At 36.4% G+C, this 71,493-nt stretch overlaps 8 protein-coding genes and 1 pseudogene across 10 annotated transcripts in view; 6 read left to right on the top strand and 3 right to left on the bottom strand.

The window, feature by feature from the left end:
- The window catches only part of LOC121986497 (putative F-box protein At5g66830), a 1,098-nt gene extending 297 nt beyond the window's left edge, over positions 1–801 (top strand). Inside the window, exon 1 of the mRNA XM_042540464.1 lies at positions 1–801. This exon is cut by the window's left edge and continues 297 nt beyond it. Within this exon, the coding sequence (XP_042396398.1) occupies positions 1–801 (801 nt within the window).
- Positions 802–12,329: 11,528 nt separating this feature from the next.
- Positions 12,330–13,496, top strand: LOC121986496 (F-box protein At2g05970-like). Its single transcript, XM_042540463.1, has one exon. It carries the CDS (start codon positions 12,330–12,332, stop codon positions 13,494–13,496), a length of 1,167 nt encoding a protein of 388 aa, XP_042396397.1.
- A 7,576-nt stretch (positions 13,497–21,072) lies between these two features.
- LOC121986495 (F-box/kelch-repeat protein At1g57790-like) lies at positions 21,073–22,230 on the top strand. The gene has a single exon (XM_042540462.1). The coding sequence runs from the start codon at positions 21,073–21,075 to the stop codon at positions 22,228–22,230; it is 1,158 nt and encodes a 385-aa protein (XP_042396396.1).
- A 2,345-nt stretch (positions 22,231–24,575) lies between these two features.
- LOC121986494 lies at positions 24,576–25,826 on the bottom strand (annotated as a pseudogene).
- A 1,107-nt stretch (positions 25,827–26,933) lies between these two features.
- LOC121986493 (F-box protein At2g05970-like) lies at positions 26,934–28,163 on the top strand. The gene has a single exon (XM_042540461.1). The coding sequence runs from the start codon at positions 26,934–26,936 to the stop codon at positions 28,161–28,163; it is 1,230 nt and encodes a 409-aa protein (XP_042396395.1).
- An 8,457-nt stretch (positions 28,164–36,620) lies between these two features.
- On the bottom strand, positions 36,621–43,596 carry LOC121984118 (isocitrate dehydrogenase [NADP]). Its single transcript, XM_042536911.1, has 15 exons — positions 43,423–43,596; positions 40,927–40,970; positions 40,683–40,792; positions 40,171–40,208; positions 40,008–40,085; positions 39,877–39,930; positions 39,707–39,808; positions 39,533–39,618; positions 39,355–39,458; positions 39,166–39,234; positions 38,971–39,086; positions 38,807–38,841; positions 38,284–38,426; positions 37,011–37,133; positions 36,621–36,929 (listed from the first exon to the last, which is right to left on the bottom strand). The coding sequence occupies exons 1-15, from the start codon at positions 43,469–43,471 to the stop codon at positions 36,848–36,850; spliced, it is 1,233 nt and encodes a 410-aa protein (XP_042392845.1). The 5' UTR covers positions 43,472–43,596; the 3' UTR covers positions 36,621–36,847.
- Positions 43,597–48,785: 5,189 nt separating this feature from the next.
- LOC121984117 (60S ribosomal protein L35a-3-like) lies at positions 48,786–50,515 on the top strand. Its single transcript, XM_042536910.1, has 5 exons — positions 48,786–48,878; positions 48,986–49,021; positions 49,135–49,363; positions 49,499–49,541; positions 50,288–50,515. The coding sequence occupies exons 1-4, from the start codon at positions 48,847–48,849 to the stop codon at positions 49,538–49,540; spliced, it is 339 nt and encodes a 112-aa protein (XP_042392844.1). The 5' UTR covers positions 48,786–48,846; the 3' UTR covers position 49,541; positions 50,288–50,515.
- Positions 50,516–52,568: 2,053 nt separating this feature from the next.
- Positions 52,569–55,286, bottom strand: LOC121986492 (serine/arginine repetitive matrix protein 1-like). Its single transcript, XM_042540459.1, has 4 exons — positions 55,224–55,286; positions 54,496–54,895; positions 53,190–53,839; positions 52,569–52,904 (listed from the first exon to the last, which is right to left on the bottom strand). Exons 1-4 carry the CDS (start codon positions 55,284–55,286, stop codon positions 52,569–52,571), a joined length of 1,449 nt encoding a protein of 482 aa, XP_042396393.1.
- Positions 55,287–58,051: 2,765 nt separating this feature from the next.
- LOC121984116 (vesicle transport v-SNARE 11-like) lies at positions 58,052–71,124 on the top strand. Of its 3 annotated transcripts, none has more exons than XM_042536907.1 (6): positions 58,052–58,209; positions 58,512–58,633; positions 58,727–58,785; positions 58,865–59,053; positions 61,985–62,155; positions 70,732–71,124. In XM_042536907.1, exons 2-6 carry the CDS (start codon positions 58,540–58,542, stop codon positions 70,882–70,884), a joined length of 666 nt encoding a protein of 221 aa, XP_042392841.1. In that variant the 5' UTR covers positions 58,052–58,209; positions 58,512–58,539; the 3' UTR covers positions 70,885–71,124. The 3 variants fall into 3 exon arrangements, with proteins under 3 accessions (XP_042392841.1, XP_042392842.1, XP_042392843.1); XM_042536908.1 differs by having other exon boundaries at positions 58,056–58,209; positions 58,506–58,633; XM_042536909.1 differs by having other exon boundaries at positions 58,072–58,209; positions 58,420–58,633.
- The last annotated feature ends 369 nt before the right edge of the window (positions 71,125–71,493 follow it).

Here is a 71,493-nt window from a genome sequence, read left to right as displayed (position 1 = left end):
ATAAACATCGACAAGATTAATGTTCAGCTCCTAAATCCTATCACCGGCGCGCAGATCGACCTCCCCTCAATCCCCACCATGGACGACCGGAATTTGCATGCCATGAAGGCGGTGCTGTCCTCGGATCCCTCTAGAAGCGGAGATTACATCGTCGTCTTTGTATTCTACAGCTTTTCGATACAGAAAGAGTTCTTGTTCTCCGTTAGCGCAGGAGATGAGGAGTGGAAGATGATCTCCGGAGGTGCGTATTACTATGACGACGTAGCCTTTCACAAGGGCAAACTCTATGCTGTGTCACAAGCTGAAGAAGAAGTTGGCCAAGTGATGGTGGCGGCGTACGATCTCATCGCGCTGGATTCGACTCCGACAGGGACGCCGGTGGTGGCTCTGCCGGACATCGTTTTGGATGCTGATTACGTCGGGCACTCTTTTTGCACGACCGTTAATGATCTACTGATCGTACGGTTCCTAACGAATGAATATAATCAAATTAAAAAATTGGAGGTTTGGAAAGTGGATACGGAGAAAGGCGGCATCATCCCGGTGAATTATTTGGGTAAGTATGCTCTATTTTTGAGCGAAGAATCTTCTCTTTGCCTCGATACTTCTTCCTTGCCGAAGAATCAGAATTTGAAGTCCAACTCCGTTTATATCTCGATGGACTTCTTCGTTAACTTGGTCTACAACATGGAGGACGAAAGCTTCACCTCCTTCAGTTTGCCTCCATTATCATTTCCAGAGATGCAGGAGCCAACGCTACTTTGGTTTACACCCAATCTATTGCATGATGATCCAATGTAAACTTGAAGCTTTTACTTATATATATATATTTTGAGATTATGCTCTTACCACTATCGTCATTGTTGGATTCCAGCACCATTATCTTAAAAAAAAAAAAAAATCCATTACGGTCTCACGGAGGTACGTGTAAGCGCATGGTGGGATAAAAATAAGGGTGTAATCGAGCCGAGCCGAGCTGAACTCTTGGATGTTTGAGTTTGGCTCGTTTATAATCGAGCCGAGCTCGAGCTTTATTTAACGAATATATTCATGGCTCACGAGTTTATTCGAGCTTTTATCGAGCCTAAACGAGCTTAATAAATATAAATTATAAATTTAAATATTCATTAAAAACTAAATTATATATTTTAAAAAATTATAATATTCTTGTTAAAATTTATAATTTAATTCTAATAAATAAATTTAATATATTTGTCTATGTTTTTCATAAGTAGAGTGTAAAATCTATAAATTCAATATCAAAACTATTATTTTTTTAATTTAAAAGTTGATTTATGAGCTTAACGAACATGTTCACGAGCTAACGAGCCGAATATTGTGAAGCTTGAGTTTGGTTTGTTTATCTTAACGAGCCTCATTAAACGAGCTCAAACGAGCTTTTATCGAATCGAGTTTCGAATAGCTCACGAGCGGCTTGGCTCATTTACATCCCTAGATAAAAGTAAAAAATTTAAAATCTCTATACGATATGCCATGTCGTATATACATAAGATGGAGGTAGATTTCATTCTTCTTAGATAAATTCAGTATCCACTAAACTTACCTGAATAACTTGTTCATCCATTCAAAAAAAAAAAATTAGACTAGCAGCCAATCAAATATAATTGAAGTCTCGTAATCTCACATATATAAATGGTAAGTTTTTTATTTTTGAAGTTTTTACAAGCTTAAGTGCATGCCCAGTTGGAGCAAAACTACACCAAATTTTAAGATAAAACATTCTTAATCAACTTAACTTCATATGCCATACAAACTCAAATTGCCCCTCTCGGGGCGTAGTGCGCCATAGTAAACAGAACGATGAGTTTCTCGATTTGATCTATCTGCATATCCCAAATTTACCTAGTGGCCGATAAGAAACATAAAACAAAAAAAATGATTTAAAATCAAATTAACATAAATTTAAAGATTAATTCATTTTATATTCTTTGGAGCTAGCTTATGAAACCATTTTATGCATTTAATATCAAATTTTGATCAAAATTATTATGTAAACTTAAATTACTTAAATATCATAAATAAAATTTCATCTATGACTTAAGATTGATCCAAGAATATCATTCAAATTTTAAAGGATCATAATTTTTTACTCGGGTATTAGAATGAGATGTTGTTTGGTTTGTTGAAGCTTGTTCAAAGACCTAGATTTGTCACTAGGTGAAACCTGTAACCATCAAATTTTGGATCTGAAACAATGTTTAGTATATTTTCATAGGCTCTTAATATCTATTTAACTATATTTAGTTATTTGTTTGTATTTAGGGTATTTTTCATAGTTTTGTCTATTATGACTAAGGGTGCATCTACATAAATATTTGTTTATTTGTTTGAGAGATTATCCTCTGCTATAGAATAAGATTTCATTTTTTAAAAAATCTTAATAACTGTCACGTCCCCTTGACTTCTATCTGTCACGTCTCGTTAACTTCTAACAACCGGGCCCTACCATAATGCACCATATCAACAACGGTGAAGACTTTTAACTCCATGTAAAATTTCATAAATAACTCCGTGTAAGTAAAAGTAAATTTCCTTCTCACTCGTGTAATTTAACTTCAAGAGAAGAAGATGAATTACGGAATGAGCTAATAAATAATAAAAATTATAATTTAGGATTTGAAAAAATATTTTTTTCACTATAAAATTATTCTTAAATTAATTTTAAACAATTATTCAAACATAACGATGAAAGTTTTAATTTAAATGACACAATCGTCAATGAGATATATAGTAAATCATGGCACTATTATGTGCAGCAGGGATCTCTTGGTCCACAAATTACGAATCAGGGGATGGTCCATTGATCTGGACCTTTGATTTGAATGAACCCCATCTTTAAATAAGTGAGGTTTATTCAAATCAAAGGTCCACCAGCAGGGATCTCCTGGTCCGCAAATTGCGGACTAGGGGATGGTCCACTGATCTAGACCTTTGATTTGAATGGACCCCATCTTTAAATAAGTAAAGTTTATTCAAATCAAAGGTCTACATGTAGTGGACCATCCCCTGGTCCGCAATTTACGGACCAGGAGATCTGCTCCCAAGGTCCACATGTAGTGGACCATCCCCTGGTCCATAATTTACAGACCAAGAGATCTGCTCCCCTAATTACGGACCAAGAGATCTGCTCCCCTATTATGTGAGTCCACATACTATCTCAGTTGAATTTTGCAATATGCTCATAAGCCTCTCTATTGGTTGTTTGATAGTGTGCTCTTGATCATAATATCAGAACATTATATTAACAGACGGGACTTTTGGAAAGTGAAAAAAATCAGAATATTATATTAACGTAGTGGAGGTTTTGAAAGTCGATACAGAGGAAGGCGTTATCATCAAAATGAATAATTTGGGGAAGTATACTCTTTTCTTGAGCACAGCTTCTTCTCTTTGCATTGATACTTCTTCGTTGCCGGATTTGAGGTCGAACTACATTTATGTCTCGAATGACTTGTGTGAGATTGGCTACCGTGATAACTTGGTTTACAACATGGAGGATGAAACCTTCACCTCCTTGAGTTTGCCTCCATTATCATCTCCAAGGCGGCGGCGGTCAATATTATCATCTACAAAGTTGCAGCGGCCAGCCCTAGTTTGGTTTGCACCCAGTATTGCATTGCATGCTGATCCAATGTAAACTTAAAGCTTTCGTTTTTTTAGATATATTTTTTCTAATACTTGGAATTGATTTTGAAATTGTGATATTAGATATAAGAAATTATTTGTTCTGTCTTTCCTTGTTTGATTATTTTCATATCATATATCTGTGTCTGAAAGCGGAAAGATAGAAACCTAGGGATGTAGCGGTTTCACAAACTGTAAACCACGCTCCGCTCTGTAAAACAAGTAATGTCAATGCCGAGCTAAGGAAGGGGTCCCTGATGTTGGTCCTCCGATGCTCGAGTCAATCACCGGAATTGTAGAAGAAGTGAAGCAACAGTAGAACTAGTGCAAAATAGTAATAACACGTACTTTCACCAGTGATTGACCCCCCCTTTATATAGAGCCTTGATGGGCGACGTGTACGCTTCTCGAGATTTGAGCGCATTCTCCAATATGTCCTATGAAAGGATCTGTTAGAAAAGTACCACTGACACCATATCTTAACAGGGCATGTATATCCCTGACAACACAGTAAAAGCTTTCATCGTACGATTCGTCTATCGACCATGTCTTGTATCAGCAACACTATCTTCCAAAAGGATGTCGAGAGAAACTACAGTGATCTCTTTGCTTCGCCAAGTGGGAAAGCCACTCGACCGAGTCTCTGCTCCGTCTATGGCTAGGCCCCCTTGTTTGGTCGAGCGGGGTAGCCACTTGATTGAGACTTCTCAGTTCTGTCGGCCTCAATTGCTCTTCCCTGTAGTGATTGTGTAGTAACATACCCCCCCCTTTTAGACAAGCTATCTGGTTTCCTTTAGCGTCCTGTTGCTCTGTACTGAGCGTCGACTATCTTACATGTCTACCATCGTCGAGCCCTGACTGACCTGACCAGCCTTTGTAATTATCTTCCTTTCGGCCTATTGACACCCAGACATTAACCATCTTGACTTTAACCTCCACCTTAGCAGTTGACCCTGTGTCAGGTGAGCCTTCCTCTATCGTCACATCAACAATCAATTGCTGAGGAAACAAACTCTTTTGTGTCATCGTTGGATTCCAACACTATGATCATATGGACCTGTTTCAAGAGCTACTAGCTAGACATTGTTCTTCTCGAGGGCAAAGATGATGGTTAATTTCCATATGATATGTACGATGAACGTAGATTTCATGCCCCCGAAGCTATGGTGCAGCGGCAGGGTATTTAGATTGTCATTTAGCCTGATTAATCATTTTTTTTTAGATGAAGTCAAAAATATATAGATGATATACTATGTCGTATATACAATGAATATAGACTTTACAGTTCTTAGATGAATTAATGTCATATCCTCTAAACTTATGATCTGAATAACTTCATCCATTCAAAAATATTAGACTAGCTAGCAGCCAAACAAATATCATTAAAATCTTGCAATCTCACATAAACAATTAGTCTTTATTTTTAAAGTTTTACAAACTTAAGTGCATGTTAAGTGAAACAAAACTACATCAAATTTAAAATTTAAAGATAATACCCTTCTTTATTTTTGAATTTTTAATCAACTTGAATCCATTTGGCATATAAACTCAAATTGAGACAAATTAAAAGATGAATCAATTTTATATTCTTTGGCGTTTATAAAACCATTTTATGCATTTAATTTCTAATTTTGACAATTTTGATCAAAAGTATTATATAAACTCAAATTACTTAAATTTCATAAATAAAACTCCATGTAACAATTTTAACAAACACTACAACTTTATAAATTAAAACGGCTAAAATTTCACAATATTTCTTGCACCATCTATAGCTTTATTTTATAATTTTGGTCAACTTATGTTTATATAGCAAAACATACATAATTCAATTTCTCTAATAATGAAACACGACAAGATAAAAAATTTTAGAATTTATCTAGACAAATGTTAAGTCAAACTATAGATGAAGCACTGAAGAGTCGTGCTTTAAACAATCAAAACCATCAATAATGAGTTGCAGTACCAAAGCTCACAAACAATCCATAGACTATGAAGAAGCAACGACGAATGGAAAATGTTTCTTCCCAACATAAAATCAATTTTTATTTGACGTAACTAAGACCATCTCCAACCCACAACACCAAATTTGGTGTAATTTTCATATTAAAATGGTACAATTTCAACACTAAACACTATTTCAACTCCAACCCATCAACACCATATCACACCAAAAAGGAATATTCTTTAGAATATTCTATTATTCTTATTAATTTTTTTATATGATAATTATTATATTTAAAATTAATACTTCTTAATATTTGATATCATATAAAATACTTGAATATCACACCAAATGGTGCTCATATATATATAATTTTTATTTTTGAATTTATTATATAACTACTCAAGCATAAATATATTTTAAAAATATTATAAAATCACACACAATTAGGATAAAATATTTTACTATTTTATATTTAAAACAAACAAGGATACTTAATTGAAAATACAATATTACAAGACTTTAACTTTTAGAATTACTATATTGTTCCCATAATAATTTTAATAAATTAAATATTTACAAATATACATAATAAAATTTAAATATGCTATTAAATACACTTAATTTAAATTTATAATAAATAATAACTACATTTAATTATACTATAAATAAAGATAAAGAAAATAATAATTATTAATTAATTACATTTGATTTTATAATAATATAATAAAATTTAAAAAATTCTCTCCGTCAACAAATATGGTGATGTGAATAGTGCAACACCATATTTGGTGTTCCACTATTCACATCACCATATTTGGTGTGGGATTTGGTGTATGGGTTGGAGCAATTTGGTGTTAAATTTATACCAAATTTGGTGTTTTGGTGATGGGTTGGAGATGCCCTAAGTACCTTCCCCAACTCCCAACTTCAGCAACTTGCAAATTCAGCCTCATGGCAGAGTGAATAACTATGTTGTCTGCAAAGGGATTTACGAAGAAAGCCTAGCTCTCAGCTCAGATGCCACCGCATCAATCAACTCTTTAGTGTTCACATACTTTTCTCAAGTGATGCTGAGCAAACAGGCACTTTAATTAGAAAACATGAAAAGAGTTGTTGCTCGAGCAGTTATAGTAGATAGAAGCTAAGAATACCGGGATCCATGAATGAGAAGTGCTAGATCTTTTGTCATCTTCCTAGATTCAACAGTTCCTGTTGGATGTAAACATGTTACAATCTTTGTGATCATTTCAGAAGTTATGTTTCACACTTTTGAGTTTATGCCAGATGCACAGGGTGACTTACCGTTATAGTGGCTTGAGCAGATAATCTCAAGATGTCGGCTATTGCAAGCCGATTTCCTGAGCTCTTTTCAGATGTCGTTGGTGCTTGCATGAACCGAGCAGAGTAACAAGTCGTCAAGTGCTCTGTCGAGAGTCGGCGATGAGCCCCCGTCCGAATGCAAGCAGAGTCGGTGCTTTAACACTTCTGAGATTCGCTGACTGGATGCCTAGAGCTGCTGCACAACACCGAGTGGATGCCAAGTCCTGCAGAATGCAATCTTCTTAAAACAAATTCATCCCCTCTAGCAATGCTCTGAGATTTTTATGGACGTCGATTTTCCAAAATAAAACAGTAAGACCACGAGCTAAATTAAGCACTGGTTGTCGTGGTGATCTAAGCTGATACCTAACAGTTATCACTGTATAGTCGAGCAAAGAAGTACACGATAACAAGAGAAGAAATTTACTGACCAAACAAATGTACGGTAGCAAGAACAAGAGGGAGGGATTGCTTCAGAACATATTGCACTTCTCAATTTTCTTCAATCTCTGCCCCCTGCTTTACTTGCTCCATCTACTCCCCATCTACTCGTATATGGGAGAGTAGCATTGGAGAGCAAGTAAGCTTTCCAAAGCGTTCTTGACGTGCCATGTTCTCTTCAACCAAGCTTTGCTAGATCAACAAGCCACGTTTGGTTTTCTCAACAAGCCACATATGACTTCACACAAGTCATCTACGTGTCAACAAGGCAAGCATTGCTTACTTGTGAAGCAACCCACGTGGTAATGCCACTTGCACTTGAGTTCTCGAAAGAGACAAGTGAGACTTCCTAGCTAATCTATATGGGCATCATGTCTCGACCCGTCCTTTATGAGAAATAGGGTTCACATAAGAACCGTTGGGTTGGTGAAATTTGGTTCCTAGATTCTCACCTCTTTTGCTTCAAATTTCAGCCATAATATCTCTCTTTCGCTGTGAGACTATCAACTCACAAGTCGCATTTCCATGCAAATTTTTTAACAATCCCCCATATGAATAGAAAAACAAGAATTTGTGATAGCCATCGACAATTAAGTCGAGTATAGGATAGATAGATCTTACCTTTTGAACTTTCCCTTGTAACAATCTGCTTGTTCACTGTCTGATCAGTAGACACGATATTTTTTAACTGTTCGGCCGCTGGTGTAAGCATTGTCAGATCTTACCCAGGACTCTTCCTGATATAAATCAGGTCTCATGAGTGTGTTCCTTGGCCATGGACATGCTTAGTTCTGTGAGAAGCGCTAAGAATTATACCTCCATTACTTTTTGAAGTAGTCTCACTTCTTTCTCACATAGGTAATCTCCTAAGAGTAAATGCTCTCCAATGATCATTAAAAGTGCAGCGGCTTATCCTACATCCGGTCACTATTTCCTCAGGTTATCATCCATAGTGATTGCCTAGTTAGTTGCAGTTAGATTATCCCTTTGAAGCTAGTTCATGGGATCTCCAGTCAGCATAAGTTGAGTTTCCTTTGCATTGAACGTTGGCATAAACATGTATCTCAAGTCCATTCCTTTCAAGGAGCTTGCAACTAACTCTCAAGTTAATCCTTTGGTTAATGGCTCCACTAAATTATCCTTTGACCGTATATAGTCAATAGTGATAATCTCGTTGAGAGCAGTTGTCTAATGATATTATATTTATGACATATATGTCTAAACTTACCATTATATAGATGACAATGTGCATGATCAATTACTGATTGATTATCGCAATGTATGCATATTGCTAACACAAGTTTCGATCATCGTGAAACATCTTTTAAGAATTACCGTAATCATTCAACCTCTTCACCACATTTACTAACAGCTATAAAATCATATTCCATCGTGAATCTAATTATTATGATTTGCTTAAATGATTTTCACAAAATGACTGCACCTCCCAAAGTGAAGACATATCCACTAGTAGACTCAGGGTCTTGCATATCAGATATCCAATTTACATCGCTATATCCTTTGAGCATAGTAAGATATCTGATATAGTGCAGTCCATATTCACGATATACTATAAGGACCTTAGTACTTATGTTATTCTTGTCCAATGGTCAATAAAAGGATTACTTGTATATCTACTCAATTTACTAACTACATAGACTAAGTTTGGTAATGTATAACTCATCAAGTACATCAGACTTTCAATCACTCGTAAGTACTCTATCTAAAAGATACTTTCCTTGTGATTTCTTGATAGATGTAGACTCAGATCTATCGACATTTGTGCTAATGGATTATCATCCTTATTGAACCCCTCAAAAATGTTGTCCATATAATGGGATTGACTTAGAACAAGTCCTTATGATGCTCTAAGAATTTTTATTTCCAAAATAACATTAGCTAGGGCCATATCTTTCATGTCAAATCTTAAGTTCAATAGAGCTTTTGTGGATTTGAGTATCTTATCATTACTCACAATGATAAGTATGTTATCTACATAAAGGCACAAGAGGATATAGTCTTGATCTATGCATTCATGAAGACATAGTTATCACACTCATTAATGTAAAATTCACATTTCTTCATAACATTATCAAAATTTTCATGTCACTACTTTGGAGCCTGCTTTAAGCCATATAATGACTTTACTAATATACAAACGTTATTTTTCTGTCCTGCTACAGAAAACCTTTCAAGTTGCTCTATGTAGATTTTCTCTTCTAAATCCCTATTTAGAAAGGTTGTCTTTATATCTATTTGATATATGTCTAGATTCTATATAGCAGTGATAGCTAACAGGATTTTAATGGAAGTTATTCTAGACACCGAAAAATACATATCAAAGTAATCAAGGTCTTCAAGTTATCGGTAACCTTTAATTACCAATTTGGCCTTATACTTGCCAATCGTGCCATATAATCTCATTTTCTTCTTGAAAACCCACTTGGAACCGAGTGATTTACTTCCCGAAGGAAGATGGAATTTGTTGAAAGGATAACCTTGTTATTTTTGCTTCAACACAAGTCTCACACTCGTGTTTCGAGTCAAGGTGGAATGTAAGTATGCTTTGCATGTTAATTAATCTATTCAAGACATTGTAGTTACCAAATACTATTCTATCATGCCATAAAGTGGATGACTCAAGCATATACATAGAAGAACTTTCGACTTTATTTATCTTAGGCTGAATGATCATTACATTGAGCTTAAATAATTCATCATATACATAGCTTCTTCCTACAAACATTCTATTTTTGGATAATACAACTCTGTCCGACTCAGAAGCGATCCAGATACTAGAATCTTTCGAATCTCCGGAATATACAACATATTGTTTAGCGTGAGTTCCTTACCTAAGGTCATCTTCAGCACCACTTTCTCTTAGCCTTTTATATCCGAGGTTGTTGAATTCCCCATAAATAATTTGTTTCCATCTTTAACTTCCTCAAAGTTGTGGAATAGCTCCATATTTTAACTTACTTATTAGGTGGCACCGATATCGATCCACTATTGCCACAGATTGGAACCTATCAGGTTCACTTCAGAGACTATGGTGCAAAGGTCCATATCATGTTCTTCCACTAAGTTGGCCTTAGGTTTTTTCTTCTTTGGTTTTTTACTGTCCAAAGCCTTGTGACCCCCATGATCACAATTGTAGCATTTCCCTAAGAACTTTTTCATAGACTATCCATTGGGTTGTATCTTGGAAGATTTGGGGTTCTTTTATTTCGAGCTTTGACCATATTCGACCACGTTGACTTTTACAATAGCCTGGGAGAATAAGTTTCTCTCCGAATTCTTGTTGTCTTATCTTCAATACGAAGTCTGACGACAAGTTCCTCCAAAGTCATCTCCTTCCGCTTATGCTTCAGGTAATTCTTGAAGTTTTTCCAGTCAGAAGGTAGCTTCTCAATGGTTGATGTCACCTGGAAGGTTTCACTCAATTTCATGCCTTCTGAGTGAATTTCCTTTAAGATCACCTAAAGTGCTTGAACTTGGCTGATAACCGACTTGGAGTCAACCATTTTGTTGTCCAGGAAGCATCCAATAATTAACTTTTTAGCCCCAGCATCCTCCGATTTATATTTTTTGTCTAGGGATTCCCATAGTACTCTTGTCATTTTCTTCTCACAGTACATAATGTATAGCGAGTCGGTAAGACTGTTCAGGATGTAATTTCGACAGAAGAACACAAACTTCTTCCATTTGTCAACTGCCATAATGGTTTTCACATAATTTACACCCTCAACCAACTTCGGCGGTTCCTCAGTCAAAAGACATGTCAGATTCAGCGGAGTCAAGTAGAAGAACATCTGCCAACACTTAAAGTTCAAGCTTCTGAACTTCTCTTGTCTTTCCCCATGAGTGATTAGGATAGACTCAATCAGGGCGGAGGAGGTTGGCACATATTGAACCTATCGCATCTCAACATTTTCTGCCCCATTGCACCACTACGAATCCGTTTTATGTTTTGTTGGATGTACACTCGTTATAATTTTTGTTATCGTCTTAGAAGTTCTATTTCACACTTCTAAGTTTGTGTCAGATAGACAAGGTAACTTATAGTTACAGTCGTTTGAGCAGATGATCTCAAACTATCGATTGTAACGGTGTTAAAATTCTGATTAATTTGATAATATATAAAATTAAGATGACTTGATTTAAATTTTGTCTAAACATCAAAATCCATATGGTGACCATATCGATTGTTTCAATAATAATAACGATGTTAAAATTCTGATTAGTTTGATAATACATGGAATTAAATGTTGGAAATTTCTCCACGTATTTATTGATAAAGAATAGAATATAATTACTTATAAAAGAAACTATAGAATAAAATGGGCAAACATAATGGATAATATCATTATTTACATAACAATTAACATGTTATTTTCATATATCTTTAACGTTCAAACCTATTTTGAAGAGTAAAAAATATCAATAATATAATTGAAATGATTAATTTTTTAAAAAAATCAATAAAAATTTCACCACATTAATTTCGTCCTGATCAAATTATTTGTCTATTCTAAATGTACGTTTTTTTCATAAAAATTTACTAACAAGGTAAAAAAAAAATTAAAATTATAAAATATCTTGCTATATATTTTTCCAACCAAAAAGGAAATAGATTTTACACAACTCAACAAGTATATAATCTTAATTTGCTAAAAAAATTAAACACATGGAATTAGAAGTACAGTCCATATCAAATATAAATTTAAGCAGTAATTTATTTTATGCTATTTTAAAAATAATTTATATAAATAGAATATTTCCTTATTATAAATATTATTCTACTAAAAATTTGTAACGAATTAATAAGATATACGTGGATATTTCCTTATTCGCATGAATATTAATACGTATAAATAGATAGATTGTCCTTTCTGCAAAAAGGTGTCGTAGACAAGGGAAGAGCAAGGGTTTCCATAGCCCGCCACCGCCGCCGTGCGTCACTACCATCATCTAGATGTCTATTTCTTGGTCGGAGATTCCTACGGATCTCTTATACTCAATCCTATCCAAGCTCTCCATCCCCGACCTCTTTCGCAGCGCCGCAGTATGCTCACATTGGTCCGCCGTAGTCGATAAGCTCCGCCACAGCCCCGGTGATCAACGTCCTCAGATACCATGGCTTGTGCCGGAAGAGCAATTCCTTATAGACGGAGATTATAACTATCAAAACAACTACAACTTCTTCAGTTTATCGGAGGGCCGCTTGTATGATATCCCAAGCCCCGCCACTCGCTTCCTCAAGACTGTCGCCGGATCTTCTCATGGCTGGCTCATAACCGTCCGCAAGGTTAGTGTGCAGCTCCTTAACCCTATCACCCAGGTGCACATCAACCTTCCTTCGACTCCCACCGTGGGCGGCCGCAATGTGGAGGCCATCAAGGCGGTGTTGTCCTCAGATCCCTCCGGAGGTGGAGATTACAGCGTCGTCTTTGTATTCTACAGTCGTTCTATGCGGAAAGAGTTTTTGTTCTCTGTTAATGCAGGAGATGAGGAGTGGAAGATGATAAACGGAGGTGATTATCACTATGACGACATAGCCTTTCACAAGGGCAAGCTCTATGCGGTGACACGGTCTGATGAACATGACGAAGTGATGATAGCGGCGTATGATCTAATCACGATGGATTCGACTCCAACATGGACGCCCGTGGTAGCTCTGCCAGACATCATTTGGGTTTTGGACGTCGTCTGGTACTTTCTCTGCACGTCTTCGGATGATCTACTGCTCACACGGATCATGACGAAAATATCAGAACGTTATATTAACAGACATGACAAAGTGGAGGTTTTGAAAGTCGATACAGAGGAAGGCGTTATCATCAAGATGAATAATTTGGGGAAGTATACTCTTTTCTTGAGCGCAACTTCTTCACTTTGCATTGATACTTCTTCATTGCCGGATTTGAGGTCGAACTACATTTATGCCTCGAATGACTTGTGTGAGATTGGCTACCATGATAACTTCGTTTACAACATGGAGGACGAAACCTTCACCTCCTTGAGTTTGCCTCCATTATCATCTCCAAGGCGGCGGCGGTCAATATTATCATCTACAAAGTTGCAACGGCCAGCCCTAGTTTGGTTTGCACCCAGTATTGCATTGCATGCTGATCCAATGTAAACTTAAAGCTTTCGTGTTTTTAGATATATTTTTTCTAATACTTGGAATTGATTTTGAAATTCTGATATTAGATATAAGAAATTATTTGTTCCGTCTTTTCTTGTTTGATTATTTTCATATCATATCTGTGTCCGAAAGCGGAAAGATAGAAACCTAGGGATGAAGTGGTTTCACTGACTGTAAATCATGCTCCGCTCTGCAAAACAAATAATATCAGTGATGAGCTAAGGAAGGGGTCCCTGGCCCTCCGATACTCGAGTCAATCACCGGAATTGTAGAAGAAGTGGAGCAACAGTAGAACTAGTGCAAAACAGTAATAACACGTGCTTTCACCGATAATGGACCCCACTTTATATAGAGCCCTGATGGGCGACGCGTACGTTTCTCGAGATTTGAGTGCATTCTTCAATATGTCCTATGAAAGGATCTGTTAGAAAAGTACCTCTGACACCATATCTTAACAGGGCATACATATCCTTGACAACACAGTAAAAGCTTCCGTAGTACGATTCGTCTATCGACCATGTCTTGTATCAGCGACACTATCTTCCAAAAGGATGTCGAGAGAAACTACAGTGATCTCATTGCTTCGACAAGCGGGAAAGCCGCTCAACCGAGACTCTGCTCTGTCTATGGCTAGGCCCCCTTGTTTAGTCGAGTAGGGTAGCCGCTCGATTGAGACTTCTTAGTTCTGTCGGCCTCAGTTGCTCTTCCCTGTAATGACTGTGTAGTAACATGCCCTCCCCCTTTTAGACAAGCTATCCGATTTCCTTTAGCATCCTGTTGCTCTGTACTGAGCGTCGGCTATCTTACATGTCTACCACCGGTCGAGCCCTGACTTACCCGACCAGCCTTTGCAATTATCTTCCTTTCGGCCCATTGACACCTAGGCGTTAACCACCTTGACTTTAACCTCCACCTTAGCAGTTCACCCTATGCCAGATGAGTCTCCCTTTATCGTCGCATCAACAATCAATTGTTGAGGAAACAAACTCTTTTGTGTCATCGTTGGATTCCAACACTATGATCGTATGAACCTGTTTCAAGAGCTGCTAGCTAGACATTGTTCTTCTTGAGGGCAAAGATGATGGTTAATTTCCATATGATATGTACGATGAACGTAGATTTCATGCCCCCGGAGCTATGGTGCAGCAGCAGAGCATTTAGATTGTCACTCAGCCTGATTAATCATTTTTTTAGATGAAATCAAAAATATATAGATGATATACTATGTCGTATATACAATGAATATAGACTTTACAGTTCTTAGATGAATGTCATATCCTCTAAACTTATGATCTGAATAACTTCATCCATTCAAAAATATTAGACTAGCTAGCAGCCAACCAAATATCATTAAAGTCTTACAATCTCACATAAACAGTTAGTCTTTATTTTTTAAGTTTTACAAACTTAAGTGCATGTTCAAGTGAAACAAAACTACATCAAATTTAAAGATAATACCCTTCTTTATTTTTGAATTTTTAATCAACTTGAATCCATTTGGCATATAAACTCAAATTGAGACAAATTAAAAGATGAATCAATTTTATATTCTTTGGCGTTTATAAAGTCATTTTATGCATTTAATTTCTAACTTTGACAATTTTGATCAAAAGTATTATATAAACTCAAATTACTTAAATTTCATAAATACAACTCCATGTAACAATTTTAACAAACACTACTAATTTATAAATTAAAACGGCTTAAACTTCACAATATTTCTTACACCATCTACAACTTTATTTTATAATTTTGGTCAACTTATGCTTATATAGCAAAACATACATAATTCAATTTCTCTAATAATGAAACACAATAAAATAAAAAATTTAGAATTTATCTAGACAAATGTTAAGTCAAACTATGGATGAAGCACTGGAGAGTCATGCTTTAAACAATCAAAACCATCAATAATAAGTTGCAATACCAAAGCTCACAAACAATCCATAGACTATGAAGAAGCAATGAAGAATGGAAATTGTTTCTTCCCAACATAAAATCAATTTTTATTTGAAGTAACTAAGTACCTTCCCCAACTCCCAACTTCAGCAACTTGCAAATTCAACCTCATGGCAGAGTGAATAACTGTGCTGTCTGCAAAGGGATTTACGAAGAAAGCCTAGCTCTCAGCTCAGATGTCACCGCATCAATCAACTCTTCAGTGTTCACATACTTTTCTCAAGTGATGCTGAGCAAACAAACACTTTAATTAGAAAACATGAAAAGAGTTGTTGCTCGAGCAGTTGTAGTAGATAGAAGCTAAGAATACCAGGATCCATGAATGAGAAGCGCTAGATCTTTTGTCATCTTCCTAGATTCAACAGTTCCTGTTGGATGTAAACATGTTATAATCTTTGTGATCATTTCAAAAGTTATGTTTCACACTTTTGAGTTTGTGCCAGATGCACAGGGTGACTTACTGTTATAGTGACTTGAGCAGATAATCTCAAACTGTCGGTTGTTGCAAGCCGATTTCCTGAGTTCTTTTCAGATGTCGTTGGTGGTTGCATGAACCGAGCAAAGTAATGAGTCGTCAAGTGCTCTGTCGAGAGTCGGCAATGAGCCCCCGTCCGAATGCAAGCAGAGTCGGTGCTTTAACACTTCTGAGAGTCGCCGACTGGATGCCTAGAGCTGCTGCACAACACCGAGTGGATGCCGAGTCCTGTAGTATGCAATCTTCTTAAAACAAATTCATCCCCTCCAACAATGCTCGGAGATTTTTATGGATGTCGATTTTCCAAAATAAAATAGTAAGACCAGGAGCTAAATTAAGCACTGGTTGTCATGGTGATCTGAGTTGATACCTAACAGTTATCACTGTACAATCGAGCAAAGAAGTACACGATAGCAAGAGAAGAAACTTACTGACCAAACAAATGTACGGTAGCAAGAACAAGAGGGAGGGATTGCTTCAAAACATATTGCACTTCTCAATTTTCTTCAATCTTTGTCCCCTGCTTTACTTGCTCCATCTACTCCCCATATACTCGTATACAGGAGAGTAGCATAAAAGAGCAAGTAAGCTTTCCAAAGCTTGCTTGACATGCCATGTTCTCTTCAACCAAGCTTTGCTGGATCAACAAGGCACGTTTGGTTTACTCAACAAGCCACATATGACTTCACACAAGTCATCAACGTGTCAACAAGGCAAGCATTGCTTACTTGTGAAGCAACCCACGTGGTAATGCCACTGGCACTTGAGTTCTCGAAAGAGACAAGTGAGAGTTCCTAGCTAATCTATATGGACACATCATGTCTCTACCCGTCCTTTATGAGCAACAGGGTTCACATAAGAATCGTTGGGTTGGTGCAATTTGGTTCTTGGATTCTCACCTCTTTTGCTCCAAATTTCAGTCATAATATCTCTCTTTTGCTGTGAGACTATCAACTCACAAGTCGCATTTCCATGCAAATTTTCTAACAACCCTCCATATGAATAGAAAAACAAGAATTTGTGATAGCCATCGACAATTAAGTCGAGTATAGGATAGGTATGTCTTACCTTTTGAACCTTCCCTTGTAACAATCTGTTTGTTCACTGTCTGATAAGTAGACGCGATATTTTTTAACTGTTCGGCCGCTGGTGTAAGCATTGTCAGATTTTACCCAGGACTCTTCCTGATATAGCTCAGGTCTCATGAGTGTGTTCCTTGGCCATGGACACGCTTAGTTCTGTGAGAAGCGCTAAGAATTATACCTCCATTACTTTTTGATGTAGCCTCACTTCTTTCTCACATAGGTAATCTCCTAAGAGTAAATGCTCTCCAATGATCATTAAAAGTGCAGCGGCTTATCCTACATCCGGTCACTATTTCCTCAGGTTATCATCCATAGTGATTGCCTAGTTAGTTGCAGTTAGGTTATCCCTTTGAAATTAGTTCATAGGATCTCCAGTCAGCATAAGTTGAGTTTCCTTTGCATTGAACGCTGGCATCAACATGTATCTCAAGTCCATTCCTTTCAAAGAGCTTGCAACTAACTCTCAAGTTAATCCTTTGGTTAGCGGCTCCACTAAATTATCCTTTGATTGTATATAGTCAATAGTGATAATCTCATTGAATGCAGTTGTCTAATGATATTATGTTTATGACGTATATGTCTAAACTTACCATTATATATATGACACAGTGCATGATCAATTACTGATTGATTATCGCAATGTATGCATATTGCTAACACAAGTTTCGATTATCGTAAAATATCTTTTAAGAATTACCGTAATCATTCAACCTCTTCACCACATTTTCTAAGAGCTATAAAATCAAATTCCATCGTGAATCTAGTTATTATGCTTTGCTTAAACGATTTTCACAAAATGACTGCACCTCCCAAAGTGAAGACATATCCACTAGCAGACTCAGGGTATTGCATATCATATATCCAATTTACATCGCTATATCCTTTGAGCATAGTAGGATATCTGATATAGTGCAGACCATATTCACGAGTATACTGTAAGGACCTTAGTACTTATGTTATTCTTGTCCAATGGTCAATAGAAGGATTACTTGTATATCTACTCAATTTACTAACTACATAGACTAAGTTTGGTAATATACAACTCATCAAGTACATCAGATTTTCAATCACTCGTAAGTACTCTATCTAAAAGATACTTTTCTTGTGATTTCTTGATAGATGTAGACTCAGATCTATCGGCATTTGTGCCAATGTATTATCATCCTTATTGAACCCCTCAAGAATCTTGTCCATATATTGGGATTGACTTAGAACAAGTCTTCTGATGCTCTAAGAATTTTTATTTCCAAAATAACATTAGCTTGGGTCATATCTTTCATGTCAAATCTTAAGTTCAATAGAGTTTTTGTGGATTTGAGTATCTTATCATTACTCCCAATGATAAGTATGTTATCTACATAAAGGCACAAGAGGATATAGTCTTGATCTATGTATTCATGAAGACATAGTTATCACACTCATTAATGTAAAATTCACATTTTTTCATAACATTATCAAAATTTTCATGTCACTACTTTGAAGCCTGCTTTAAGCCATATAATGACTTTACTAATCTACAAACCTTATTTTTCTATCCTGCTACAGAAAACCTTTCAAGTTGCTCTATGTAGATTTTCTCTTCTAAATCCCCATTTAGAAAGATTGTCTTTATATCCATTTGATATATGTCTAGATTCTATATAGCAGTGATAGCTAACAGGATTCTAATGGAAGTTATTCTAGACACCGAAAAATACATATCAAAGTAATCAAGGTCTTCAAGTTATCGGTAACCTTTAATTACCAATCTGGCCTTATACATGTCAATCGTGCCATATAATCTCATTTTCTTCTTGAAATCCCACTTGGAACCGAGTGGTTTACTTCCCGAAGGAAGATGGAATATGTTGAAAGGATAACCTTGTTATTTTTGCTTCAACACAAGTCTCACACTCGTGTTTCGAGTCAAGGTAGAATGTAAGTATGCTTTGCATGTTAATTAATCTATGCAAGACATTGTAGTTACCAAATACTATTCTATCATGCCATAAAGTGGAAGACTCAAGCATATACACAGAAGAACTTTCGACTTTATTTATCTTAGGCCGAATGATCATTACATTGAGCTTAAATAATCCATCGTATACATAGCTTCTTCCTACAAACATTCTATTTTTGGACAATATAACTCTGTCCGACTCAGAAGCGATCCAAATACTAGAATCTTTCGAATCTCCGGAATATACAACACATTGTTTAGCGTGAGTTCCTTACCTAAGGTCATCTTTAGCACCACTTTCTCTTGGCCTTTTATATCCGAGGTTGTTGAATTCCCCATAAATAATTTGTTTCCATCTTTAACTTCCTCAAAGTTATGGAATAGCTCCATATTTTAACTTACTTATTAGGTGGCACCGATATTAATCCACCATTGCCACAGATTGGAACCTATCAGGTTCACTTCAGAGACTATGGTGCAAAGGTCCATATCATGTTCTTCCACCAAGTTGGTCTTAGGTTTTTTCTTCTTTGGTTTTTTACTGTCCAAAGCCTTGTGACCCCCATGATCACAATTGTAGCATTTCCCTAAGAATTTTTTCATAGACTATCCATTGGGTTGTATCTTGGAAGATTTGGGATTCTTTTATTTCGAGCTTTGACCGTATTCGACCACGTTGACTTTTACAATAGCCTGGGAGAATAAGTTTCTCTCCGAATTCTTGTTGTCTTATCTTCAATACAAAGTCTGACGACAAGTTCCTCCAAAGTCATCTCCTTCCGCTTATGCTTCAGGTAATTCTTGAAGTTTTTCCAGTCAGAAGGTAGCTTCTTAATGGTTCATGTCACCTGGAAGGTTTCACTCAATGTCATGCCTTCTGAGTGAATTTCCTTTAAGATCACCTAAAGCGCCTGAACTTGGCTGATAACAGACTTGGAGTCAACCATTTTGTAGTCCAGGAAGCAGCTAATAATTAACTTTTTAGCCCCAACATCCTCCGATTTATAATTTTTGTCTAGGGATTCCCACGGTACTCTTGCCATTTTCTTCTCACAGTAGATAATGTATAGCGAGTGGTAAGATTGTTCAAGATGTAATTTCGACAGAGGAACAAAAACTCGTTCCATTTGTCAACTGCCATAATAGTTGTTGTGATCGTTTTAGAAGTTCTATTTCACACTTCTAAGTTTGTGCTAGATGCACAAGGTAACTTATAGTTACAGTCGTCTGAACAGATGATCTCAAGCTGTCGATTGTAACGATGTTAAAATTCTGATTAGTTTGATAATATATAAAATTAAGATGACTTGATTTAAATTTTGTCTAAACATCAAAATCTATATGGTCATATAGATTGTTTCAATAATAATAACGGTGTTAAAATTCTGATTAGTTTGATAATAAATGTTGGAAATTTCTCCACGTATTTATTGATAAAGAATAGAATATAGTTACTTATAAAAGAAACTATAGAATAAAATGGGCAAACATAATGGATAATATCATTATTTACATAACAATTAACATGTTATTTTCATATATCTTTAACGTTCAAACCTATTTTGAAGAGTGAAAAATATCAATAATATAATTGAAATGATTAATTTTTAAAAAAAAACAATAAAAATTTCACCACATTAATTTCGTCCTGATCAAATTATTTGTCTATTCTAAATGTACGCTTTTTTCATAAAAATTTACTAACAAGGTAAAAAGAAAAATTAAAATTATAAAATATCTTGCTATATATTTTTCCAACCAAAAAGGAAATAAATTTTACACAACTCAACAAGTACATAATCTTAATTTTCTAACAAAATTAAACATATGGAATTAGAAGTACAGTCCATATCAAATATAAATTTAAGCAATAATTTATTTTATGCTATTTTAAAAATAATTTATATAAATAGAATATTTCCTTATTATAAATATTATTCTACTAATAATTTGTAACGAATTAATAATATATACGTGGATATTTCCTTATTCGCATGAAAATTAATACGTATAAAAAAAATAATTCAACAAAAGACTAAGCAACACAACGGAAATAGACAAGGGAATTCCGTAGACCGCCGCCGTGCGTCACCGTCATCATCTCTCTTCTAGATGTCTACTTCTTGGTCGGAGATTCCTACGGATCTCTTATACTCACTCCTATCCAAGCTCTCCATCCCCGACCTCTTTCGCAGCGCCGCCGTATGCTCAAATTGGTCCGCCGTAGTCGATAAGCTCCGCCGCAGCCCCGGTGATCAACGTCCTCAGATACCATGGCTTGTGCCGGAAGGGCAATTCCTTATAGACGGAGATTGTAACTCTCAAAACAACTACAACTTCTTCAGCTTATCGGAGGGCCGCGTGTATGATATCCCAAGCCCCGCCACTCGCTTGCTCAAGACTGTCGCCGGATCTTCTCATGGCTGGCTCATAACCGTCCGCAAGGTTAGTGTGCAGCTCCTGAACCCTATCACCCAGGTGCACATCAACCTTCCTTCGACCCCCACCGTGGGCGGCCGGCATTTGGAGGCCGTCAAGGCGGTGCTGTCCTCAGATCCCTCCGGAGGTGGAGATTACAGCGTCGTCTTAGAATTCTACAGCTGTTCTATGCGGAAAAAATTTTTGTTCTTTGTTAATGCAGGAGATGAGAAGTGGACGATGATAACCGGAGGTGGTTATCATGACGACATAGTCTTTCACAAGGGCAAGCTCTATGCGGTGACACGGTGTGAAGAACATGCTAAAGTGATGGTAGCGGCGTATGATCTCATCAAGATGGATTCGACTCCGACTTGGACGCCGGTGGTAGCTCTGTCAGACTTCATTTGGGCTTTTGATGTCGTCTCGTACTTTCTTTGCACGTCTTCCGATGATCTACTGCTCACACGGATCATAATGAATGAACTAGAAAATTATATTAACAAATTGGAGGTTTGGAAGGTGGATACAGAGAAGTGCGTTGTCAACACAATGAACAATTTGGGAGAGTATACTCTATTCTTGAGCGCGGCTTCTTCTCTTTGCATTGATACGTCTTCGTTGCCGGATTTGAAGTCGAACTTCATTTATATCTCTATTGACTTGTATGACATTGGCATTAGTGATAACTTGATTTACAGCATGGAGGACGAAACCTTCACTTCCTTGAGTTTGCCTCCATTATCATCTCCAAGGCGGCTGCGGCGGTCAGCATTATCATCTACAAAGCTGCAGCGGCCAGTCCTAGTTTGGTTTGCACCCAGTATTGGGCTCCATGCTGATCCAATGTAAACTTAAAAGCTTTGATTTTAATTATTGTGAGATTATATAAACTCATATATGAATATTTTGAAATTATGATGTTAGATATAAGAAATTGTTTGTTCTGTCTTTTCTTGTTTTATTTTCATATCAGATACCTCTGTGAGTGTATGACTAACACAATCAATTGTTGAGGAAAGAGACTCTTTTTTGTCTCGAGGGTAAAGATGAAGGTCTCCATGAGGAAGAAATCTAAAATCAATATATGATATCTCATGTCGTATATATGTACGATGAAGGTAGATTTCATGATTCTTAGATGAAATCTAAAATCGATAGATGATACACCATGCAGAGCTATCAAACGGGTCAACCCATGGCGGGGCGGGGCGGCCCGTGGCGAGCGAATCATTTGGCGAGGCGGGGCAGGGCGGGCCGTCAACTTGGCGGTTGGAAAATTTCCAACCCAACCCAATCCAAGGCGGGTCGTGGGTTTGGTGGGCCAACCCGCGGGCCTATCAAATTTTTAAAAAAATTAAAAAAAAATAGTTCATATCTTCAATGTTTTACTTCGAAAATATTTTATCAATCAAATGTATTCATAAACAAGTATTTTAAATATAAATAGACAAAAACAAGTACTTATGTTGGGTCAAAAGTACTATTTTTATTTTAAAATTATAACAACGAAAGATAATAAACTGACATAAAATTGTGCAACGAAGAGGAATAGTAATTAGGACTCCTGGCTGTGCGTCGAGTAGTTTAGATCAGTGGTACCCTGGCTGTGTGTGCGTAAACAAATCAAATAAGAAGGTCATCTACTTTTAAGAAGGTCATCTAGTTTGGGTACACACACCAAACTCTTCATTGTGCATAATGTATGTTTCAGATTTATCCCATAAACGAATCAAATAAGAAGGTCATCTACTTTTAAGATTAGTCGACTTTGTGTGCATATATATTTCTGTAACTTTTGTCTATTACACTCAACTTCACAAGTATGGGTTTTTCCTAATTAGTATTCCTTTCAACGCAGAAGATAATGAAATGCTACAATTTAACCCTTGGTACTCTCGCAGTTACAGCATTGACTACTGAGATAAACTGCTTACATGTGTTTCTCAACCCGCGGGCCAACCCAAGCCCATCGCCAGCCGACCCGCGCGGGTCGCGGGCCTAGGCGGGTCGGCCCGCGGCGGGCTTAGGTTGATAAAATTTCAACCCAACCCGCTTAAATTATTTGGCGGGGCGGGCCAACCCGACGGGCCTAACCCAAATTGACGACTCTAACACCATGTCGTATATACAATGGTGAGGATTCCACCCCAACGATCCTACACGGTCGGTCCCACGACCATCTATGACGAGGTAAATCAGGAAGTTGTAGTTAGCTAGCACAGATGAGGATTTTTTTTCCTTGACTTTGTCGAGATTCGAACTCTGCTCTGCACTAGCCAATTCAACCTTATCCCGGGGGCAATGAATATATTCTTAGATGAATGTCATATCCTCTAAACTTATGATCTGAATAACTTCATCCATTCAAAAATATTGGACGGCAGCCAACCAAATATAATTAAAGTCTTGCAATCTCACATAAACAATTAGTCTTTATTTTTCAAGTTTTACAAACTCAAGTGCATGTTGAAATGAAACAAAACTACATCAAATTTAAAGATAATATCCTTCTTTATTTTTGAATTTTTAATCAACTTGAATCCATTTGGCATATAAATTAAACTCAAATTGAGATAAATTAAAAGATGAATCCATTTTATATTCTTTCGCGCTTATAAAGCCATTTTATGTATTTAATTTTTAATTTTGACAATTTTGATCAAAATTATTATATAAACTCAAATTACTTAAATTTCATAAATAAAACTCCATGTAACAATTTTAACAAACACTACTATTTATAAATTAAAACGTCTTAAATTTCACAATATTTCTGGCACCATCTATAGCTTTATTTTATAATTTTGGTCAACTTATGCTTATATAGCAAAACAAACATAATTTCAATTTCTCTAATAATAAAACACAATCAAATAAAATATTTAGAATTTGTTTAGACAATTCAAGTCGAACTATGGATGAAGCACTAAAGAGTCATACTTTAAACAATCAAAGCCATTGATAAGTTGCAGTACCAAATGTTGACAAACAATCCATAGACGATGAAGAAAAGATGAATGAAAAATGTTTCTTCCCGACATAAAAGTAATTTTTATTTGAAGTAACTAAGTAGTGAACCTTCCCCAACTCCCAGCTTCAGGAACTTGCAAATTCAGCTGGGCAGAGTGACTAACTGTGCGGGCCACAAAGGAATTTATGAAGAAACCCTAGCACTCCGCTTTGATGCCAATGCATCAATGAACTCCTATTTTTTGGAATGCTCCAAATTCCACTTGAGCACCCAAATCTGGATCAATATCAGCAAAAATATCTCTAAACAAGGTTCTAGCACCATGCCTAATGTGTCCGAAAAAAAAGAGCAAAGCAAACGTAGTATGACCAAAAGTGAACCAACCCCTTGGACTGCTACGAAAAATGCCATCAGATTTCAAAGTAGCCCGATCTAATTAAAAAATTTCACCTAATTGGGCACGTCTAGCATATTTTTTAACCGTCACAAGATCACTATAACTGACTCCATTGAGTTTGCCACTATAAAACTCAACAGTTACACCTACTTGTTCGACACTATACTTTGATTTTGCTCTCCTGAAAGGAACATCACCTCTCACAATTCTGCCTCGATCCACCAAAACCACCGGAAATGTTTCAAAAAAAAATAGGCATACGATGTACAAAAAGCTCGCACCCTTCTTTATCTCTAAAGACAAGGTACCCTAATCATCCAGCAGCTATTCCGTCTCCGTTATCCATTGACCCTGCTCTGAATAATCTTGCTTTTGCCGGATTATTACCAATGTAATCATAAAAAAGCTAATTTTTTGGGGAATTTTAGACCAAGCTTCTGATAAATTTAGATTTGCGTCTAGTTTGACACTAACACTTCAGTATATTTCTTGTTAAAAGTATCCTTGATCCCACTGATAATGAGTGGGACTAAATAATTCGATTGGAGTTGTTGTTAAATCATACCATGTACATAGTTCCAGTAACAATGAAAGCTGCAAAAAAAAAATAACAACGATACTACTGGAAAGTACAATTTCAATATTGCTCATACGCAATCCTTTGTATAGACGTTGAGGCAGACAGACACTAAGATGAAATAAACCTATTAATATGCCCAATGTACCCGCTGCAATATGATGAGAAACAATTCCTCCAGGAACAAAAGGGTCAAAGCCTTTCGTGCCCTATGCAGGACTTACAGGTTGTACTTTTCCATTTAGTCCATAAGGATCAGACACCATATTCCAGGACCATACAAACCTGTTACATGAAATGCGCAAAAACCAAAGCAAGCTAATCCTGAGAGAAAAAAAAATGAATTCTAAATATCTTAGGCAAATCCAATGAGGGTTTGCCCGTACATTCATCACAGAATATTTTAAGTCCGAATACACCCAATGCCAGATAGTTGTCAAGAAGCACAAACCAGGTAACACAATATATGCCCCCGCCACACCTTCGTAACTCCATTCCATAAACCAAGAATAAATGTTCCTATGGCATTCATTGTTTATTTCATTCCATAGGAAAAGTTATTCAATTCTGTGAATCAAACACCTCATTAATATTAGAGTTATTCAATTCTCTCATCAAAGTATTTGTTTATTCTAATTATATGTTTTTTTTATAAAATTCAGATTTATAGTTATCTTATTTGCAGTTTCTTTATCAAAAATCATAATAGATATGAATTTATTTTCTCTATAATTATTTTAAAAAGAATAAGAACTTATAGAAAAATCTAATACAATAGTAATTTTCATAAAAATTTACTTACAAGGTAAAAAAATTAAAATTATAAAAGATCAAGCTATATATTTTTTCCAACTAAAAGGGAAATGGATTTTACACAACTAAACAAGTATATAATCTTAATTTTCTAAAAAAAATAAACATGTGGAATTGTTCATATCAAATATAATTTAAACATGAATTTATTTTACGTTATTTTAAAACTAATTTATATAAATAGACTATTTCCTTATTATAAATATTATTGTACTAATAATTTGTAACAAATTAATAATATATATATATATATATATGGTTTTGAATTATTCACATGAATATTAATACGCGTCATGAAAAGTTAATTCAGAGAAAGACTAAGCACCAAAACGGAAATAGTTAAATAGTAAATATCAAAATTGAATTTATTTATTTTGAACTAATTTTGAGCCAAAATTATTTATATTTTTAGCTTTAAATGAAATCCAAATATCACACATATTTTTCAAATTCTACAAATAGTAAATGCATATATATTTTTTCCAACTTAAAAAACTAATCTTACTTTTCTAATTAAAAAAATAATTTATTTTATGCTATTTTAAAAATAATTTATATAAATAGAATATTTCCTTATTTATAAATATTAATAAGATAGATATCGATTTTGACTTATTCATATGAATATTAAAATTGTGAAAAATAATTCAGAAAAATTAAAGACTAGCTAAGCATCGAAACGGAAATAGCCCGCACGACGTCCCTTAAAAAGGGATCCAATTCAATTCGCTTGTTGCCATTTCCGTAGCCCCCCGCCGTCGCCGTCGTGCTTCACCACCACCGTCTCTTCTTAGATGTCTACTTCTTGGTCGGAGATTCCTACAGATCTCTTGTACTTAATCTTATCCAAGCTCCCGATCCACGACCTTTTTCGCTCCGCCGCCGTATGCACACATTGGTCTGCCGTGGTCGATAAGGTCCGCCGCAGCCCCGGCGATCAACGTCCTCAGATCCCATGGCTTGTGCCGGAAGAGCAATTCCTCATAAACGGAAAATCTAACAATCGAAACAACTACAACTTCTTCAGCTTAGCGGAGGGCCGCGTGTATGATATCCCAAGCCCTTCTCGCATCCTCAAGAATGTCGTCGGATCTTCCCATGGTTGGCTCATAACCGTCGGCAAGGCTAGTGTGCAGCTCCTGAACCCTATCACCCGCGTGCATATCAACCTTCCTAAGTTCCCCACCGTGGACGGCCGGAATTTGGAGGCCGTCAAGGCGGTGTTGTCCTCAGATCCCTCCAGCGGTGGAGATTACTTCGTCGCCTTTGTATTCGACTGCCCTTCTACGGAGGAAGACTTTTTGTTCCTTCTTAATGCAGAAGATAAGAAGTGGAAGATGATAACTATAGGTGATTATGATTATGACGATGACTATGACTATGACTATGAATATGACGACATAGCCTTTCACGAGGGCAAGCTCTATGCGGTGTTAGTATCGGTAGAACTTGGCGAAGTGATCGTAGCGGCGTATGATCTCATCATGCCGGATTCGACTCCGACATGGACGCCGGTGGTAGCTCTGCCAGACATTGATGTCACCTTCTACTTTCTTTGCACGTCTTCCGAAGATCTACTGCTCACACGGGCCGTGACGAATGGACCTGTAGAAAATTATATTAACAAATTGGAGGTTTGGAAGGTGGATACAGAGAAGTGCGTTGTCAACACAATGAACAATTTGGGAGAGTATACTCTATTCTTGAGCGCGGCTTCTTCTCTTTGCATTGATACGTCTTCGTTGCCGGATTTGAAGTCGAACTCCATTTATATCTCTATTGACTTGTATGACATTGGCATTAGTGATAACTTGGTTTACAGCATGGAGGACGAAACCTTCACCTCCTTGAGTTTGCCGCCATTATCTTCTCGAAAGCGACGGCGGTTCTGCAAGTATTTGGGCGGGCGGTGGAAAGACATTCCACGTTATTACTTTTTACCACGCACTGAAAAGCGAGTGCGGCCCATCCTACTTTGGTTTACACCCAGTATTGCATTGCATGCTGATCCAATGGAAACTTAAAGGTTTCATTTTATATATATATATATATTTTTTAATTCATCGTTGGATTCCAAAACTAAGATCATGAAGAACAATGCATGATATGTGATAGTCACTATTCTAAATGTTAGTAATCGTCTGTGATTTATCTCCTTCATATTAGTCCTGGGACAGGTTAGCGAGGGCACTGGAGGTAAGTGTATTCGTCTTTTTGCCATCATTAGAACAATGAATGAAGATTATACTATTCTTCTCGAGGAAAAATTACACTGTTCAAATATGAAGGTCTAGATATGATATGTCATGTCGTATATATAATGAATGAAGATTTCAGGGTTCTTAAATGAAATCTTAAATATGTCGAGTCTAATATAAATGAACGTAGATTTTATGGTTGAATGCAATATATGTAGAAATTAATAGATAGAGGAGAGAAATAATATAAGACTTTTTGATGATTTTATTATTAAAATCAATAGACTTATTTATATAAGTTGTTTAAAATAATAATAGAAATATTAAATAAGACATACAATCATAATTATAGAAATATAATAGACCTGAAAATATTATTTTTTCCTATTTGATTCATGTCGTTCTTTATTGTGATACCAAATATAATAAATCTCAATTAATTGAAATCAATTAGAGATTATTTCCATGATTGTCATTACCCCCGATAAACTCAACGGGAGTGCCTGAACATTGAGTTTGAGTGCTGACTTGGTGAAACGTTGTCTAAATAATGGTTTGGTAAATATATCAACAATTTGATCTTCCGTAGAGATGTAAGAAACCAAAAGTAGTCGAGTCGTCACACGCTCGCGAACAAAATGAAAAATAATCTCCACATGCTTGGTACGAGCATGAAAAACAAGATTTGTTGCAAGATAAGTTGCTCCAATATTATCACACCATATTTTAGGCGTAGCAGTTGGGAAAAAGTGTAATTCCGAAATAAGAGATTGTAGCCAAATAATTTCTGATGTTGCGTTAGCGATATCTTTATATTTAGCTTCAGTACTTGAGCGAGAGACTGTAGGTTGCTTCTTTGAAAGCCAGGAAACAAGATTTTTCCCAAGAAATATAGCGTATCCACTAGTAGAACGTCTATCTTCGGGAGATCCAGCCCAATCTGTATCATTGTAGGCAATCAATTCTCGGGAAGACTAACGATATAAAAGAATACCATGTAGAATAGTGCCTTTAAGATATCAAAGAATTCTCTTAACACCTTCCCAATGATGTTCAGTAGGAGCATGCATGAATTGACAGGCACGATTGTAAAATATCATAACCTAATACTAAGGTTCAATGGATGAATAACTTTAACAAAATTTTTAAAAAAATTTAAAAAATTTTTGAGAATTTTTCAGAGACTGTATGGTATAGGTTACAGGGATCAATTATGGAGCCAAGGGAAAACCTATTTAAGCTACCCCATTTAAGTGAGGATAAGTTTGATTTTTCATTTGTTTTTCTTTTCTTTATTTTCTTTTTCCCTTGCGTGCCCTATTTCTCTTTTCTTCCTTCTCCCGTCGCCGAACTCGCCCGATTCTTCTCCTCTCTTCTCTTCTTCACCTCTTCGGCTCCTCCACCCGATAGCGTCGCTGCGACCCTTCTCCTCCTCTTCTTCTTCCCCATCTCCTCTTCCCGTCTTTGCCCTTGCCTCTACCCCGATTTCCCTTTCTCTGCGTCTTCATCGCCACCGACGAGCAGGGAGCAACGCCAAGCGAAGGTTTCCTCCCCTAGCCGATGTCGTCTTTGTGTTGAAGACCAGATTGGTGACGCCGCCGGTCGAGGTAGGGTTGTCGATCTCCTCCCGTGCCCTAGGAATCCCCTTTCTTCGCCCTGATCTGCTTCGACGTCACATCAGCCACAGAATCGATGCCAGCCAATCGTCGGCACCATGTATCCATCAACGACCGAGGCCCCTTCTCCACCAATCGTTGGAGTTCTTCCGGTGGTTGTTCTCGTCCCCGAGTCGCCGCCCTAGTATAAGTGGGTTATCTGCCAAGAGGTGAACCAGAGCCCTCTTCCTGATTCATTGAAGTCGTGCCCTAGCCTTGACCCACCGCCGCCTCTACGAGGGCTATGTCGATCATCGCTGGAGAGGAAGAGTTAGGTAACAGGTTTCCTTACTCTATTATTGTTGATTGGTATTTTCTTATTTGAGGACGCAATTGGTGTGTTTAAGGATGTAAATATTGTGAATTAGGTTATTTGTTTGGAGGGCAATAGCCGCTCTCCCGATCGTGAGTGAACAGGAGAGACCTTGTAATAGGGTAAGTTGTTGAGTATTGGATTTTTATTTTAGCTTAATTTGAATAGATGCTAGTATGGTTGGGGATAGATAATTTTGTGGTTTCGGAATGAGTGAGGTTTGGGTTGATACCCCACATCTGTGATTCTTTTTGGATGATTTGATTAGGGTTTTCCCTAAATAATTTGGGATTGAATCTAGCTAAATAAAATATATATATATTGATTGATGCAGGACTCTGATTCGAGACGGGTGTCTCGACGTCAGATTGGTTCGATTTGATCTACATTTGAGGCGGGTACCCTGACTTATCTCTTTTGATATGTCATTTTGATATGCATAGTAGATTTTAACAAGTAGTAATAATTATGTTTATATCCGCATCGCTATGTCACTATTTGTTTCCTGAGCATGCCTTGTTTGTTACCTACTTGTTTTGCATACATGCTCTATTTATTATTTATGTCATAGAGGTAGTGACATATCATGCCTTATGATATACCGGACTAGTTAGTTACCATATCTGACCCGTGTACCTAGATCTGTTTATTTGATCTATTTATTTTTGGTACATATTTTATGGAGGTAGATATGGTCAAGATTTGCACGCTTAGTGTCATGCACCATCTTGCATGATTGCATGTTGTGCGATTGGTAACCCCATTATTGTTGAGTTCATCGCCAGTTACATGAATCTACACACACAACAACTCATGGGTTAGTGGTATATCAGGCAGGGTGTGTGGTAGTTTGCTCTGTCAGTGTTCCGCTGGTCCACTCATGGGTAGCGTGACGCAACGTGATAACAGGTCAGGGATCCCTCCTCTGGACTGTCTCAGGGAGATGAGAGCATTGCGCTCCCCCACTTATGATTTGAGGTAGAAGGATAGGTGTACTCCGACAGCATCCTGTCTACTCAGTCACTCAGCAGGAGCAGTGATGGCTAAGTGCACGGTTATCATAGCCCTACCCACTCGGTCTCACCATCATGTGTGAGATGACTGATTGGCGTCAGGGGTGACCATGTCATTTGCATCATATGTATTATTGCATTTATTGCTTATGTTTGCTGTATTTATTTGCTGCATATTGGACGGATGCATATGATTACATGCATATAGGGACATGTTATTTTCGGTCTGACGACTTATCCTGATAGGAGGTCCTGGTGAGTACAGCTTTTCCATGTTTCTTTCAGTTTTGCATTGTATATTATCTCAGGAGACTGTACGTATATTTATTACTATTAGTTATCACTTGCTATGCATGTCAACTTGGTATCCGCTGAGGAGTTGACTCACCCCATTGATATTACCATTTCAGGTTGATGTTGTCGGGAGGTTCCAGTCGCTAGTCCCCCATCACTTCGTGTTGCGACGAATTTTGGTTTGCGGACTTGGGTTCCTTATTTGTGTTGATATACTATGTTGATTTATATACTTGTGATGTTGGATTGTACTCGAGGATTTTATCGAGTTTTGATTTACTACTTATGTTTTCCACTACGTTGTTTTCTCTATTGTGTTTTTCTTTTTCCGTTGTGTAGTGGAGTAGGTGGATTTTCAAATATAAATTGCGTGATTGTGTCAGCCAGAGGCTGAAATATATAAACTGCGTGGTTGTTTAGTTGTATTTTATTATTATTGTTCCGGTTATGTTGGCCAAGGTATATGTGGCCCAGAGGGCTTTGTAGTAAAGTTTCAGATTGTCACCCGTACAGGGGAGATGCTACCGAAATTTCTTCTGACAGGGACTACCTGGGGCGTGACAATCTATTTGGTATCAGAGCTAGGTTGGCGTGTTCTGTTTTTCGTGTTCTAAATTTTCGGATTAATCTGATACCAATATTTTTGGTATCAGAGCGGGTCTACGATGTCTGTCTGATGTGTTATGGATTTTTCGAGTTAATCTGATACCAATATTTTTGGTATCAGAGCCCAGTTTTGTGAGTCAATCTGGGTATTTTCGTATTTGTACGGATTTCCGTTATATTCATGTTTCGGAATTCCGTTTCGGATTTGTATGGATTTTCGATGATTTTCTTGTTTCGAAGTTCCGAGGTCATAAATGGGGGCTGGACAGCGACGGAACATCTCCAGATAGAAAATAGGTAAAATGTTAATTTTTATATTTTTGATACTTGTAATATTTGCGTCATAATTTAACAGATATGAGGGGACGTACACGTGTTCCCGTGCCGAGACGTGGTGCAGGACGACCACGCAAGAGGATGTTGGAGTCCCTTGCAGCAGAGTCGCCAGAGACATCTGCTGGGGTCGAGTCTGCCGGTCAAGGACAGACTCCTCATGGTACTGCGGGCACGTCGGGCTCTCAGACTCCGATAGTTTCAGAGGTATCTACCCCGACCGTCCCACTCCTACCGTATTTACGATACCACCAACGGTACCACTGGTATACCTAGTGCCTACTCCGGTCGTGCCCACTGCGTACCCGGCACCCCCCGCCACTAGTGCCTACGGCATACCCGGCACCACCGCTACTAGTGCTTACGGCATACCAAGCACCACCGCCTTCGGTGCCTACTGCTCACCCGGCACCCGCACTAGCAGTAGTAGTTGCTCCACATCCGGTACCACCACCTACCGCACCTCCAGCCGCACCCACTTATGTTGACACTGCAGTGCCACCAGCGGCACCTGCCCCTGTTTATGCAGCAGCACCGGGGATACCTCCACCGGCCTATCCAACGGTACCACTTGTAGTACCAGCTCTAGTGGTTCCGCCAGTTCCCGCAGCCGTCCCTACTCACCTCATTGATATAGTTGCAACACGAGCTCGGATCTCAACTTTGGCAAAGTCGATGAAAAGTCGATTCACACTATTTCGAGGAGAGATCGATCCAAGTGTGGCCCAATCCTGGATATAGACCATGGAGCGGACCTTCTTCTACATGCCTTGCTCCGAGTGGGAGAAAGTAGAGTTGGCTATTTTCAATTTACGGGACGAGACCGATATCTGGTGAGATACGCAGCGCTCCATCCTAGACGAGCATAACATTGCCTGGGCGAGTTTCCTCCTAGGTGCAATTTGACCACTTAATCATGACCATTTTTATCACCTTACTCTGTAGCCTTTAACCATTAGGTTCTTGGACTGCATGTAAGATATCACTCAACATCGAAAACTCCTACCATTACTATACTATCCTCGAAAGTTCTCCCAAACTTACTTAGGAAAGAAAATTCGAAATTTCTAAGACATGTTATGATCAAAAGTTCAGCTACAAACAAAACATTAAGGTCCTAAATTTTTTTTTCAGAATAAAATTATTTCCGATTCAAAAGTTAGAAGTTAACTGCTATACGGTCATTTGAAATTAAGAATAAAAGTCATTTTATATTGGGGGATATTAGATTGAGCATAAAGTTAGTCATAACATTTTGACTCCTAAAGTAATAATTGATTAACTCTAAATAATTTTAATCAATATTCTCCATGCTACGTCAAACCTCAAACTTAACATTTCAATAAATATTTCTTTTTCTCATACATATAAGATATAAAATATTTAAATTTACAGATTTGAGACTTAATTCTGTGAACTTCTCAAAAGTAACATGAAGCAATTATTTTTAGGACGTCATTTGAACATACTTCTACCTTGATAATTTTTTTTCCTGATTCAATTTATAATCTAAATGATTCGGTCAACGCATGTAATGTCATAGATTTGGTAGACACGTGATCTCGTCTTATCCTGATTTTCTTTTTATAAAATGTTAATGTTATTTGGTCATGCATTTATTATTTACTTCTTTGTTTTTGCAAACTATAATGCATTTTGGATCTTTTGTAAGGATTTATTTATTATGCTGGAGAAAATAAAGGTAAAATAAATTAGCCGACTGTCAAAATTAAATCAACCAGATCTAAAATTACAAGAGGATAACGGAAGTCGTAATAATTAATAACTTTGCTTTAACAAATAGATTGACATGTATATTAGTCTCCAGTTTATTAATATTCTCTCCTCACTGCTATGATATCACAGTTGGATATCTAAATTGTCACCTCCACCCAGGGGCATAGCCACTTTCAGGAGAAGGGTGCGACCGTCTCTCTCAAATTTTATTAAAATAATATATATATATATATATATATGCATAGCCACTTTCAGGAGAGGGGTGCGACCGTCTCTCTCAAATTTTATTAAAATAATATATATATATATATATATATGCATAGTCACTTTCAGGAGAGGGGTGCGACCGTCTCTCTCAAATTTTATTAAAATAATATATATATATAATTTTGAAAATCCTTAGCGTCACTTTAAGTAGTTGATTCATCATCATTCAATGTCGAAAATTGAAATTGATCACATATTTGGAAAGTTCATTATCTAAGTTATCCATTGGTACCACTTCTACGAGAAAATATCACAATTTGAAATAAAATATATAATAATAAATGGATAAACTAAATTATAGGACACAAAGTAAGGAAGCTAAATTAAAATTGAATCAAATTTGAACTAAATTCAACGAGTAAATATGGAGATAAAAATTATGTTGGTTCAAATTGAAATTGAAATTGATTTGAAGTTGAGTTAGGACCGAACCAAGTTTAATATTTAACCAAGTTTAATTGATTTGAATTAGGATATTTTTGACGAAACCTTTCATTTTTTTTCTCTCCCTCTTCTCTCTATACATGTTGCATCCCCGCTGTATCATATGCAACCCCTTCACCTATTCCTCTCTTTTATTCTTTTCTTTCTTATTTGTTTCTTCTCTTCTCCAACATTGGTAAACCTACAATATTTTCCTCTCCTCTTCTGAAGCACAAGAACTTTTTTCTTCTCATTTCTCTTCTCCAGCAAGCAAGAAATACAATACCAATTGCTGCCCTCTTCTAGCAACAAGATCAAGTAGCCATCAAACCCCATATCTTCTTCTTCTTTTGGTATCTTTTAGGATTTTATTGGCACAACAAAATAATCATGTTTTGTCTTACCTTGTTTTCTTTGTGTTATTGCTGAGCTCATCGAAACTAGTCAAGATTGCTAACGAAGAAAGTAAAGTTCTCCATTTTTTACTTCTTCCTCTCTATTTTATCTTCTCTATTTTTCTCAAAAGCAATGATCTTCCAAGAATTGTAAGTTATTCCTTTCTCATTTCATAAATTTTTTAAAATTGCCCCTCCTAATCGAAAATCCTGGCTACGCCCCTGCCTCCACCCATGGTTCGATCTATATATTTCTAAAAAAAAATTATCTAAATAAAACGTGTAATTAAAAAATATCATGTCCATCCTGATTTATCCTAGTACTCGATTAAAAAATTCATGGAATTAAATTAATCATCTCAGGACTAGTGAACTAACTAAATTTATTTTTTTTATTAATATCCTTCATTTTTTTATATTCCATTTTTAATTTTTTTTTTAACTAAACATTATAAATTAATTAAAAAATCAGAATCTATAAGTAAAATCTTAAAAAAAATTAATTTGAATATTATAACGGAATTATGAATCCTAAAAATAAAATCTTAAAAAAATATTTTATTTAATTTTTTAATTTAAAAGAAAAAAAAAAACGCAGTGTGGGCGCCTCTCACATGGAAGGCATCTCCGTGCGTGAGGGTTGCCCAGTGTGGGTGGCCAAGATAAAAAAAATAATAAAAAAAAAATGTTCATTAACAATATCCAAAGAATTAAACCCTGTTAATATATATAAGTGTTGTAATACCCATTCATATGTGCTAAACCCTGTTAATATATATGTGTTGTAATACCCACTCATAAGTGCGTGTTCAAGTTGAACAAAACTACATCAAATTTAAAGATAAACCCTTCTTTATTTTTGAATTGTTAATCAAATTAAATCCATTTGCCATATAAACTCAAATTGCCACAAATTAAAAGATGAATCCATTCCATATTCTTTAGAGCTTATAAAGTCATTTTATGCATTTAATTTCTAATTTTGATCAAAATTAATATGTAAACTCGAATTACTTAAATTTCATAAACAAAATTTCACAAATAAAACTCCATGTAACAATTTTAACAAACACTACTACTTTATAAATTAAAACCGGCTTAAATTTCACAATATTTCTTGCACCATCTATAGCTTTATGTTATAATTTTGGTCAACTTATGCTTATATAGCAAAACAAATATAATTTCAATTTCTCTAATAATAAAACACAATAAAATAAAAAATTTAGAATTTATCTAGAGAAATGTTCAAGTCGAACTATGGATGAAGCACCATCAATGATAAGTTGCAGTACCAAATGTTCACAAACAATCCATGGACTATGAAGAAATGATGAATGGAAAATGTTTCTTCCCAACACAAGCAATTTTTATTTGAAGTAACTAAGTAGCGAACCTTCCCCAACCCCAGCTTCAGGAACTTGCAAATTCAGCCTCATGGCCAAGTGAATAACTGTGCTGGCCGCAAAGGGATTTACGAAGAAAGCTTAGCTCTCAGCTCAGATGCCACCGCATCAATGAACTCTTCGGTGTTCAGATACTTTTCTCGAGTGACGCTGAGCAAACAGGCACTTTAATTAGAAAACATGAAAAGAGTTGTTGCTCAAGCAGTTGTAGTAGATAGAAGCTAAGAATACCGGGATCCATGAATGAGAAGCGCTAGATCTTTGGTCATCTTCCCAGATTCAACAGTTCCAACACAAGCAGCTTCCAGCTTTTCGGTGAAATCAAGCAGTCTGGCGTTGTCATCTAACTTTGCCCTAACAAATCAGCACAAGGTATATCAAAGTGACTCAACCATTCCTTCAGGTCGATGTTACAGTCGCACCAAGCAGGGGTTGTGCAAACTGAACAAGCCAGCAAAATATTTCACGTAGGAATATTTTGTCATTATGACGTCTGTTCCTCATTTATACTTTACAACAATTTTAAAAATCAAATATAGAAATTCAAATGAAGCATTGATTCCATTAATCCATTCCATAAACCAAGAATAGATGTTCCTATTGCATTTCTTGTTTATTTCATTCCATAGGAAAAGTTATTCAATCAAACACCTCATTAGAGTACATGTCAGAATCCTCTCTTTCTTCCAACATTTCCATCGTCAAAGTAAACAGAGTTTTAAAAAAAAAAAAAATTAGCACCAGGTATTGAGTTCAGTGTTGTGGAGGCAAAGATGCAAAGCAGAATGCTCCGAAGCTATGGTGCAGTGTAAGCACACCTTGGGGCTCCCCATAAGTAAACAGAATTATTTGATTCCATTTCTTGATGTTTCATCAACTATTTTCTCATACACGAACCCTAACTTTTCTCGCATTTGCAATCAATATTTTCTCTGTCCATTTTTCGCAAATGGAATCCTTAAGGTTACTTCAGTTTGAGGACAAGTAAAATTATATTCCTCCAAAGAGCTCTAGTATTTAACATCACGCCACCAAAGCCACTCAACCATTAGGTCATTGCTACATCTCCAAGAATGAAATGGCACATATGTTATCGAATGGATCTACTGACATTTTTTCTGTTTAAGTGATACTTTTAATTGCGTATAGCAAGCTAGGCACTGATCAATATTCATGTTCCAGCTCAAGAATGAGTGTTATAGTATATAGTTTAGTCCCATATGGAACAATAAGTCATTAGGTATTATATTGATCTAATTACTCATTAGATGATTGGGATAAACACTCATAAACAAGGATTAGCCATAGAATACCTTATGACATAATTAGTCATAGGTATTATTAATGTTCCAATAGCCAATCTTAGATAATTAGTATAAACATACTTTTCTATTGCTGCATTATTATCAGCAAGGATTAAGACACTCTCAAACAAAAGTTCATGCTGGATGATTTCCTTATGACATTAGTAATCAATCATAACGATGAGAAAAGAAATTCACACCTGTGAGCAAGCCCTCTTGACCAGGCAAAGATGGAGGCGATACTGTTTGTACTAGTTTCACCACCCTTCTGATGAACACGGTAATGGCGTGTAACTGTTCCATGTGCAGCTTCAGCTTCGATGGTCTTTCCGTCTGGACACACCTAATATTCATGCCAATTTTTGGATTATTGTTTTTTAGGTCAGCAGGAATACTCCAAACCTCACCATAATGAAAGGCAATAACAGCACTGGTTATTCTTATCAAGGACATTTAAACAACCAAAATACTTGATAATTGAACCTAAAAAAGGTTGGTTTTTCTTATCTAGTTTTCCTAGGGAATTTGGGCCTTGTGCAAAAACAAGTTATCTAGGACAAAGAACAAGCCAAATCATCACACTTACCTCCAGTGCACAGGTCAGATCCAAAATGTTCAATCAAGTAAAATATGATCAAATTTTTGACTAATTTGAAAATGACCAATGATTTTATTTTCCAAATGGAAACACACTTAGATGATATTAGTGATACTTGCACATACCAGCACTGATGTCATCAGACCAAGAGACCCAAAACCTGTACAAGAAGGATTATTATATAGTTAAAAATTTGGCTCAAATAAAGTATTTAATAAAGATGTTAAAGTTTTTAAGGGAAAAAAAAAACAAATGGGTGATGGAAAAGAGTACTCAATATAATTCAAACCTTGAGCTAAGAAATCACTCTGCACATCTCCATCATAGTTTTTGCAAGCCCAAACATAACCACCTTCACTCTTGAGTGCATATGCAACCATGTCATCAATGAGACGGTGTTCATACCTATCAAAAGAAAATGCCATAAGATACTTGAAACAGTGGGAATATGTCAAACATGATTAAGAAATTCAGAAAAGCTAACCAAATCCCTGCAGCCTCAAACTTGGATTTCCATTCAGTTTCATAAACCTCTTGGAATATATCTTTGAACCTATTAGATGAGACATACAACAAAATGTGTAACTAGTCAGATTTATCAAATTGCAGTTTTATCATAAAATCTTTATGATCAAATTGCAAAGCATAATAAATTATAAAACATAATACACACCTTCCATCATATTTCTTCAAAATTGTATTCTTAGTGCTGAGATAAAGTGGCCATTTCTTTTGTAAAGCAGTAGCCATGGAAGCTTCAGCAAATGAGCGAATTGACTATACAAACAAAGATAAAAAATTAGAATTGTTATAGCAAACCCATATCATAAATAGAAAGGTTAGGTTACTACCTCATCAGTATTGTACATCGATAAGGCAACTCCGCCTGCTCCAGTGAAGTTGTACACCTCGAGTTCAACTTCCTCTTCTTTTCCTTCTGAAAGTAAAATGATGATAAAAGTTTATTAGATGATAAAGTAAATCAACAACAGATGTTGGTTATAAACATGAAAAGAAAAGCATACCAAAAATTAATTTGAGCTTGCCAGGTCCTTTAATGACTGTATCAGTCGCCCTGTATTGATCACCAAAAGCATGTCTTCCAATGCATATTGGCTTTGTCCATCCTAATAAAGTGAAATACAAATTGTGATAGCAGATACTGCAGGGAGCATGAAGTGATTTTCTTTAGTACCTGGAACAAGCCGTGGAATATTTTTGCAAATAATTGGCTCTCTAAATACAGTTCCTGCAAAAAACACAAGGTATGAGTCAAACTTACTTCTTATCAGAGCTTAGATACATGAATTACTTGAGCAATCTCACCATTCAAAATATTTCTAATTGTCCCGTTAGGGCTCTTCCACATTGATTTCAGGTTGAACTCCTTAACTCGAGCTTCATCTGTCAATAATAAAAATATTCAAATTTAATGAGTGCAGATTTTATTTTGGTCCACAACGCATAAGATCCATGCAGCTTTCTTTACCCGGAGTAATTGTTGCACATTTGATAGCTACATTGTATCTGCAACCACATCAAAATAGTTTTAACAGGGGTTCAATATACCATACTGTCAATTAATAATCCAAAACACATTGGAGTATTGCTTAACAAGCAATTGACAAATAAGCAACTGGCCAATATCCTAATATCATGTCTACCAAAACTGAGGTTCAAAAAACTGATTTAGCACACTAAGTCTTCCTAAAGTTAATTTCAGATTCTAAGGCATGGTTAAGTACACACTGTCATTTCTAAAAAACTGTCAACTCAATTTATCTGAATCGCTAGGGTTTGCAAGCCTAGTTGGTTTGATTCAGTTTCTACTTTGATCAATCCATGCTTGGCTGTAACAAATGTAGTCTCTCACAATATATACATAATGCCCAAAGAAGAAGGAACAGAAATCCAAATGCTAAAATTTACTAAACCAACTTGACTTATCAGTCAAACGCATAAATTAGTAGAAAGAGTAAAATAAGAGACTTTGAGGCCTACTTAAGGGTGGCTTCTGCGCTCTCTATTGTGACTTTATCATCTGTGGCATCACGGTGAGGTAAGCCCAAATCAAAATACTTGATATCCAAGTCCAAGAATGGAAAAATGAGCTGCAGTATAAAATTCCACATATTGATAGATTAGCAGTTACTTATTTTCTGCATTATGAGCTCTCTTGCAAACTAATAGACAAGGATCTTAAGAAAAAAATTCAACTGATGTTGACAAGAAAATTATCTATCACCTTTTCTTTAATCGAATTCCAAAAGACTCGGGTCATTTCATCCCCTGCCATAGAGTAAGAACTCATCATATTCAGGCATGGATAAAGACCATCATAAATCAATTGCAATGACATTCTTTAGTAGAAATTTGACAAAGCATTTTCCAAGAAAGAAATTTCTAGAGAAATGATTCAAAGTTAATCAATGAAATAACTGCCTTTGTTATGCACAAAAGAACAACAGGAGAGGTTCTAATATCAAGAATTAGAGGAGAATGTAAATACTTAAGAAAGGCAACTCAGTCACTGAACATGTAATTAAGAGAGGAAAGAGATTCAAGTGACAAGTAAGGATTAGCTTGCAGTAACCAATTCCCTAGAGGTTATTCCATGACCTCCAAAAGGATGTGTCATATGCTTGCATGAAACATGGATGGTTTGCTAATTTGGTACATCTAAGACATTGCAGAAGTCCCCAAATGTGTGCCACAACAAGTGACCTGAGTGATTATTTTGTGTTCAGCCCATGAACTGCTCTATGCTAGGCTATGTGACTAGTAAAATTCACACCATTTATCAAACAGTACCAACTTGGCAGTTGAGATAACATTTGGGACATATAGTGTATGTTTAATCAAATGCACTTCATGCACAAAATTTGACACCATCTGGGCATTTAAAGGGGGGAAAAACTAGGTCCTTTAGACTTCTTTTCGTGTGTGTTAAGTAGAATATTCTTTGAAACGTATCAAGCCAACAAAGAGAATCATGAAATTATTAATGTTTTAGTTGTTTCATAAGATATTATGTTTAGTGACCATGAGATTAATGATTTTCATTTCGAGGATGGTAGTTGAATATGCAACACGAGTAAAACAGGAATAAAATTGGAGGATACCATATGATTTATGTATCAAATGAGCAATTATGATGATCTGAACAAAGTATGGCAGACAATTTCAAGGGATGTAAATAACCCTTTACATGATTATCTATGTTATTCTTGACAACTTAGGAAAAGTTATATAGAGAGAGAGATGTAACTTAAGGGGTGAAAAAACATAATTGCCAACTGAAGGAACTACATCTGTGAGGAACTGAAGATAAAGAAGCAAAGGACAGAATGAGGAAAAGCTAAATAAGATTCTGAAATTTAGCAAATCACAGTCACTGATCAGAATGCCAAATTTACATAAATGTTATGTCTGATGTCGGTTCTAACTTTCAATTAAAATGATAAACCATCTAGAGATGTCAGCGAGAGCTACAACTCACTAATGTGAAAGCAAATTTCATTGCAAGAAATGGATGTCCTAAATGAAATGTTTAGTCAGCCACATATTTGAAGCAATTCACATAGTTAGCAAGGGTTCATAGTTAGGAATAAGATAGAAGGTCAAGGTTCAAACTTTATAAGGACGTAGAGTGAGGTTATTATTTAAGTAATAAAAAAACATTTGTTCATATGTATTTGGTAGTGCACCTTATTTTCTCCACTTCTTTATGTAGATTTGGCTACCTCAAAAGATCACTGCTGAGACCATATTTAAAATATGGAACTGGAAACTAGCATGATTCAAATATAGATACAAAAGCAAACATTACTATAATTCTTTTTCTAACAATTTAAGACACGATATCCTATCTCTTGGCAGTCAGCCTGGTTACTGAAGTATTACAGTCAGAAACAGACCCCAAAAAAACAAGAGAAAATATCTGCGCTCCCATTGCAAAATTCAATTCAGAAACCTTTGAGAAGCTGTTCGAAGATTTAACAGTTATATCCCAAGGAATCCATTGGTAATTTAAAAATGATGATCAACGACAAAAGTTATATGGCACAGAGCGGAAATGCCCTAAAATCATTATTGTCCCTGAGGCATTCAGTAATAGGCCAGATATAATTGGGAGCCCTTGTTTTTCTTTTGCAAATTTTCTTTGATTTGACAGAGCAATATAATTTTTATTTTATATCCATCCTCCTGATTCATGAAGACTACAATTTTACAGGACATTATAAATCTTTGGCGTGTTAATTGGACCTGCACGATGATCTCCTAAGCACACAACCGTAAGAAGAACACGAGCACAGTAGAAAGCGTGGGCCAAATGAGGTACCATTCTTTCCTATTGATCCAAGACCTGCACGCTGAATTACTAATCAAACTAACACTTGAAAGTAAATACGAGACCAAGGGAAAAAGTGAATCTTTTTTTTTCCTCTTGATCCAAACGACGGGTTTTATGTTTCTGCTAGTCGACAAAACACCTCGTGAGAAAAATAAAATGAAATTGTGTTAAGCGAAAACTTTAGTAGATCCACACAACCAAAAGGTACAAATTTGGCGTTATCAACCCATGACAGCACAGAACAAACAATAAAAGATCTTGAAAACAAAAAAACCATTCAAAAGAATCAAACGAACAGGGAATAGATCAGATCTGACGGAGATACAAAAACGACACGGAAACAGGTGGTTAGGGAAATGGAGACGTGGAATTCCAAAAAGTACTCACCGTCCATCTCAACGATGGGGTTGGCGACCTTGATCTTCTCGTACGCCATCTCTAGACGCACGGCCAACAGATCGGGCGGAGTTGGACGAGGCAGAGAGAAGAAACGGAGCGGAGTTGGACGAGAGAGAGAGAGAGCAAGGAAAGCAAGCAACCGGAAGGAGCCGCAACCCCTCCGTATCTATATAAGGATTTGACCCAGATCTTCACTTAATTTGCAATCTTAAAACTAAGAGGGGCAAAAGGCAATTAAGCCTTGAAGCAATATCTTGTAATTTACCCTCTTAACATCAATTAATTACATACAGCCAGCCCCGGGATATGGTATTCTTAATTAAAATATATTTAAAGAAATTTTTCTTTAAACACACAATTAAAATAATGAGAAATTTATTTATCATAATTTATATACTTCTATTTTACTGATATTATGTGTTTGGACAATAATAAATGATACGTGATGAATTTGTTTACTCGCGTCTTATTTAAAAAAAAAAATTAAAAAGGAATATTATGAATCTCTTCCTTTTTAAGATATATAATTCTCCTCCAAAAAAATCACCCTAATTTTGTCAATATTTGCAGTATTCCTCCCTTACCTAATCCTATCTTTTTTTGTTGACTAGTTGGCAGTTGTTAATTACAACAGATCACGTGCTCTGCTATTAGTCTTCGAGCCAATCTTTACGTGGAAAAAAACATTAAAAAAAACTCTTTTTATTATAATTGTTACAAAATGTTTTTTTATTTATTATAAAAATATTTTATTCTGTCTTTCTATATTTTGTTTTTATACTAGTTATAGATCATAATTATTATATAATTATAATGATTATGATCTTACCATTATAATAATATAATATTAATTAATATTGATAAAAATAAATTGCTTATGTTGTAGCATTTATAACTATAACTAGTAGTTGTTATAAATGATATTCATGATAAAAAAATTAAACATTTATATTATCAAAGTTATGAATTGCAATTGATGTTTTTTATGATACATTTGATTTAATCTTGATTATATAATTATTTAATAATTATATAAGAATAAAATATAATTTAATATTATTTAGTTCAATATAAAAAATATAATAAAAGTTTATTTATTTAAATTTTTTAATATATAACCTAATTTAATATTTATTATATTACCCTTAATTATAAAATTAAATATTATTATTATTTACTTTATTTTTTTCTCTTTTTAAATCTTAAGATTTTTTTTTTACTTTAAGTTTTTTTCTTTTTGAATATTACATTTTTTTTTCTCTTTTTGAATCTTACGTTTTCTGTTTTTTGTATTTAACTTTACGTTTTTTACTTGACTTTATTTTTTTTCCCCTCCTTTTTTTCTTTACCCATTACGTTTTTTTACTTTCCTTATATATATATATATATATATATATATATTGAATATTTTCAAAAATATAAATTTATTTTTAAAATAAAATACCACGTATTTTTTATTTTATATTTAGTTTTTATAATTAAAAATATAATTTTCATTATACAAATTTTAAAGATATTTTTTCCCAAAGTATAAATATCGGAGGATATTTTTAGTTAAAAAATTTTATTAACTTCGAAATAAAAATAAAAATATTAACTTTTTAAGGTTTTTTTATTCCAAATTATATTTTTTTTATTGAAATGTTACTTGGGAATCATCGATTATCTAAATTAAATAAATTTTTTATTAATAATTTTAAATGAATAATTAAGATTATCAAAAATAACACTTAATCAAACACACCTTAGGATATTGTGTGATGACAAGAGGCTTAATAATTCTTCCAAGACAGGGTTCAATTCCATACAAAACGTATTTGTAATAATTGACTTTCTAGTGGTGCATGGATACCACGTAATGTTTTCTAGATTTATTTGATGCACAAAATATGAGGCCAAATGATACTTTGTACATCTTTATTTGAGAAGTTGTGGGTGACCTGGCATGGCAAAAAATCAACCCTAATGTGCTAGTGTTTGTGATTTAAGAAATCAATCCCAACGTGTTGATGTTTATATATATATATACATGATTTTGTTAAAGTACGGACATGCACATGCGGATTTGTCCGTGACCCACACATGCAATTTGATATTTAATTTATTTTTTATTTTTTTACCATCGTCATTCTCGTTGCTATGTGCCGATTGTGCCAGCACTCCTCGCCTCTGTCCGGCCGGCCACCACCCATCGATCGCCATGCCTCCGGCCTCCCGCCACCCGCCGACCACCCAGCGGCCACCCGCCGACAGCAAGAATCTCGGTCGAAATCCGACCACAATCGCGGTCGCTAGCATGGTGGTCGGATCGCAGCCGGATTTCGGCCGGATTTCCGTTGCAATCCTGCTGCGAACAGGCGAGGTCTGGCAGCGACCGGATTCCGGCTGAGATGGCTCCTGATTCCGGCCGCGACAAGAATAAATGGACCGGATTCATGTTATAGTTTGGACGCGATGGCGCCGGAATCCGGAAGCGATGGCGCCGGAATCCGGTCGCTTTGGCACCGGAATCCGGTCGCTATGGCACCGAAATCCGGTCGCTAAGGTGCCGGAATCCAGTCGCCTGCCCAACACGGCCGCGATAGCGCTGGATCTATGCCGCGATCCCCGACGAGTTCACCCCATGGCCTATAGTGTGGGTGGGTCCAGGCGGCCGGAGGCCGCCGGCGGTGGGCAGATGGCCGGCGGTCGGGCAAGGACGGGTGGGTGGCGATGTGCGGGTGGCCGGCCGCGAGGCGCTGTGACGAGGCGTGGCGAGAACGAAGAAGCAGGAGAGAAACAAAAAAAAGGAAAAGTTGCATTTAAAAAATTAAAATGAAAATGACATGACAAAGTCCGTAGCAATCCGTAGAAAATAGTCCGTAGCATAACAATTCTCTCTCTCTCTCTCTATATATATATAAATTTGATACTTGGCACGACACGTTCGTGGGTAACTCAACTGAGTGCAATTTGATCGCTTAAAAGCCTTTCTGATTGTCTCGATCCTCAAAAGTGAATTAGAGAACTCAAAAGGACTTTCGAATAATTGGATTGTACTTAGTCGTCTATGGGTGTGTGTATATATATCCAATTTATACTTGATTAACTATGGGATAATCGATTCGGTTCTAAAAAAAAAAATTATTGATCATCAAAATAAATCGGGAAATATTTACAACGGATAACCCATCACCTTAGATTTCTTAAGTTAATTATCTATTAAAAAAATTATTCATTAATTCATCAAGTATTAAACTTATGCCGGAAAGTTGGCTAGAGGATATCCGCAAGGGTCAATCATCACACGCTAGAGATTCGGCTCTTCTAGCGTGCATGCTATTATCTTTGTGGGGCCAGACCTTAGGCTCGTTAGCTCCCTCCCTCGAGCACAACTATATGTATAGCTAACAAACTTAAACATGTCAGTTGACGACCTTCAGACTTTATTTTAGTTTCATCAGTCTCATTTTCACTTTCTTTATTATGAGATTCTTCCCCGTTTTCTTTACCACTAACTATCTTATTCACGGCTTTTTTTCTCCATGATTCGAGAGATTGATGGACCATAGAGTACTGGGTCTTCTTTGTTACCCCAAAGGATTGATTCCTTCTAGGCTTGAGCTCTAGGCTAATGAGATGTAACGTTACGCAAGATGTAAACTAGGCCGACCTTAGAGAGAAATGGCCCCGTAGAGTGAATTGAAAGGGAAAGTCCTCATAGTTGGAAAAAAAATAAAGTCCATTGGTGGCTTGGGATAATTTGTTGCTTGATTTGTCATTTTTATCATGACAAATAATTAGATATGCGTTCATATTTCTTCTGGTACAAAACAAACTGTTGATTTTTTTAGGGATATAACTCACATAAAAAATATGATCAAATAGGACTGACAGGGCTAGCTCATAGGCTGATGAGAGCAATCAAAATATTTTCAAATTGCTTGCTGCCACTTTTCACAAAAAATCCTTGCCAAATTTATACAAATAATTATATTCTGATTTATACAAAAAATCCCAACCCAAAGGATGCAATCTCATCCATGGAAGAGCCAAGAGAAGGCACAGTCTGCGCCACAAACTCCTCCTCTACTTCAAGCCTCTCTGCCATGCTCTGTTCTTGACTGTTGTACATTGCATTACATGCCTGCTCCTCTTGCTCCCTTCGCTGCCATAAGTATACTGATCATATTTCTCGTAGGAACTTCTGTTGCTCTCTCTTTAATTTATATCCGTTTCTTACGACATTTCTATTTTCGTTCAAGTCAGCCAACATGATCAAGTCATCCAACATGATCAAATCATATATGATTCTCTGTTCTCTCGATATCTTTTGCCTGCCAATGTACGAGATATCACATAACTCATTGTTTGTTTTCCCTCGACTCGTTTAACATGTTTCAGTTTCAAGATATATTTTCTCTATGGTGGGACTTTTTTTTCTGATTTTTGTGAATCCTCTATGCATCAGCATCCCATGATTATTTAGTTTTGATGACACTTTTCGCCCACCTTAATAGATAAATCAGGATTTTATTGTAAGATTAACAATTAATTCTTTTTATCCTTCATTTACAATTTTAATTAAACGAGTAATTCCTAAATTATAATCCTTCTTCAAAAACAAGTTACTGTGCTTTCTGACGATGTCGCTTAGTTATCTCAGCAGCTTACTCCTGAATTATAATCCTGTATTGAAATACAAGTTACTGTACTTTCTGATGATGTCACTCAATTATCTCAGCAGTTATCCAAAGGGTGGGAAAAGACTTATGCCTAATTAGTCTCACCTTATAAACATTGTTTCCATGCAATTAAAATAAATTTGAGAAGTACCCGTACACAAGGAACGGTCTGGTCTATTATTTGTGTATTCATAAGTGGAATTTAATTTATCGAACTAGAAAATTGAGAAGTTGATCGTAAAAAAAAGAATTAAAAATAAAAAAAAATTGAAAATGAAAGTATATTAAAATGAGATAAGATGTTCTTTGTATAATGATGGAAAAAGAGACGTCCCACTTAAAAACGCTTTTGATTTTTGTCCCCCCTTTTGTCTTTGACTTCTTCCACTTCGAACGAATAGGCCAATTTGGTCAGTTGCGTTGAAGAAATGGCTGCTTAGTAATCATGGCAGTTTTTGTTTTTCTTTTTTAATGCGCTTCTCTTGCCGGTCTAATTCTGCTGTTCTTCGCTTGGACTTGACAGAGTATGTTTCGGCTAAATGGTCCGACCCAGCACAGGCCCAACAAAGACTCCACGTCCAAAGCCCATCGCAGTAACCTGTGCGATTCGGAGATGCCACCACGACCGTCCGATCCACTCATCTCGCCTCCTGCCTCTTCTATTTAAACCTTTCCTCTTCCTTCGCCGATTTAGGGTTTTTTAGTGGTGAGTAGAGGGCTGTTCAGCGGTGTTTCACCGTCGGCGGAAATGGTGAAGGAGCGAAAGCACGATCGCGTTAGGTTCGTCCCAGTCTTCCTATCAAACATTCAATCCGCAGATCTCATAGTTTTTTCGCTTTGTTAATCTCATCGATTGCTTCATTCTTTTTCGTGGTGGTTCTGTCCAGGTTATTCGTACGCGGGAGGGTCCTCGGTTACAAAAGGTTAGTCGGGAGTCTCGTAGGCATCGTTTTAACTATTCGATTTGTAATTGTTTTGACATTTGACTTCTTTTCTTTCATTTTCGAGTTGATACATTGTGTTTTTGATGAACCAGATCGAAGTCGAACCAATATGAGAACACCTCGCTGGTGCAGATCGAGGGGGTGAGCACCAAGGAGGAGGTGGATTGGTACTTGGGGAAGAGGTTGGCTTACATCTACAAGTGTAAGACGAAGAAGAATGACTCGAACGTCCGGTGCATCTGGGGCAAAGTTACGCGCCCCCATGGAAACAGTGGTGTTGTCCGCGCCAAGTTCAAGACCAATCTTCCACCTAAGTCCATGGTGAGGATGCTCGTGAATTGCTCATGTCAATTTTCGACTTCCTAGTTATCCATCCTATCCTAACTATTAGTACTTTTTCTGATTCCTTTTCTCCCTTAATTTATTTGTTAATTTTCCTCGTTTATATGTTTTCAGGGTCAAAAAGTCAGAGTGTTCATGTATCCCAGCAATATCTGAGGTGAGATTCAAATCCTTGTGTTGACAATTTATCTGGGAGATTATATTTGTGACCACGATGCTATTATGTCATAGGTAGTTCTCAATGCTATGACTTTGTGAGTTTTGTTGCTATTATCTCTGATCAAGTGAAATGCTTAGCCTGTTGTCTTGGCCGTAGTAACTGGTCCCTGGTTGAAGCCGCAGAAATTGAATCATCACATGCCATATTAATTGATTAAATGCTCTTATTCGCCTGCTGATTGTTCTTGCCATTTCTTTATGAATAAACGTTAAAGATTTTTAGCCTTGTACCTATATCATAAACCTTGACAATTCAATGTTTAAATATTCTCAAACGTTTTCTAAGGCCAAATTAGGCTAATCATTTAACAAAAACTGCCTAAAGGCTGCAACTTTTCCTTGATACAATGATCGACCGACCATTCTTGGCATGTGGTTTGTGGTCACCTCTTGATATACAGTATGTATAAAGCATAAATTATAGATTAAGATGAATGCAAGAAGAAAATATCTCTGGTGTACAAGGTTAATTTGGAAGCTTTACTTTGCATTAAATGCTAAGGATTTGGATATGTCTTTTTTAATATTTTTTTCTTTTATTTTAAATTTGTTTGATGAGAAATTAGGGAACTGATTAAGGAACCATAATTCTGATGCAACAGTTCACTTCTCTGCTACTTAGCAAGTCAATGTGATATCACGATTATGAACTTAAGTGATCTGCTAAATTTTTTTCTTAATCAGGTGAAATTTGCAATTGGTTGTGATAGCTGAGGTGCAGTTTGTGGTTATATTTGAGACATACGTTGATACTGGAGCTGCAACTCAGTCCTTATTAAAAGTAGCTTCTTGTTGCTAGTTACTCCTTGAATTTGTTGCTGTGCACTTGTTTTTCTTTTTCATTTAAAGTTTTAAAGTTATCTAGCATAACAATATTAATTTGATTGAGCTGATTTTTCAAAAATTCTGTTATTGGTGTCGGAATTCATTTGGTAAGCATCTTAGTCAACTCTGGAATGTCTTAAAATTTCTGTTCTATTGTAATTTTTACATTATACTTCCGCCTAGTTCGATAACTTTAGTGGAGCTTTCCAGCTTGGCAAATTAAAACAAAGGAATCTCAACTAGGTGATATTGTTCCATTTGATAGGGCTTGGAGCTTAGTACGTGCTCTAAATCTACTTTACAATTCTTCCTTTTTTTTGTTGTTTTGCTTAAAATAAGGTTTAATGTATTTATCAAGGGAATTCGGTTTTATATATTTTCGTATAATTTAATGTAATTATAATACAGTATTTGTGGATTCGTTATTTGGTATAAAAAAATTAAAACTTAGCGTATTACTCATTAGCACATACCACTTGTATCTCATTGCTCGTTTTTTGACTTCTAGTCTTTTTACTTTCATGCTGGTAGCACCCTCTTGGCATCCTTCGTATCCTTTGGCCTTAGTGAGCTGCCAATTTGGTCCTGTCTACCCCGTCGCTTGGATGGGTGATCATTCTCTACCCTTTCAAATTGCCTACTTTTTTTTTATTGTCATTTGTCATGTTTCAATGACTTTCAAATATATATATATATATAGAGAGAGAGAGGATATTTTAAGCGTGCAAATTTGTTCGGGGTCCTGATCCTCAACTGAATCAGGGTGTTTGGACTTTGGCTGCAAACGAATTGAGTTGAGTTTTTTTTGAGCCAGTTCGAAAATATTTGATTTGTTTTTCAAAATGTTTGATTTGTATTTGCATTTATGGAATTTGAGTCGAGTTTGAACATGTTTGAATTTTTTTTTCAAATCAAATTCGAGTTTAAATTATATTATTCTAGCTGTTTGTAAGTTTTAATATTTATTAATATAAATTAAATATATATTAAATAAATAAATTTTATGCCTTTTGAATTTATTTTCGAGTAATAATTTGAATATTTCATGAACATGTTTGAATATTTAATATTTCGAGCTGAACTTGAACTTGAATTCTAATTCGAACTGGACTTGAATCAAATATTTTGAATTTTTTGAACTTTGAATCGAACTCGAATCCGAATGTATTTATTTTGAGCTGAATTTGAGTCTTAGATTTTTCTTCGATTTATTTACACCTCTAGTTTAGACTTGTACTTAGTGGTTCATAAGTGTATATGATAAGAATGTATAGGTTAAAAATTCTCTATGTATATAAAGAGAGTTAGTGATGATTGTCTCTGCACTCTTGGTTGGAATGTGCTTATTGTGGATGAGTGAGAGCATGGGGTATTTGGAAGTGATCCAAACGTTTAGAAATGATCCGTCCAAAAGTGTACTCAGTCACTCATTGTGGGTGTGTAAGTTATTACTATATACATATTACATATATTGCGACTCTTACAGATAATCAGTTGTCCCACATATTTAGTTGGGCACGGGAGTATGATAACATATTATTGTGTGTATATATATGTGAGACGTCCATCGGCTATGAAATATACGTATCTTTATATATATGAATGTGACTCATCTTATGCCTTACATTTCGTGTGCAATCAAAAAAATTTTTATACTTAATATTATAATTTAATTTTTAAATTTTAAAGGTCAAATTTTTAATGGAATAACTGCACATTAAAACAAACATATATATATATATATATATTTGTTATGCTACGGATTACTACGAACTTTGTCATGTCATTTTAATTTTAATTTTTTAAATGTAATATTTTCTCTTTCTTAATTATTTTCTTCTTCTTCTCGCTGTAACGAAACACTCACCGCGCCGATTGGACGCGATTGTGCCGGATTTCGGACTGGACGCTCGCGACTGGACGCTGCCGACTGGACGCTGCCGACTGGACGAGATCGCGGTTGGATTCCGGCGCGATCGTGGCCGGATTCCGGACGCGATCGCGACTGGACGTGATCGCGCCAGATTCCGTCCGCGATCGCGCCGTAATCCGGCCGCGATCACGTCCAGTCGCGAGCGTCTAGTACGTCGCGATAGCGGTCGGATTCCGGACGCTATCCCCGACGGGTTCACCTTCTGGTCTATAGTATGGGTGGCTCCAGGCGGCCGGAGGCTGCCAGCGGTGGGCAGATGGCCGGTGGTAGGGCGTGTGGCGGGCGCGCGAGGAGGCGCAGTGAGCACAGTGAGCAGCGAGAACCAATTGTTTCGGTGGGCGGGTGGGCGGCGGTGGGCGATGGGCGGGTGGCCAGCGGCGAGGCTGGCACGATGGCCGCCTGGCATATGGATTGATCGCGGCCGGAATCCGACGTGATCGCGGCTGGAATCCGATCACGGTCAGACCCCGGCCGGCAGTGGGCGGCGGTGGGCGGGTGGCCGGCGGCGAGGCTGGCACGATGGCTACCTGGCACGATGGTCGTCTGGCTTGGCACACAAACGGTGTTCGTGGTTTCGGCAACGAGAGAAAAAAAAGGAAAAGTTGCATTTAAAAAATTAAAATTAAAATGACATGGCAAAGTCCGTAGTAATCCGTAGGATAGATTTGTTATGCTACGGACTTTATCCTACGGATTACTACGGACTTTGCCATGTCATTTTAATTTTAATTTTTTAAATGCAATATTTTCTAATTAAAATTTTTTAAATGCAATATTTTCTCTTTCTTAATTGTTTTCTTCTTCTTCTCGCTGTAACGAAACACTCACCGCGCCGACTGGACGCGATCGTGCCGGATTTCGGACTGGACGCTGCCGACTGGACGCGATCGTGCCGACTGGACGAGATCGCGGTTGGATTCCGGCGAGATCGTGGCCGGATTCCGGACGCGATCGCGACTGGACGTGATCGCGCCAGATTCCGTCCGCGATCACGCCGGAATCTGGCGCGATCACGTCCAGTCGCGAGCGTCTAGTACGTCGCGATAGCGGTCGGATTCCGGACGCTATCCCCGACGGGTTCACCTTCTGGTCTATAGTATGGGTGGCTCCAGGCGGCCGGAGGCCACCGGCGGTGGGCAGATGGCCGGTGGTAGGGCGTGTGGCGGGCGCGCGAGGAGGCGCGGTGAGCACAGTGAGCAGCGAGAACCAATTGTTTCGGTGAGAACCAATTGTTTTGGACGCGACCGCGCCGGAATTCGAACGCGACCGCGCCGGCGGTGGGCGGGTGGGCGGCGGTGGGCGATGGGCGGGTGGCCAGCGGCGAGGCTGGCACGATGGCCGCTTGGCATATGGATTGATCGCGGCCGGAATCCGACGTGATCGTGGCTGGAATCCGATCACGGTCAGACCCCCGTCGGCAGTGGGCGGGTGGGCGGCGGTGGGCGGGTGGCCGGCGGCGAGGCTGGCACGATGGCTGCCTGGAACGATGGTCGTCTGGCTTGGCACACGAACGGTGTTCGTGGTTTCGGCAACGAGAGAAAAAAAAGGAAAAGTTGCATTTAAAAAATTAAAATTAAAATTAAAATGACATGGCAAAGTTTGTAGTAATCCGTAGGATAGATTTGTTATGCTACGGACTTTATCCTACGGATTACTACGGACTTTGCCATGTCATTTTAATTTTTTAAATGCAATATTTTCTCTTTCTTAATTGTTTTCTTCTCCTTCTCGCTGTAACGAAACACTCACCGCGCCGACTAGACGCGATCGTGCCGGATTTCGGACTGGACGCTCGCGACTGGACGCTGCCGACTGGACGCGATCGTGCCGACTAGACGAGATCGCGGTTGGATTCCGGCGCGATCGTGGCCGGATTCCGGACGCGATCGCGACTGGACGTGATCGCGCCAGATTCCGTCCGCGATCACGCCGGAATCTGGCGCGATCACGTCCAGTCGCGAGCGTCTAGTACGTCGCGATAGCAGTCGGATTCCGGACGCGATCGTGACTGGACGTGATCGCGCCAGATTCCGTCCGCGATCACGCCGGAATCTGGCGCGATCACGTCCAGTCGCGAGCGTCTAGTACGTCGCGATAGCGGTCGGATTCCGGACGCTATCCCCGACGGGTTCACCTTCTGGTCTATAGTATGGGTGGCTCCAGGCGGCCGGAGGCCGCCGGCGGTGGGCAGATGGCCGGTGGTAGGGCGTGTGGCGGGCGCGCGAGGAGGCGCGGTGAGCACAGTGAGCAGCGAGAACCAATTGTTTCGGCGAGAACCAATTGTTTTGGACGCGACCGCGCCGGAATTCGAACGCGACCGCGCCGGCGGTGGGCGGGTGGGCGGCGGTGGGCGATGGGCGGGTGGCCAGCGGCGAGGCTGGCACGATGGCCGCCTGGCATATGGATTGATCGCGGCCGGAATCCGACGTGATCGTGGCTGGAATCCGATCACGGTCAGACCCCGGCCGACGGTGGGCGATGGGCGGGTGGCCGGCGGCGAGGCTGGCACGATGGCTGCCTGGCACGATGGTCGTCTGGCTTGGCACACGAACGGTGTTCGTGGTTTCGGCAACGAGAGAAAAAAAAGGAAAAGTTGCATTTAAAAAATTAAAATTAAAATGACATGGCAAAGTCCGTAGCAATCCGTAGGATAGAGTCCGTAGCATAACAAATCTCTCTCTCTATATATATATATTAATAAATATATTTTGAGGTGAGGAAAAATATTGAATTTTTGATATATAAGATCAAAAGAGATGAGAGAGGGGAGGATGAATTTTATGCATAAATTCTATTTTTTTTTTTTTGTAAATTGAATTAAAATTGTAGTGAAATAAAGAAAAAACAAACATATGAATATACCATTCTAGTTTTTAACTTGATTTGTAGTTTATTGACTATTACACAAAAGTCTGTAATCTTCATTGCTTAATCATTAAAGTTTTCTTTTGAAACTTTTTGAAGAAGAATAAAACTTATAAAAGAATGAGGGGATAATTATCATACTATTGTCTCCTTAAATGTAAGGGTAAGTAATAAAATAATACTGACAATGAAAATTAGAAAATTTATCATAGTTGTCGGAAAGTTTCATGATGTTATAAATAATAGAAGTAATAGGAGGACGAGACAATGGATAGAAATTGATTGTGCAACCTTGGACTTGAGGTACCTTTTATAAGATTTTTATTCGATCAACTAAACTTTAGAATCTATCCAGTCATTTGATCAACCAAACTTCATAATCTGTCCAATTTCATGTTCAGGTTCATGATCTATCTAGATCATATTTTTCACGAAATCAACCTCTATCAGTCTATCGACTCTCTGTTCGGTCGACTTAACATTTGAATTTCCATTTACTCCTCGATCTAATCTTAGGATCGGTCGACCGACAATCGAGCTAATATATCTTTCTTCGACTTGATTTAAATCCCATTAGATCTTATCATATTAGATCAATTGATTGAACCATTTGATTTGATCTATTAAACCTTTTGATCATTTTGATTTTTTTCTTCTGTAAAATAAAATTAAAAAATAAAGTTAGTATAATAAGAGTAATAATAAAAGTCTGGTAACACTGAGTTAGAAACAATATAATTATATATGATTGCCTAATATTTGATCATCCTGACCTATTAAGTTTTTCCGATGTCTAATATTTGATCTTTCTAATCCATTAGGACTACACTTAGCTCACATCATAATGACTAACTTTAAACCTCATACATTAAAATATAAGTTCAATTATCCATACTAAGTGTACCAATATATTGTACCAAAATACACTAAATTATCTTGATATTATCGATATATTAAAAATTTTAGTACGATATTATATTATTCTACAATTTTTAATATGATATTAGTATAAGATTCGGTATGACATATATCGTATTAATATTAAAATTTTCATATAAACAATATAAAATTTATACATATCAAATTTTAAATTGGTATATTAAAATTTCAACTCGTTATCTATATAATTTTTTTTATATTGAATTTTTTAGAATGATATACCATTTAAGATTTAGTGTACATTAGTGACGGATCTAAGAATTTAAGCATGGAGGGATGATCATGATCTGAGCTGAGCACAATCAATTTTTACACGGAACAAGAGATGATATCCTCTATCTTCACCAGTGGAATTTCATAATACTACGGGTTGCATCATCAGTAAGAGGAGGCGACCGCCGATGCCTCCCCTCGTGGATCCGCCCCTGAATGCACTGTATCAATTAATCATCACTAGTTGCCACTCAAGCTTGATAAGTCATAAATAGCCAAGTTTATAATGATTTATTTGCACGGCTGCAAGAAGTTAGTTAAGACGTTAATTAACTCAGGTTTATTTGAGCATATCTTCAACATAGCCACTTATACTAATATTTAATGCTCATATGTGATTTAACTTTTTCATATTAATCTAAAAACGGATTGAGCGAAATAACTTTTGCCACGTACTTAGACATTAATTAGTCATATAATATTTTTTATATATATATTTTGTATATCTAGCGATTATATATCTATACTTATATATTTGATATATTGAGGGGTTGAAAGCACACGAGTCGTTGGAAATTTAAATCTGAATGATGTATAGGAGCTACAATTGCAACGTACAACATCAGCTGGGCTCTTGTATCTCGCCTAGGGTGTAAATGATTTAAATCGGCTCGTGAGTTCTTTTGTTTTTTAGATTGAACTTATTGAATTCAAATCGAATTTAAACATATTTAAATTTTATTTTTAATCGAATATGAGTCTAAATTATTTAGTTCGATAATTCATAAATCGTTCATAAATTTTAATATTTTATTAATATAATATAATTATATATTAAATAAATAAATTTTGATCTTTCGAATATTTATTTTTAGCAATAGTTCAAATAGCTCACGAACATGATTAAATTTTTCGAGTCAAACTCGAACCTGAGCTCTGATTCAAGCCGAATCCAAATAAAAATTTTTAAATTTTTCATATTTTGAATCAAACTCGAACTCGAATATAATTAATTCAAGCCAAATTTCAACTTTAAATTTTTCTTCATATTCAGTTAGATCCTTTCTGGATCTACCCCGATTTGGGGAGCTGACACTGGAACACACTTTTTCATATTCTCTAACATTAAGCCACTACATATCTTTGTCCGGAATGGAGCTTGCATTTAATTTTTCTTTACAGTGGAATGAATTAAAAAGGAATGAATCGTATTCAAATATCATATTAATATCGTATTCAAATTTTAAGATAATATAAATTTTATATTGTTTATATTAAATTTTAATATCGATACATTTGCTGTATATCAATATCTCAATTGAAAAATTCAGGATAATATAATCCCGTTATATTTTGATATAATATACTTAATTTTTAATATTTTTACTTACTCCTAAATCTCCTATATATTACTTAAATAGCAAGTAATTTTTCATTTGAAAAATATCGTCGTATTTATATTCAAATAAAATATAATCGAAAAAAAATCATTTTGTTGAATCATTTGCATTTTAACTTAAAAATACTTAAAAGTAATAAAATTAAGATTTTGTCAGCGATAAAGTATTTTACGGGATAAATTGTACGCATTAAATTTCTTAGTGGTGTATTCAAGGATTAAACCCGTTAATTTATTACGAAATGAGATTTTTGGCATATTTTCTAAAGAATAAAAAACTCGATGGGTAAAGTATCGAGGTTCATTCTAGAGATTATACGAGAGCAATCGAAGCCATTCAACCCGCGACTACTTTGCCCCCTTTTGCTGCGGCCTATAGATTTCGTTGTCGGGGTTTGATTCCATCGCGCTCGTCTCGATCTCCTCTCCGATGTAAGTTTCAACGATCCTCTTTCTCTGTCTCGATTCTCGTGAAGGATTGCGGTTTTTTCGCCATGCTTTCGTCTGCGATCCCACCTGTCGACTTTTCGATCGCAATAGTGTCTGTTGCGATAGGCCTTTGTTGTCTTGTTTTGCCAGATTTCATTTGTTTTGTTTATCTTCGTCAATTGGGGTTATTGTGCGAAGATTTACTCTTCCCAGGGTTAGTGGATTCGGGGATCGATTGGTTCTCCAATTGGCAGATCATTTGATACATATGTGCTAATTTGGTTTTCGCTTCTACGAAGTTCCAGATTCTGGGATCTGTAGCTAGCGATCACGATGAGTGAGGTATTCGATGGCTATGAGCGCCAGTACTGTGAGATCTCTGCGGCTCTCTCCCGGAAGTGCACGTCAGCTTTACAACTCGATGGAGGTGCAATTCTTTCTCTCGTCTTTTTATTATATTTTTTGTTGTTGCCTCAACCCCGTGAATAGGTATTTATTAAGTATTCGATCCTATTGGCAGAGATAAAGAAGCAGAAAGCCTCAGAAATCAAATCTGGAATAGATGATGCTGAGAATCTCGTATGCTGTTTGATCATCTCTGCTTAGTTGATTTTCATTGAAATTATGTACTGAAACCTTGATTGTTTGGTCGATTTAGATTCGGAAGATGGATCTTGAAGCTAGGAGCTTGCAGCCAAGCATAAAAGCAGGACTGCTAGCCAAGCTTAGGGAATATAAATCTGACCTTAACAATTTAAAGAGTGAACTTAAAAGAATTACGAATCCTAATCCTAACCAGGCTGCAAGAGAAGAGTTGCTGGAATCAGGGATGGCTGACACATTAGCTGTAAGTAAAATCATTAATTTCTACAATGCTTTTCACATCTTCATAAAACTCAAGATTTATACATCATTGTCCTTGCTTCTTAGTTATATTCAGAACACTAAAATAGAGAAAAAGGGGAAAATAAGTTTCTACTACCTTTTTTTGTTGATCTGCTACTTTTGGAGTTGAAAACAAGGTTCAAATTTGGTCCAATGCATACCAATTTTATACTTGGACTAGTACGTACCGTTTGCTTGACCTTTAACATTTTGTACGCAATGTTTACTCCAATGTCAAATGAGTGATGTTGCATGTTCTCTCTAAATCAGTGAGTTAATTATGTCATACATTGAAGAGTATGAATCGAATAAGACAATAGCCTTTTTTTATTTAGTTTATCGGCTTGCATTGAGTAGATGAGTGCTGGGCTTATTATTCCAATGTGGCAATACAACATACATATTATATATATTTCTATTTCTACTTTAGCATGCTTTGCACTCTCAACTATGCTTCCAGTGCATAATATGATTTTAATTTTCAGTTGCGTCATTGTAAAGCCTCTCATCCCTTTCCAAACTGTTCAGTCAACTCTCCATAATATACCTTTCTCTTGATTTTTGATTATTATATAATGTGAAGCTGTACAAGATAGCATGTGAACAACTGTTGTCAAACTATAAGGAAAACCTGCAAGAAATAACATAACAATTTGATCAAGCACAATTAAATTATATATATATATATATATATATATAGATTGTAACCATGTTTGTTGAATCTTCAGAAAACTATTAACATCAAACTTTGACAATTATTGATCACAATTGCAATGAGATTTAATTACCAGATATTGGAGCCATTTTTCATATATCATATGTATTAGGATCTGATTCCCAATAAATTATACCATACAGAGAAGGGAAAAGATTAGGTCAACTGGTAATAAAAATAAAAAGAGAAGTGAATGAGAAGTGGGTCTTGCTAGGAAAATGAGATCATAGTTTCAAGACCTAGGCAATGAGAAGTAGCTTATGCTTGAAGATTAGAATTTGAAGACCTAATCTCTTTATTTTTACAATTCATGGCCACTTCTTTATTGCTCCTTTTTTTTTCTTCTTCTCCTTCCTTCTCGATCCTTTATTCCTCTCTCCTTCCCTCCTCACCCCCACCCCCTCCTCCTAAAGACTCTTTCTTTCCCTCGAGCAGCACTCACACCCACCAACTGTTATTCTCTTGCCTGCAAAAAGAATGGAACACTGGATCTCAAGTGGTCAACTAGAAAATTGTGCTGAATGGGCTGGCCTTAGCAATACTTGATTCACATGTTTGGCAAATATGGTTTATTCCAAGATGGAATTATCTACGGCCTTGAGATATTTTATGGTTTTTCATGATTATTTCATGTCTTTATGTTCTAAGAATGAGTCCTTTATCTTTACAAGGCTCAATTTTTTTAAAAAACTAATTAACATTTTGACGGTTGGAAATAGGGTTAATGGTGAAATATGTGTGAGCATGCTAGGCAGGGTTGTGATTGTGGGTAATAGTCATTCTAAAAACTTGGGTAGTGGTCGCATTGGATTGGTAGTGTTGGTTGAATCAAAATGTATAAGATTTTTTTTTAAATTGGTAAAAATTTAAAAGTATATGTAAAGTAAATAATGTGTATTAGTTTTATATTTTAATAATTTGAAAGTAATGAGTTTATTATTTTAGTATTAAGTAAGTAAATATGTTAATTAATTTAACAGTTATTTACAATATTCTAATGTTAATATTTGGGATGATACCATTATTTAGAATATAACTGAACATTATTAGTAAGTAATGATATAAGTATTTGTAATTATTAGATATTATATTATTTAATTATTGATTTAGTAATAGCATATGATTCAGCATGTCAAACTTACCTTGTGTAGTATGTTACACTTCATTAGTTTTTAAAATTTTAACTTTATAATATATTACACTTGGAATTTTTACCAGATTACATACTATTATAATATCACTCAATTCATTCCTTACCTTCATGCTTCAAGTTCTTCAAGCATAAACCACGATGGAGAAGTTCTTCAAGCATAAACCACGATGCTTCTCCTTTCATAGATGAACTACATCATAAATCCATGAATTTCCTCTTTCACCCAAATCGAACCATATTGTAGTCGCTGAAAGCTTTGACAATCCACAGATCTTCTCAAGACTAGGTTCTCCTTCAACCCCTACCAATTTTTGAACAACTTCGGTAAATCTCTTTCTGTTCTTACACATTTCTACCGATTTCAATTGATATACCAGTTATTAATGGCTGTTTTTTTCATCACTCTGGCATCTTTCAGACAGATATTTGAGATATTGACCAAAATTGGGCTGACACTTGCCAGTTTTGTTCTAACTCAGCCGATTTGTATCTGGTTCGACATTCTTTTAGGGACAATGGGGCAGGGTAGGGACATTAGGCAAAAGGAGGGGAGAGGTATACAAGATCATATTTTTTGAGCTATTGTGTTGGTTTAGAAACATTGAAATAGAAACAGATTTTTTTTTTTTTTTTGTTAGAAGCACTGAGCTATGGCAGTCAACATACAAGGAAAATGTGAACGTGAAACATAATTTGTTGGAGTGTGTTAAATTGAATTTGACAGCTATGTGCAGGTTTGATATCACAAAATTTAATGACTCTTACATGCATACATGATATATTTATTATTTTTACAAAAAGTTGCACTGATTCTTGGGAATTTTGAAAATGCTTACTATATTTAAATCACTTAAATACATATCAGAGTAGGATTTCTGCATGAAACATAGTTTTATGTCCTAGATTGTAGATTGACAAACATGCGTACTAGTATATTTTTTTCTGGATTGCTATGCTTATGGGTTGTCGGAGTGCAACGATATATGGATGTTTATACCTCTGCCATCTTTTCTGTTACACTACAGGCTTCTGCTGATCAAAGGGGAAGGCTATTGGTGTCAACAGAGAGACTCAATCATTCTACTGATAGAGTAAAGGAGAGTAGAAGGACAATGTTGGAGACAGAAGAGCTTGGTGTTTCAATTCTTCAAGACTTACATCAACAACGACAGTCTCTCTTACATGCACATGGCACGGTATGTTTCTATAATAATTATCTTTCTTTATGTTAACTTTGTTTGTCTTTGTATGTAATAATTAGCCACCAATAGTCAGGCTATTCAACAAATTTAATGCTTATTGCTGCCAACATCGTAAATTCATTCAAAATCAACCATTACTACATCCTTGTATATATATATATTACCTGAAGTTATTCTTGCAAAATTATATTTAATTTTTCAGGTCAAATTCATTGTGCTTCTCAGCTACCATCTCCATTTAAGGATGCTTATTTTTTTTTTTGTAAAAAACAACTATGTCCTATTAGATAATTGCTAAATTAGCTTTTGGCTCGATTTAGAATTCTTCAATGCATGCTGAACTTAATGTTATTCATTCAAAATACAAAGCATTTATTATTGACAAAAATTCTGCTTTTAGAACTTAATGTCACCCTTTCTAAACCCTATCAATTAGTGAAATGAATAAGCATTTGTAGTACTACTAAAGCTTCCAGCATATTGTCTTGCTTTGTACATATTGTTTCAATTATGTTTTATGGCTCTGCATGTGCGTATGCTTTGAAGTTTTCTAATATGCTGTTGCACTACATCCAAAACTGACCCTTATTCAGTGGCTAATATATAGGCTGTATATATAGTAAAGACGAATTAGAATCAAAGTAGAGTCCTATCGTGTTGTGAGCTTGCTATTGATTTTAGAAGAATTCTGTCCCCTATTCACTTGTGTTGTGAGAATAAGTTGATGCAAGGGTAGATAAGTCTTTTTATCTTTTGTTAATAAGTTGATGCTTAGGGTTGTGTGGCTATATAAGCATATGTAATTCTCCTGAAATATGCATGAATAAAAAAACTCTTTATTCCAACATGGTATCAGAGCAAAGTTCCGATCCCTAACCCTAGCCGTCGGCGCATCTTCTTCCTCTTTGCCCTAGCGCCGACCAAGCTTCCTCTTCCTTTCTTCATCGCGATCTCCTGGCGCCGATCAAGCTTTCTTCCCTTCTCTCTGCCACGTGCAGATCTCCTTCCCGAAGGTGCCCACAAGGTTGCCACCGCCCCAACTTCACCGGCAAAGCTGCAGTGATCTGCTGGTCACCGGAGAGCAGCAGCTCCTTCAAATTGCTGTGAATTCCTGCACTTCACCCTTCTCTCGAATTCTTTTTCTTCAGCCCAGTCTACTGCGCCACCGCCCCTTCCAGAAAAATTTTAATGGCGGACAACACTAGCGAAACCTCGGGGATTTCTGCGAACCCTATGTCTTCTTCATGACAGGTACAACCGGTTTTCACAATGGCAGGCACTGGAGGGTCCGGTCTTCAGATAGTATCAGAAAAATTGTCTGAGACAAATTATGCATCTTGGGCAGTTGCTGTTGAACTTTATGTCGAAGGCCATGATAAACTTGATATTCTTCATGGCACTAAAGTGAAACCAGATGAAAAGGATCCTAGCTTTCGCACTTGGCGGCGTGACAATATTCAATTAATGACTTGGATGCTTAACTCTGTTAATTCTGGCATCAAACAAATCATTCTTCATAACAAAACAGCGTACGACATGTGGAAGACACTGGAGCAGATGTATGGACGTCGACATGATATGCTGCGTACTTATCAGATCAGCAGTCAAATTTTCAAACTTGAACAAGGTTCTATGTCAGTCACCAACTATTTTGCTACTCTAAAGGGACTGTGGGATGAGTTTGACTACTACCGGATGGAAAATTGGAGTTCCACTGATGATCATCAGAGATATTTAAAGCTTCTGGAAAAAGACAGAATTATTAAATTTTTAGATGGACTTACTGCAGAGTTTGAGAGTTTAAAAGGGCAAATTCTTGGTCTTGATCCTACTTCTTCTCGAGAACAGGTTTACTACAAAATTCTAAGTGAAGAAGGTAGAAAAAGGACCATGAACAACAAGGGGATTTCCACTGGAGGTCCTCCGATTGAGGAGACCTCTGTCTTTATTGGTTCTGCAAACAAGTTTCGGCCTGGGGGAACTAAAAGACAAGGGGACAGATTTTGTCGGCACTGCAAGAGAACTAATCATGATTCAGATTTCTGTTGGGAAAAATATCCAGAAAAGAAACCTGAAAAATTTAAGCACAATGCTAAGAAGGCTCCTAATAGTAGTAATATTGCTATCCAAAAGTTAGAAAGTGAAGAGACTATTGGTTCCTCTGTGTCCTCTATCACGGGATTGTCTTCTACTGATATTGTTAACCTCCAGCATCTTCTCTCTCGGCTTCAGGCTTCATCTTCGGCCTCTACTCCTGCAGACTCTACTCCATTTCAAGTGCACACAGGTATCCGTGGCCTGAGATTAAGTGTTACTGGTCCCAGTTTTTACAGCCCCTGGGTCATTGATTCAGGAGCTACGGATCACATGACAAATGCTGCTAACTCCTTTATTTCTTATTCTTTATCCTCTGGGCAGGAGAAAGTGATCATTGCAGATGGAACCAAAGCCACTGTTGCTGGCAAAGGTTCCATAAAACTTACAGATCATTTTTTCCTATCCTCTGCACTTCACGTTTCTTCCGTCTCTATTAATTTACTTTCTGTTAGTAGCATTACTAAACAACTACAGTGCTCCGTAACCTTTTTCCCTGATCATTGTGTCTTCCAGGATCTCGAGACCAAGCAGACGATTGGGACTGGCCGTGAAGTAGGGGGTCTTTATTATTATCAGCTTGAAACAACATCTGCTCTGAAATCTGCAGCCAAGTGTTTGGGAACTAAGCATCAAGAAATTCTTTTATGACATTCTCGGTTGGGACATTTGGCTTTTCAGTCTTTGAAAATTTTATTTCCTAGTCTGTTCCTTTCTGTTTCTCTTCAGTCATTCCGAAATCTGTCAGTTATCCAAACATTGTAGAACACATTTTTCTGAGTCTTTAAAGAAGAGTTTGTCTCCATTTGATCTTGTTCATTCGGATGTGTGGGGGCCCTCTCCTGTGACTTCTTTGGATGGTTATCGATATTTTCTTTCTTTTATTGATGTTACTTTCTTTGAGTCTGAGTCTTATTATTCTCCTCAGTCTCATCCTCGTTGGGAGAATATTACCTCTTCCTTTGTGCCTCAAGTGGTCGTTCCTCAAGTTCCTCAAGTGGTTTCTTCTCCTATTCCACTGAATGTCATAGAAAATAGAAAAGATGCCCCATCACTGGGAAAAGATGCTCCATCACTGGAGCACAGTCTTCACCAGATATTATTACGTATAAACGACGAAGACACAAGCAAGAACCTACTATTGATCGGCTAGTTGAATCGGATGCTCTGGCTCCTGATCCTGTGAAGCAGTTATCCTCATCAGTTGAGCCAATCGCACCTCTAAATATGAACGAGTTGAACCTTCCGGTTGCTGTTAGAAAAGGTGTCAGGTCATGTACTCAACATCCTATCTCCAACCATGTTTCATATTCTCGTTTGTCTCCTTCATATCATGCATTTGTTTCACAATTATCAAACCATGCTATACCTTCTTCCTATTATGAAGCTGTAAAGGATTCAATGTGGCAGGAAGCAATGAATGAAGAAATGAAGGCTCTTAATAGAAATAGTACTTGGGAATTAGTCGATCCCCCAAAGGGGAAGAACTTGGTTGGTTCTAAATGGGTCTATGCTATCAAGTATAACTCAGAGGGTGAAGTGATTAGATATAAAGCCAGACTTGTTGCCAAGGGATTCACCCAAACATATGGGGTAGATTACTTGGAAACTTTCGCACCAGTTGCAAAGCTGAACTTGGTCAGGGTAATTCTTTCTGCTCAATATGATTGGCCTCTATTTCAGTTAGATGTTAAAAATGCCTTCTTGAATGGTGACCTTTATGAAGAAGTATACATGTTGCCACCGCCTGGAATTGAAACAAAAGGAAAGGTTTGCAAGCTAAGAAAAGCTTTGTATGGGCTTAAACAATCTCCCAGAGCATGGTTTGATAGGTTTTGCAAAGTCATGATATTGTTTGGTTTTAAACAAGGGAATGCTGATCATACACTCTTTATAAAAAGGAAAAAGGACAACACTACCATTCTTTTGGTTTATGTTGATGATATGATAGTTACAGGGGATGATGAGGTAGAAATCCAGGCTCTTAAGTCCAAGTTAACATCAGAATTTGAAATTAAAGACCTTGGATCATTGAATTACTTCCTGGGTATTGAAGTCGCTCAATCAAAGAAAGGAATCTATGTATGTCAGAGAAAATATGTGTTGGACTTACTCAAGGAGACAGGGAAGCGGGGTTCTCGGCCAGCGTCTACTCCTATAGAAGTAAATCATGATCTTACTAGTTCTAGTGGGGAAGATCTTACAAGTCTGGAAAAGGGAACGTATCAAAGGCTGGTTGGAAAATTACTCTATTTATCTATGACTAGGCCTGACATCACCTATGTTGTTAGTGTAGTAAGCCAGTACATGCATGCTCCTAAAACTATCCACATGAAGGCTGTTGACAGGATTCTAAGGTACTTGAAATCATGTCCTGGAAAAGGCTTGCTGTTTAAAGGAGGTGATGATCTGAAGGTGGAATGCTATTTTGATGCAAACTGGGCTGGTTCTCGAGATGATAGAAGGTCCACTTCTGGCTATTGCATTTTTTTGGGAGGAAACTTGGTAACTTGGAGGAGTAAGAAACAAAATGTTTGTGCACGGTCCAGTGCTGAAGCTGAATATCGAGCCATGGCACATGGTCTTGCAGAGATGTTGTGGTTGAGTTTTCTGTTGACAGACATAGGATTAAAGGTTGAATTACCTCTCAGGTTGTATTGCGACAACAAGGCAGCAATCAATATTGCAAATAATCCAGTACAACATGACCGGACTAAACACATTGAGATTGATCGTCACTTTATTCGGGAGAGACTTGATTCTGGAGAGCTATGTCTGCCTTATGTTAAGTCTGAGGATCAACTTGCTGATATGTTTACAAAAGCTATACCCCAAGTTGTTTTTGACTCTTCTCTTAGCAAGTTAAACATGTTTGATATATATGTTCAACTTGAGGGGGAGTGTTGTGAGAATAAGTTGATGCAAGGGTAGATAAGTCTTTTTATCTTTTGTTAATAAGTTGATGCTTAGGGTTGTGTTGCTATATAAGCATATGTAATTCTCTTGAAATATGCATGAATAAAAAAACTCTTTATTCCAACAACTTGTATTATACACAGTTTGTTTTATGCCATTTACTATATGCAACATATATTTTTTTCACTCATATTTTATACAATTTTATCAATACAATTAATTGGAATGTTTTTAATAATTATTGGCATTATAATGCATGTGCCACAGAATATGTTTTTTTTTTCCCGCATATGCCACTTCTTATATTGCCCATGTACATTAATTGGCATTATAATCCATATGCTACATAAGATTCCAGCATATAGTTCTACATTGAACCATTATTTCAAACATGGTTTAAAATCTCGAACCGTGCCGAGGTTTCGATTTTGGATTGGAATGATATGGTTTCGGTACTGTTTCATGTTGTGGCAATATGTTTTCGTTATTTTTTAAATATAAATATATTAATTAAAATAAAAAATTTAATTTAAATATTAAAAATTTTAAATAGAAAAAGATTTTTTTTTTTAAAATATGAGATCAGAACTGTTTTATATGATAAATAAATAAACAAATAATTTATTATATATTTTTGACATGAAAAATAAATAATATATACATATATTAAATTATTTATTAGGATTTGATAAAGCTTCTTTAAATTATATATTTATAGATGAGAGTTGATTGAAATTATTACCCTTTAGTTTTAATATTAACCTAAGTTAATATTTAGAAGTCCCAATTGCGCGCCTGCGGGCGCGAGCGTCCTGTCATGGCTCACGGTGGCTGCAGCGACGTGACCGCGGTCATCACACGCGACAAGATCATTACAGCCACTGTGGGCTCGTGGCGGCCTCCACAACCCCGCAGAATTTGCCATAGGACCGCGGAATCATAAAGGTCGCGGCGGGACCGCGGTGGCAAGAGATGCCGGTGTTGATATCAATTTGGGCGGTACGGTAAATTTCACCCGGTGGCAAACAAAATTTTAAACCATGATTTCAAATATGTTTATAACCGACCCTGCATATGGATATGCCTTGAAGGTTTCTAATGTTATGTCAGATTACATGCAAACTTACCTCTATTCAGCGCTTAATGTATACAGTAAAACACGAGTTGGAATCAAATTAATTAACAGTCCAATCATGTTGTGTTTGTTATGTTTTGGCCTTTATATGCATTTTGTTTTATAGGAGATTACAATATATCTTGTTAATGCATATTTTATGCATTTTATGAACACAATTAATCAATGTACGTCATTCTGTACCTGAGTTTTGGTCTCTGGTCACAACAATAGTTATGGTATCATATGATATTGACACTCAGCATCCTTTGGTACATTTCAAAGCTTTCCGAGATCAAAATTTCGATCTTGTAATCGATTTCCACTTCTTTCCACTTGTTTACGCTTATAACAATTATAAACTTGATTGAATCAAAACTTTTGAGCAACAAATTATCAGAAATATAATAATATCTTCTAAATACTAAAATAATTTTCATGCATCGTATGGGTGCATTGGTTCTTTTAGCATTTAGAATGTTATACTTTTTCAAGATCCATATTAAATAGATAATGTGCTTAGTCTAGGACTGGAATTGATTTTTATACATTTAGAATTGCTAAACAAAGACAGTATACATCATGGGTGCTCGTACAACCTATCCCAATCTGGCATGATTCATTTTTCACCAAGTTAATTGTCTCGGGTTTAAGTGAGTTGGTTATTTTTGATCTGGCCCAATTACAAGTATGATTTTTTTTTTATGTGTGTGCATTTACATAATGCAATTTTAAACAGACGAGGAATTTACTTATAAATCAAAATCTGAGTTAGCTCTGCTCAAGTTTTATTTTATTGCAAAAGGGATAAAATCCATTATGTTGTTTATGCATCATTATGTTCATATTACATACATTGTCTTCAGTAGTTTTTATCAGATTCAAAGTTCTGATAACAAAAATTCTGTTGCACTTATGAGACTTGTGGATTATTGGATATGAAAAGCTGATGCATTCATTTTCATCAAAAAAAGAAACGGTAAAAAAAATCTGACTAACATATTGAACATATCCTTGCAAGTCGATGCTGCATTTCAGCCAACATCTTTGTCTAAGCCTATTCATTTTCATGTTTAGCAACCATTTCATTTTTGAGATTACTGCCTCAATTAGACTTAGGATACAAATTATGAAATTCTTCAGTTCATGCTGAACCACTACTTACTAGGCCAGGGGAGTAAAATTATGATTTTTTTCTGTTAAAAAAATTACTACTGCAACTAGATACCCTTTCTGAAATCACTAACAATGTGCAGAATGAGTAGGCCCCCTTAATTATATAAACCTAGTGGAACACGAGCAAGTCATTACTAAAGTACTACTAGAGCTTTCTGACATCTAGTTCTGCACATAGTTTGCGAAATTATAATTGGTATTAGTATCAGCCAATCTTAAAAATCAATCAACAATCTTATTTGTCATGTATGATTGGCTTAATTAGAATGAGCTAAATATTTTTTTTTTAAAAAAATAAGCAATAACAAAAGAACATTAGGGAAATATGACTGAATTTATCAAGAAAATGGAGAATATATATAATTTTATTTAATTGAACACTTCACATAAATATTATTATATTTTGCAAGTATATTTAATTGATTGATAATCTTGTAGAGAGATTTTTTGTTTTTGTTAATTGTTCATCATGTAGTCACAAGTATTGCTATGTAATATATATTTAGTTATATATTTTATTGCCTCCCCTCTCTTCTGTACAGTCAATTGATCAGTTATTCACTTTATAAACTGTATCGATTGCTAAATATAATGACCACTTATTGTTTTACTTCACAGAATTAGGTTCCCAATTTCGCTTGTTTCACCTCTACATGCCTTTTTAAAACCTTTGTTCATTTTGGTGGATTTACATGAACCTTCTAGCACAAACTGACGTGAGGATAATCAGACGCGACTTGATCTTAAGTCTATGTACACTTTATGCTGAACTGCAGTAGAGGCTAGGTTCATTACCTTGTATTGGCACATGACAAGAAGTACTCAACTGATAGAAAACTATCATTAGAATCACCGAACTAATTCACTCACATTGATCAAGTTGAAGAATGTATGATATATAATAACAAAAAAATATTCATTGTGTTCGTCTCCAATACTCACGAGACTCAATGAAGTGAAGATGGGGATGTAGCTGAGAAAACTAAGGATCAGTTTTTTACAGGGAAGGGAATTAGCTAGTAACAAAGGTTGGTGGAAATGGATAGGGAAAGCTGTCCATAGTTTATCATCCTTGGACAGAAGGAAGGAGATACAGAAAGTTTTATTTAAAATTTATTGTCTATAAAATAAAATTTTAATTATGTATTTTTTAAAGAAAATTTTGGATCTAAAATTGGTCAAAATTTCCAGTCAATATTGTCAAGAGCAAAGCTTCCGCCCAAATGGGCAAACTTTTTCACCAATCACATTTGGCTTTGATTGTATGTAGCTACATGGCGTCGACGATAACATCGGGAAGAGCAGAAAAATCCTCACGTCCATGTCTAGGAGGATGGACAGGAACAAGTGGATAATCGGCGGAATCATTGCAGCTTTGGTCTTCGCCATTCTGATAATATTGTATTTTAAGCTTGTTCATTGAATCCCAGGTATCTAGCTAATCCTTTTTCGTCAGTGCACTTGCCAAACTTATGTGAGAATTGGTAGTGTGTCGTCTGGTACGGATCTAATGTTTGTGATTTTTATCATTACTTGATTCTCTACTGTATTGCCTGAACTAGTACATGCTTTCTCGTGTTATAGTCTCAATTTAATAAGAGGCGTGTGCGATGTAGATGTGGCAAATTTGCCAATAAAATAAAAAGGGTTCTTGTTCGAATTATTGCACCTTGCAAATTGCTTTCACTAAATGGGTATTTCTATATTTTATTATAAAAATAAAGTTATTTTGGTTCTCGTGGGATTGTGAATTGGTTGCAAAAGGAATAGTTAATTCTACAAAGTTTAATGAAAAACTGCATTTAATATTTAATGAAATTTTAGTAGCTGAATAAACTTGATTGATTTCCATTATCATTTTTTATGGAAAAAAAAGATGAAACTAACTAGTTCATTGACCATTACAATCTAATTAATTGGTGACTTTAAAACTGCTTTCGACAATCGAATCCGTGACCACTAGATGGGCACACAGTGAGAATTTTATTGTTGCAATGAGGCTACCTTTCAAACAAATGAATAAAAATATCGA

Source organism: Zingiber officinale, chromosome 5B (assembly GCF_018446385.1).
Source record: "Zingiber officinale cultivar Zhangliang chromosome 5B, Zo_v1.1, whole genome shotgun sequence".
NCBI lineage: Eukaryota > Viridiplantae > Streptophyta > Magnoliopsida > Zingiberales > Zingiberaceae > Zingiber > Zingiber officinale.
This window is presented reverse-complemented; position numbering and strand designations above follow the sequence as displayed.

Excerpts from the sequence above, each read along its gene's own strand:
- LOC121986496 (XM_042540463.1), top strand. The coding sequence starts at position 12,330 with ATGTCTATTTCTTGGTCGGAGATTCCTACGGATCTCTTATACTCAATC.
- LOC121986495 (XM_042540462.1), top strand. The coding sequence starts at position 21,073 with ATGTCTACTTCTTGGTCGGAGATTCCTACGGATCTCTTATACTCACTC.
- LOC121986493 (XM_042540461.1), top strand. The coding sequence starts at position 26,934 with ATGTCTACTTCTTGGTCGGAGATTCCTACAGATCTCTTGTACTTAATC.
- LOC121984118 (XM_042536911.1), bottom strand. The coding sequence starts at position 43,471 with ATGGCGTACGAGAAGATCAAGGTCGCCAACCCCATCGTTGAGATGGAC. Across the intron at positions 40,793-40,926 it reads GGAATTCGATTAAAGAAAAG|CTCATTTTTCCATTCTTGGA; the intron begins GTGATAGATAAT and ends TTTATACTGCAG. Across the intron at positions 39,459-39,532 it reads CGATGTACAATACTGATGAG|TCAATTCGCTCATTTGCTGA; the intron begins GTAGTAACCTAA and ends TTGTTTGTATAG.
- LOC121984117 (XM_042536910.1), top strand. The coding sequence starts at position 48,847 with ATGGTGAAGGAGCGAAAGCACGATCGCGTTAG. Across the intron at positions 48,879-48,985 it reads CGAAAGCACGATCGCGTTAG|GTTATTCGTACGCGGGAGGG; the intron begins GTTCGTCCCAGT and ends GGTTCTGTCCAG. Across the intron at positions 49,364-49,498 it reads ATCTTCCACCTAAGTCCATG|GGTCAAAAAGTCAGAGTGTT; the intron begins GTGAGGATGCTC and ends ATATGTTTTCAG.
- LOC121986492 (XM_042540459.1), bottom strand. The coding sequence starts at position 55,286 with ATGAAGATTACAGACTTTTGTGTAATAGTCAATAAACTACAAATCAAG. Across the intron at positions 53,840-54,495 it reads CCCATACTATAGACCAGAAG|GCAGCCATCGTGCCAGCCTC; the intron begins GTGAACCCGTCG and ends CCATCGTTCCAG. Across the intron at positions 52,905-53,189 it reads GATCGCGTCCAGTCGGCGCG|ACGACCATCGTGCCAGGTAG; the intron begins GTGAGTGTTTCG and ends GTGCCAAGCCAG.
- LOC121984116 (XM_042536907.1), top strand. The coding sequence starts at position 58,540 with ATGAGTGAGGTATTCGATGGCTATGAGCGCCAGTACTGTGAGATCTCT. Across the intron at positions 58,786-58,864 it reads TAGATGATGCTGAGAATCTC|ATTCGGAAGATGGATCTTGA; the intron begins GTATGCTGTTTG and ends TGGTCGATTTAG. Across the intron at positions 62,156-70,731 it reads TCTTACATGCACATGGCACG|CTACATGGCGTCGACGATAA; the intron begins GTATGTTTCTAT and ends GATTGTATGTAG.